Source organism: Benincasa hispida, chromosome 3 (genome assembly GCF_027475165.1).
Source record: "Benincasa hispida cultivar pf3 chromosome 3, pf3_genome.v1.1, whole genome shotgun sequence".
NCBI lineage: Eukaryota > Viridiplantae > Streptophyta > Magnoliopsida > Cucurbitales > Cucurbitaceae > Benincasa > Benincasa hispida.
In genome coordinates, this window is record NC_143480.1 from 41,681,306 (window position 1) to 41,753,394 (window position 72,089).

Genomic DNA, 72,089 nt, shown 5'->3' on the forward strand with positions numbered 1-72,089 from the left:
GAGAATCATAAAGTTTCGATTCAAGATATGAATTGCTTCTTTCGCATTCATAATCTTCCAACAAATTTTCTTTCCTTTTTTTTTTCTTTCCAACTACACCAACCACAGGTGAGTCTTTTGGACAAAATAAAGTTTGCTTAGAGTACGTTTGATAGATTGTAAAATTAAAATTCTAAAATATGTTTTTAATTATTCAAAATTATTTCTTACAGTGTTCAAGTAGGGTTGAATTGATTTTGAATTATTAAAGAAATATTTTAAAATGACTATGAACATAATAAAATTAATATTAATCATTTTGAAGTTACCTCCAAATTGTCCTTAGAATTTGTGGGAAAGAAACTCGTAAAGGCCTTTAGAGGTTTTGGGTGTAATCCATGGAGTTCTTATCAATCTCCTTTTCACCAGAAAGTCCAGATTTTAATTTGTGTTCATTATGCCCTTGATGATATTCCACTGTGTTTATATGTTTATTAGCCCATTCAGATCTTGTGGGATTAAGACGCACATGACAAGGACTAAAGTCACAACACAATTTAACCAAAGTATTAAGTCCTCAATTCTACCAATAATCTTTACAAGAACAACTCCCGTTTCTAAAATGGTGGAAGCGAGTAGCATCTCTAACAGTTAATTGACGATGCACAATTTTGCTAACCATCTTGAAAAACAAGTGACAATCTTCACATATCCTAAGATTTTTTATGATCACGACTTCAGTCCCAGCCATGGTATTCAGGAGTCCAAAAGCCACAGCCAACTTTTCACTATGAACTCCAACTCCAGTAATAAATTCTCCCTTGCTTTCTTCTCCATAATCCTTCTTAGGCTCTCCAAATTCCTGCACTAACGCTTCTAATTCTTCCAAAACTCTATATATCTCTTCAGCCTGAGGATGGTTTCTATCCCCAACTACAAATGGATGAACTCTGCCCTTCAATTCAACATAGCTACATCCAGGATTCTTCTTCAGCTTCCTCTCCTTCATCATAATCCGGATCCTCAAAACCCCTTTTGAATTCATGGTATTAGAGTAAATGTTTGATAACAAGACATAGTATCCTATGTTTTCTGGTTCAAGCTCGATCACACGTTCAAAAGCCAACTCTGCTAATTCAACATTCTTGTGGATCTTACAAGCACCCAGAAGAGCTCCCCAGACGGCACCATCAGGCTTTATTGGCATGGATTCAATGAGATTTCGAGCTTCGTTAAGCCGCCCTGCTCTTCCCAGAAGATCCACCATACACGAATAATGTTCTGGACCTGGTTCCAATTGATAGTTTCTTTTGATCATCTTGAAGTATTCCAAGCCCTGATCAGTGAGCCCTGCATGACTACAGGCAGACAAGACACTTACAAATGCAGTTCCATCAGGTACAATGCCACTCCTTATCATCTCTTCGAAAAGCTGCACTGCAATTTCTCCATGTCCATGCATTCCATAGCCACCTATAATTGCTGTCCATGAAACTAATGTTCTCTCAGGCATTTCATCAAACACAGCTTGTGCCTTTGTTAAATTGCCACACCTTGCGTACATATTGATCAAAGCATTATTCAGAAATGGATTATTGGTAAACCCACTTGCTTGGATCTTAAATTCTACCTCATGGCCAACACCCTGAGCGCCAAGGTTAGCGCAAGATGATAAAACCCCAACAAGAGTTACAGGATCAGGGTGAACCCCATGCTTATCCATGTTATGATAGAGCTCCAAAACATTAGTTGCCATTCCATTTTGTGCGTACCCAGAAACCATAGCGTTCCAAGAAATCAAACCCTTCACAGGCATTTCATCAAATAGCTTCTGTGCATAATTAACCGAGCCACATTTCATGTACATAGTAATAAAGCAGTTAACAACAGAGACATCTAAATCCAATCCATATTTCAATGTGAAGCCATGTAGAGACAATCCAAGCTCCAAATTAATCGGAGATACACAAACTGGGATCAAACCCAGCAAAGTAACTGAATTAACAGGGACACTCTCTTCATTCATTTGGCGAAACAAAAGAATCGCGTCAGAACATTTTGAATTCGAAACATAGCCAGAAATCAAAGCATTGTAGCAAACAGTAAGCATTTTGGAATGGGAATTCTCATTGAATACTTTACGGGCATTCTCGACAGAAGAACCTCTGCAGTACATAGAAATCAAACCAGTTTGCACAAAAGGTTCAAATTCACACCCAACTTTGATAATTTGACCATGGAATTGTTCGCCGAGTCTGGGGAGGGAGAGGGCCGCGCAGGATTTGAGAGCAAACGGGAAAGTGAAGGCATTGGGGCGATCACCATGGCGAAGCATTTGGGGATAGAGAATTAGAACCTGAAGAAATTGACATCGTTTTGCTAATTCTCTGATCTGAGTGTTCCATGGCGTTGAGAGAGCGTTCATAGATTTTGATTTGCGATTATATCGCAAAATGACATAAATCTCAACAACTTTTCTACTTCCTAAAAATTTAAATATGACTCACCTTTTGCTCATGTAAAATACTAATTTTATCCTTAATTTAAAAAACTCTTCAAACTACTTTACGAAGGATCGTTCATCCTACTTTTTCGTTTACATCTCTCATTGTGCGATTTTGGCTCTCGTTTTCTCTTGTCATCTCCTATCTTCATCCGAGCGTTTGACCCCTTTCTCATCGGTCGTTTGTACACATTTTCCACCGTCGTCAATCTCAGGAAGTATGTGACTCTTCTCCTTGAATGCATGTTGATATTCGTTTAGGGTCCTCGTCGATCGTTTAGGGTTCGCAAAGATTCGTACCTACCTTTTGTTAAACGATCTCTCAACTTTTGTTAAATGATCATGTACTCTTTCTTAAGAGATCGTTTAGATAATCCTAGGTCAACGTTTAGTATTCTTTAAACGATCGGTTAGAGAAACGTAAAAGATCGTTTAGATAAAGATGTGTGATCGTTTAGTTTTGTTTACACAATTGTTTAGCTCTTTGTAATGCAATCATTTAGGTATTTGTAATGTGATCGTTTAGTTGTTTGTTACGCGATCGTTTAGGTGTTTGTATTGTGATCATTTAGTTATTTGTTATGCTATTGTTTAGTTTTTTATTATATTATCATTTAGTTTTATTTGTTATGGGATTGTTTAGTTTTTATTATGCGATTGTTTAGTTTTTATTATGCGATCATTTAGTTATTTTAGGCGATCATTTACTTATTTTTGTAATGTATGTGTTTGCTACGGGTTACTAAGATGGTCGTCCCTATTGAGAAATGTTTTCCTGCTACAGTTTCGTGCCAAGTCCACAAAACTGCTTTGGTTATTAAGAATAAGTTGACAGAAGATTAGATGAGAATGTTTGGGACAACGACCTTTGGTTCAATGTTGGACGTAGATCTTGTATTTAATGGGCAACTTTTTCACCATTTTCTGTTGAGGGAGGTAACAGATGCGAACCCAGACATTATCATTCAACATACTGGGGAAGAAGGTAACATTCGCCCAAGACAATTTTAATTTGATAACTAGGTTGTGACCGACCAAGGAAATATTAGAAAGAGAAACAAGTGGTGAGAGACTGCGACAACTCATTCTTGGATCGAAGGACCCAAGTGATAATGATAGTTCTTGCAAGGATGTGGAGAATGTATTTGAGAAGTTCATTTTTACAAACACTGAAGATGTCGTCAAGGTTGCATTGGCACTATTCATCGAAATGGTGATGAATGGAAAAGACAAGAAAACCCAATTTGATGTAAGGACATTTGGGATTGTCAATGATCCTGAAATCTTTAGATATTATGACTGGACGTCTGTATTTTTTAAACGTACATTGAATAGCATGAAGAATATCATGTGCAGGAAGGAGGCACATGAGACAAAGAAAGTAGAAAATGTTCATCATGCCTCATATTACTATATAAAGGGATTTGCATTTGCATTCCAGGTATGTACTTCATTTCTATTTTGCTTTTATCTGTGTTATGTATGTGTAACAAAGCTCCCATATTATAAGTTTGGGCTTATGAAACTTTATCCACATCAAGTAAAGTTCATAGCCACCAAAGTCAGCAAGGCTACAATTCCTAGAATTCTTAGATGGACTTGTTCTTGTGCTCCATCTTATAAATCATTGAGTAAGAATGTGTTTCAACCAAAAAAAGTAAGTAATCGATCACTTAGTAATTATTGGCATCTATTGTAGTTTCATGCATTCTAACTTACTCATTCGCTTATGTACAGACTATTGTTTTGACGAGAATTGTACCGAGCGCATAGGAGATAAGGTACAAAGAGGACCGGTTGGAACAACTTGATGTTGAAGCAAGAAAAATTGAGGGGGATGAGGGGCATGATCACTCTTTCGATACCCATCAGTCCTTTGGGGGGGCACGATGGGTTCAACCAACATGTTGGAGAGCAAGAATACCCTCTATCCAATGAACCCTATGTTGGTGAGCAAGATTAGCATGTAACTAAGCATCGTGCCATAGAGTGCAAATCACATAGGCCAGTTCAGACTACCAGGAAAAGGGTAAGAGGAGACATGATGAATCGTCAAATACACAACATAAGTCCTCAAAACTGTTGGGGTTGATGCCCTAAAGTCTCGTGTCCTGTAGTTTGTAAATAGCTTGTACGAACGCTTGTGTTGTATAATATATGATATTTACTTCACATCTTGTTTTTACTCAATTGTATGTTTTATTTGCTTTACCACGAACCAATAAACATAAAATTTTTGGTTATTTGTATGTAACTTAAAAATGTATGTGGTGACATACAAGTGGATCATGTCTTGAGTGATAACCAAAATGATCTATAGTATATGGATATAAGAGTGAAACCTTATCCTGGTAACGTTATGGATGCGACCCGTTTTGTGGAATGGTCACAAGTGTTGTGACTTGTCACAGATGGTCCGATCCTAATCATTCGTGTAAGGGACATGCAAGTGGGGCGTCCTATACAAAGAGTTTGTATAAGACCTGACCATGAAGTGTTAATGTCTCGTTATATAATACCGTTCATGACAGATACTTCACTTCACTAAGATGATCATAGGTAATATGACCTCAATCCTGAGTGAGTTGGGAACTCCTACCATTGAGGGTGGTCCTTTGATTTGTATAGGTGTGAGTGGCCAGGTCGCCGATTCAAACCTACCATTTTGGGGATTGGTTTGATTTGGGAGTTGGGAACTCAGCTACACAAGATGGAATTCACTCCTTCCCTGAAGCAAAGGCAAGTAGATAGATAGCTCCCTTAAGGGCTGATTCCGAGGCTTGAACGATATGGCGTCACACACCTTCTCTTGGCCTAAGAGGTGTTCACACATAATTGGACTATGTTGTATTGTTCATTAGAGGAATCACTGGTACTTAAGGAGTGAGATGTAACTACAAAGGTAAAACGGTAATTTGGCCCAGCTGTACATACGAGTGTTGGTTAGGAAAATTATTTATTATTATTAAGGACGGATGGGGTTGTACATGAAATCATGCGTTAGATATGGCTTATGCGTTTACACCCATACGTCTAAGGTCATACGTTGGAATGAAGATACGTTAATCTAGTATGCAATGACCACGCGTTCCTATCACAACTTTTCTTACGTTCGCGCCAAGTATAACGCAAATGCATGTTTCTCAGGTAATCCGAGGTCGAACACAGGGACTTGTCACTCAATAATACTTGTGAAGCAATGTGTTTGAGGTGATAATAAAAAAATAGAAAGAAGTTTAATGGATTTACACACTACTTCTACTCCTAACTAAACAGATTGAGCAATAGAAGACTTGTGATAAGAATAGGTAGAGACACAACAACAATTAATGCATAGTAATGTTTATTATCTTAAATCGCCCGAGTATTCCCAGCTCATTGGACTAACGCATCGCACACCTCTTGGTGGTCAGCCGCATGGCTATATCTCTATAGTGCATGGTTGCATCGAGCATAAGATTGTGCCTATCTCTAGGAACAATGCGAACTTTGCTTTAGTGCGTTCCATCTCTTACCTTCTCAAGCAGTTAGACGCGACTATTTAACTTATAGACAAGCAATGCAACATCCCATAGACAAGCGTTGCTACAGCCTTTCACCAAGCAAAGAGGATTAACTCACTATACTCGCACAACAACACCTCTCGGTGGGTTGTTTCATGCGTCCTTTCTCTAGCTACACGATTAAGCATACGATTGCCTTTGATAAATAAACGCTGCAAATAAACTATGATAGAGATGAAGATGTTGAAGAAGACGATAATGAAGAAGTTAAGATTTGCATTGATCACTAAATGTCTTAATATCTTAAGGTAAAATGTAATACAATACAAAGATTAGAAGATAAATGAAGGACTCTGCGTCAAGGCTGCCGGTGGTGCCATGGATGAATGGTGGAGATGTCTCTCTCGAGCTCTATCTCTGACGAAAGCTCCGGTCATCACTTGGTCTGGTTTGTGGAGATGAAGAATTCTCACTGAAAATCTCGTTCAAGCTCTCATCTGTGATCACAAACCTCTGCCTTGAGGTAGAAATTCAGATGTCTTGAAATGAAGGTCTAAAGGCTATTTATAGAGTTTAAACGCCGACAGCTATCATGATTGCTTTATGGCTCACTAATGCTTTTTTCGCGGTATGAGAAATGTCACATCGTCTTATCTTGTTGATACTCTCAAGGTATGCGTCCGAGCTTGATTCAGCTGAAGCATTAACGCGTTCTACCCATCTTGCGATCATCCTTCTATGATGGTTATCACTTCGTGGCCGCAATTTCCAATTGATCACCGCATTCGCTTAATAACCACAACTTCCATGCGATGGACGCATTCGATCACCACAACTTCCATGCAATGGACGCATACGATTACCGCAACTTCCATGCGATGGATGCATACGATCACTGCAACTTCCATGCGATGGACGCATACGATCCAACTTTCAACGCATGCGTTTGTCTTTGCGATTTCCTGGCTTCAGCGTATGCGTTTGTCTTCGTGATCGCCTGGCTTTAGTGTATGCGTTTGATTCCTACGATAGCTACAAAAATACACTTTGGCATGGAGTAACGCATAATATTGGGGTCAGTGAGGATTTAGGTGCTAATTGACGCAAAACTCAATTTTTCGCAAATTCTAAGTATTATCACTGCATTTTCTACTTATTAGCCCTCATGATTCTAAATAAAAGGCTTATAATAACTGGCATTTCTACCAGTTATCAACGAGCATCTGTGAAGGGTCATTGTACCCATGATTGGTTATATCCGATGGACACAAAAATATATCTGTGGTAAGGAGAGTTCAATTATTGGTCTTTAGTGGAATGTCTGACAGTTAACGGATGGTGGATCTCGTGGCTAAAGAGTTTAGTCAGCTATTCACGTACCGTTGGAGCTTCGAGCCACAAGTTCATTAGGTCCCCTGGGTAGCTTGGATAAAGTCGAGAATCAGTGTTTGGGTCAGTTTGAAATGTTCAAATTGACAAGAGGGAGTTTGATTATATATGATATAATTGGACTGGTTAATTATATATGATATAATTGACTAAATGTATGAGATACATTATTTTGGAGGAAATTAGATATAAATATGATTTATATCAAGTAGAGGAGAAATTATTATAGTAGATATGTGATATCAAACTATAGGGTAAGAATATAATATAATTATATTCATTAATTATTAAATTGGTTAATTATATGATAATTGGCCGAAAACCTTTCCTTGGACGTGTGTTAGTGGGAGAATCCGAAGCTGGTTATTGTAACCGAAGAATAAAATGAAAATTTGTTTCATTTTGCAAAGGTCCGAAAATTGGCCATCAGTGTGGAAACGTAAATGATTGCATAGTCGAGAGCCTATACGATAGAGTTTTATCGTCTAAACGACTGCACACCTCGCACCTAGACGATCGCACGCCTGTCCCTAAATGATAACATCGCATGTCGAGTTTTCTAAATGATTGTCTACCTTTTACTAAACGATCGCTTAGTAAAACCTACACGATCGTGTAGCTTCTTCTAAACGACAAACACATAGCTATACGATAGCTTCTTTTCTCTCCCACTTGCTTATCGTCTACAATATTTGTTCTTTCTCCAACCTCTACCAAATTCACCAAAGACCACACTTCGGATTCTCAATCCGAGAATACCAAGGACTCCATTTGGTGGTGTCGTCCTCGCTGCTGTTCACTTGTTCGTTATTGTTCGTGTTGCTGTCGTTCGTGTAGACGATCGTGCTGCTACAACCGACTAGTTTGTTGGGCGATAGAGTGCGCGTAGAGCCGCTACGTCAGAGTTCAAAGCTTGAAGAGGGTCTTCAACTGGTATGAGAACTCTGTCTTTTGTATTTTATTGTTCAAAGCATGTCGTTAATTAGTGTAAATTGCATAACTATTTGATAGATTGTGTATGTTGCATTTCAGTCACAATGAAATCGGAAAGATCCGAACTCGCTCATGGATGCTCTTCGTAAAGAGATCCTTCAATTGGTATCAGAACCAGGTTCTGATATTCCAATTTCATTGTTGCAACGAATTACATATACATTCTTGGTGGGTGCATATCTACTTTGTTTAATCGTTAAATTGTTGTGGATGTGCGAATTAATGGATGTTTTCGTGGATGTTAACCTCGGTTTGATTTAATTTTTTTACATTTATGGTTGTTTGTAAAGGCCCCTGCATTTTTGGGCATTAATAATCATTATCGAGTCTGCAATTCAAAGTCTATTTGAGTCTTGAGTCATTCGTGAAGAAGATCGGAGCAAGGGTTGCAGTTCTTCGAGGAAGGAGACGATCAAGGGTTAATCGCCTCGTGTAGACGATGAGGTAAGCGATCACTGAGTATCGAGTCGTGTAGACGATGGGATACTCACGTATCGTTTAACGCGTGCACGCTAGATGATCGTTTAGCTCAGCAAACTTCATCGCTTAGTAACTGACTAAACGATTGCTTAATAACGCAAGGTAAATCGTTTACCTGTCGCCGCGTCAAGCGACCACCTAGACGATCAGGCTTCGCAGCCTCGTTTTCGTCTAAGCAATCATTTAGTCTTTGCACCTATTGTCTAGTGCACGCTGGGCGATCGTCTACCTTCGGCATTTACTACATGATGGAGTCCTCCTGGCAGTTTAAGACCCGGTTCGCTTGATGAAAAATGTAATAGATAGAGTTATTTCATTCCAATTTTTTGTAAAGGCTCATCCTGGTACATTAATCCTTAATTTATTACATGCGATGTATGTTTTTTATATGTCATATGGTATGCACATAAAGTAAATCTCACCTTAAGTTATGCATTGGTCATGCATCATCTCTTTATTGTAAATATTATAATTTAGAGAAGCATGATTTAATTATGTTAGAGCATGCTCATGCATCATATAATATAAAAGTTATATTTATGCATGCATAAAAAGCATTAACATGCATCATCTTTATATTATAAGTGTTATAGTAGAAGGTTGAATGATAGCATGTTTGCTTGGTTATTATGCGTTATATAAAAGTTATATATAGTAATGACCGGACATTGCATGAAGCATGACACATAGGTTACTTTATAAATGTTATAAACACCTTGTTGTGCGCAATGGTTTTTTAGTTATTTCTTTTTAAAAGTTAAAGAGAAATTAGAACTAAAAGAAATATAAAAGACATGCATGCTCACTTAGGTTTAATTCATGGTTTTAAAATGTTTAAAACTTGGATCACATAGACCTAAGATCAAGGTTCTAATATGATTAGCAACCCTAAGGCTTTAATCTTTTAATTAGTTTAATAGGATTAAATTGGCTAATAAAAGGTTAAAGTGTAGCAAATCTATCTATAAAGGACCTTTTGTCTTGGTTCTGTCTAGGCTGAGATATTTAAGTTGATGGAAATGTAACACCCCTACCTGGAACTTACCTGGAAAGGTGAATTACATAGATTTGATGCATGCATGCAAGTTAAGGACAGTGCTTGTTCATATTTCATAGACAAACGTTATTTATGAGCGGGAATTTAAGAAAACGACTTAGACTAAAATCAGTAACCGGATTGTCTAGGTTAATGAACCCCTAGGTAGAACATTTAGTGGGAGGTACTTGGGGCATGAGATACTTCACTCAAACCTTTCACGATTCTCCTAAAAGTCCACACCGTGAGATCTATCCTTGGCCTCGAGGCACTTTTGGCGTGTCCCCTTAACAGATGGTGTTTAGGTAGGTCAATATCAAGGTGGATAGAGAGAGTGTTCATAGTAAGTGGGAGCGAGAAGTGTGACAACATATACCTCGGTCTCCCTCGTTGGGTTGAATAAAGTTACTGTGCATCGTCTCGAGGCACCCTGGGAGTGTCCCCCTAAAGGATGGCAGTTTTGTGCGTTTATTTATTTGATCTCCTATAAGAGGATAAGGTAACTTAGTCTCTTGTCCTAATGTGCTTCTTTCCTATGGTGGGCTCATTAGGGCGGGACTCTAGCACCGAAAGCGAGGGGTCACACTTACACAGAATTGTTAAAGGTTAACAATTTTGGACCGAAAATGGTGGTTGTTAGTTAGGTTCAGTTCCAAGAGTTGATTATGGCTAATGGTTGAGAATGTCTCATCCCAGTGAAGGGGGATCTGATCACCCCACTGGTGACGTTTGTCCTGCCTTACTAGTGTTGGGTTTTATGTCCTAAAAACTCACAATTTGTAAAATAATAAACATTTTTCTATTGTCAATATACTTGTTATTGATCTCATAAATTGTATGAAAGTCTAAATCCAATAAACTAAGACCCATGACTATTGTATGAGTACTTGAACTTTATGTGGAGACATAAGAGTGGATCAAGTTCGAGTAAATAGTCAAAATGATCTATGGTACATGAATGAAGTTGGGTACCTTATTCTGGTAACACCATTGGATACGACCTACTCTGTAGTTGTTACAAAGAGTTGTAAAGTGCTACATACGATGTGATCCTAATTCGTACATGTTATGATATGAAGAGTGGGAGCATCCTATACAATGAGTTTGCATAAGATCAGGACCAAGAAATAAGCCACTCATACTTTATAACGATGTTTACTGTTTAAGACTGATTATTTCACCTAGATGATCTAGGTAACTCGATCTTAATCCTGAGCTAACTGTGAACTCCTGTTTATTCGGGATTGCCCTTAGATTTGCATAGTTGAGGGTTGGCTCAACAATGCTGGCTCAAAAAGATTCTCATTTCAGGGGTAAGACCGGATAGATAGCTGGGTTCATACGTTGCAAGACAGAGTTCACGCCTACCCGATTTAGGGATAGGAGAAAGATTGTTCTCTCAAGTACTGAACCCAGTTCTTGAATAAGGGGCCTCACCCGTGAAGGCTCGACTTGCTGATTATGGTTAAATCATATGGATATAATATATCTACAGTGAGGGGAGTGCAACTATGGGCTTTAGTGGAGTGACCCATAAGTTAACGAATGGAGATTAATTCGGTCTAATGAGTTTAGCCAATTAATCTTGAATCGTTGGAGCCCATGATCTATAGGTCCGCAAGGTCCCCCTACTAGCTCGTAACAAACTAGCTCTAGAATAACATATAAGTTAAATTGAAACGTTCAAATTAGAATTAAGAGAATTAGTAATTATATGTTTAATTTTAGAATTAAACGAAATAAAAGAATTTATATATTATGATTTAAATATATAAAGATGGATATGTGTTAAAATTAATTTAATGTTTGATATTAAATTAATTAAGTTTTATTTAATAATTAATGTATGAAATTAATTAAAATTTTCATTTTAAAAATCAAAATAGATTTAATAAAATCAAAATTTTGATTTTTTGAAATAAAATTGAAAAGGAAAAGAAAACAAAACACTTGAATGGAAAATGAAGATTTTCCATTATCCATCTTTTGAAGTAGCTCACACATGAAGCATTATCCTTGGCTTTGTCTTCTCCAAGCATGAGCTGCAACTCATGCAACTCTTTTCTTTGCATGTTGATCTGCAATATAATGAAAAGATTGGAGTGAAAATCGGGCATGCAATCTATAGAGATTTTGAGAGAAAAATTGGTTTGAAGAAAGAGTTCTTCAGCTGATTTTCTGCAGTGAGTATTTATCCTTCTACCCTTGATTCAAGCTTGTTTTGAGTCCCACAACTCAATCTAGGACACCAAGAGAATAGTGGGGAAGATCTTGAGGTGGTCTACAAAAAGATTTGGAGAAGATAGCAGCTGGTGAAGGAGCTTTGAATAAGTTCTACAAGAGGTATGTCTTGAAACTCACTTGTTTCTGCAAAAGCATGCTTTATATTTTGCCAAAATTAGTGAATTTGAGTACTTAAATGATCCTTGTGCTTCCGCTAATGTTGATACATTCCTACAACTAGGGCATCATTGCAAAATAGAAGTCTTTTACTTAGGGTACTTGAAACTGTTTTGCAAAACTGATTAGTTAAAAGTGGTTTAGCAAAATCTAATTAAGTTTTGTTCGTATTTTCAGCAACATCTTTTTCAAAATGGCAATGGCCACATTAGCTTTACTAAGCACTGAAAAATTAATTGGCGACAATTTCTTGACATGGAAACATATGATCACGATGATCCTAATCATCGAGGATCTCATGTTCGCTCTTACGAAGGCCTGTCCTCCTATTCCAGCTCCCAATGCCGCTCGAAATGTTCGGGAGGCATACGAGCGATGGACACGGACGAATGAGAAAGCCCGAGCCCACATCTTGGCAAGTCTTAGTCTTGGACAAGAAACATGAGCTTATGGTCTCAATGCGTGAGATCATGGAGTCCCTGTGGGGGATGTTTGGACAACTATCTGAACAACTTATGCATGAGGCTCTTAAATATATATTCAACTCCAAAATGGAAGAAGGCACATCTGTTCATGAACATGTGCTTAACATGATGGTTCACTTTAATGTGGTGGAGTTGAAAGGTCTACCGTCGATGAGGGTAGCTAAGTTAACATAATCCTGCATTCATTGCCAGAGAGCTTCCTGCACTTTGTTAGCAATGTGATTTTTAACAAAGTGAAATATAATCATACAACTCTCCTCAATGAGTTGTAGACCTACCAATCTTTACTGAAAAGTAAGGAGAGGAAGAAGGGTGAGGCAAATATTGCTTCATCCTCTAGAACGTTCCATATGAAGGATCTCTTACCGAAGAGTTCCATGAGCGCGTCCGGATCGCTCCGATCTCATCATGATCGAAATACAACATTATACATTCAAAACATACAGTTATGCAAACAACAAGTAATTATTGGCATGCTAAGCACGAGATAAATAACAAGGGAGAGAGTTCCATACCAGTTGAAGATAGTCTTCGACACTTTAGAACTCAACGCAGCGGAACCCTCCACGCGATCTACCAACGCCCAGCGGAAGCGTCGACTGCAGCAGCACGAACAACCGCGAACACGAACGCCGTGGGGATGACACCACCACTAAAGAGCCCCGGGTATTCTTAGAGTGAGAACCCAAAGCGTGGTCTTTGGTGAATTTGGTAGAGGAAAGAGGAAGCACGGATCGTGTAGGCGATAAGCAAGTGGGAGGGAAAAAGACGTTATTGCATAGCAGAATGCTTGTCGTTTAAGAGAGGCTACACGATCGTGTAGGATTTACTGAACGATCGTTTAGTAAAATCGGCACACTATACGATCGTTTAGAAAAGCTATCCGATCATGTAGGAAATAGCATGCGATCATTTAGAATATTAATAAATATAATCATATTATATGTTTATCCTATAGTTTGATATCATATATCTACTATAGTATTTTCTCCTCTACTTGATATAAATCATATTTATATCTAATTTCCTCCAAAATAATGTATCTCATACATTTAGCCAATTATATCATATATAATTAACCAGTCCAATTATATCATATATAATCGAACTTCCTCTTGTCAATTTGAACATTTCAAACTAACCTAAACACTAGTTCTTGACTTTATCCAAGCTACCTAGGGGACCTAGACCTGTGGCTTAAAGCTCCAACGGTCTATGAATAACTGACTAAACCTTTAGCCACGAGATCCACCATCCGTTAACTGTCAGGCATTCCACTAAAGACCAACAGCTGAACTCTTCTTACCACAAATATATTTCTGTGTCCATCAAATATAATCAATCATGAGTACGATGACCTTTCACAGATACTCGTAAGTACAACTAGGCCAAATTACCATTTTCCCCTGTAGTTACATTTCACTTCTTAAGTACCACTGATTCCTCTAATGAACAATACAACATAGTCCAACTACGTATGAACATCTATCGGGCCAAGAGAAGGTATGTGGCGCCATATCGTTCAAGCCTCGGAATCAGCCCTTAAGGGAGCTATCTATCCACTTACCCCTGCTTCGGGGAAGGAGTGAATTCCATCTTATGTAGCTGAGTTCCCAGCTCCCAAATCAGACAAATCCTCAAAATGGTAGGTTTGAATCGGCGACCTGGCCACTCACACCCATACAAATCGAAGGACCGCCCTCAATGGTAGGAGTTCCCAACTCACTCAGGATTGAGGTCATGTTACCTATGGTCATCCTAGTGAAGTGAAGTCTCTGTCATGAACAGTGTTATATAACAAGACGTTAACACTTCGTGGTCAGGTCTTATATAAACTCTTTATATAGGATGCCCCCACTCGCATGTCCCCAACACGAATGATCAGGATCAGACCATCTGTGACAAGTTACAACACTTGTGATCATTCCACAAAGTGTGCCGCATCCATAGCGTTACCAAGATAAGGTTTCCCTCCTATATCCATATACTACAGACCATTTTGGTTATCACTCAAGACATGATCCACTTGTATGTCACCACATACATGCTTGAGACACATACAAATAACCAGGGATTTTATGTTTATTAGTTTGTGGTAAAGCAAATAAAACAAGTAACTGAGCAAAATACAAGATGTGAAGTAAATATCATATATTAACAACACAAACGTTTTTACAAACTATAGGACACGAGACTTTAGGGCATCAACCCCAACACCATAGAGGTTTGACCTCAGGAACGAAGTCTGCACCTTCTACTTCTAACTTTGTAAAGGGGAAGAAGAAGAAGGGTGGTATGGGAAAAGGGAAGTCGCCTAGTAACCCACCGCTTGTCGCCCCAAAGAGGCATCCACCGGTTGAAAAAGAAAAGTGTTTCTACTGCAATCAAGATGGGCACTGGAAGAGGAACTGTCCTCGCTATCTCAAAGAAAAGAAAGCAACCAAGGCTAAGGCCAAGGCCGATAAAGGTAAATATGATTTACTAGTTCTTGAGACTTGTTTAGTGGAGAATGATGATTCTGCCTGGATAATTGATTCAGGCGCCACTGACCATGTTTGTTCTTCTTTTTAGGGGATTAGATTCTGGCGATAGCTGGAGGCTGGTGAGATGACGATGCGAGTAGGCATCAGACACGTCGTCTCAGCTGTGGCAGTGGGAGGACTCCAGTTAACTTTACAGAATAGGTTTCTAGTTTTGAATGATGTATATATTGTTCCCGAACTTAAGAGGAACCTCATTTCTGTAAATTGTTTATTACAATGTAAATACACTATTTTTTTTAATGTGGATAAAACATTTATTCATAAAGATGGTGTTTTTATTTGTATTGAAAATCTGGAATCTAATTTGTATGTGCTAAGGCCATTAGCCATTAATTCCCTCCATAACACAGATTGTTTAAAACTGTCGTAACTCAAATAAAACGTCGACAATTTTCTCCAAAAGAAAATGTCCATCTTTGGCATCTACGTTTAGGGCACATCAATCTTAATAGGATTGAGAGATTGGTGAAGAATGGACTTCTAAGTGAGTTAGAAGAAAATGCTTTACCAGTATGCGAGTCTTGCCTTGAGGGTAAAATGACTAAACGACCTTTTACTGGAAAAGGTTATAGAGTCAAGAAGTCTCTTGAGTTAGTACATTTTGACCTTTGTGGTCCTATGAATGTGCAAGCCTGAGGTGGTTATGAGTATTTTATTAGTTTTATTGATGATTACTCCAGGTACGGGTATGTTTATCTTATGCAACGGAAGTCTGAATCATTTGAAAAGTTCAAAGAGTTCAAGTTGAAGTTGAAAATGCATTGGATAGACGGATTAAAAAACTTCGATCGGATCGAGGTGAAGAGTTTTTGGACTCGGGATTCCAGGACTATTTGATAGAACATGGAATCGTTTCCCAACTCTCAGTGCCAGGTACACCTCAGCAAAATGGTGTAGCAGAGAGGAGAAATAGGACCTTGTTGGACATGGTTCACTCAATGATGAGTTACGCTTCCTTACCGGACTCGTTTTGGGGTTTCGTAGTGGAGATTGCGGTATATATACTCAACTGTGTTTCCTTTAAGAGTGTTGCAAGAACACCTATGGAGTTATGGAACGGGCGTAAAGTTAGTTTACGTCACTTTCGCACTTGGGGTTGCCCAGCACATGTGCTTGAGGCTAATCCCAAGAAGTTGGAACCACAGTCGAGGTTATGTCTCTTTGTAGGCTACCCCAAAGGTACACGAGGGGGTTATTTTTATGATCCGACGGAAAATAGGGTGTTTGTTTCAACGAACGCTACTTTCCTGGAGGAGGATCATATAAGGGAGCACAGTCCACGAAGTAAAATCGTGTTGCGTGAGCTTTCCAGTAAAACTACTGAAACTTCAACAAGAGTTTTTGAAGAGTTTGCTACATCAGCAAGAGTTGTTGATATAAGTTCATTCAGTAGGTCGATTCCACCTCAAGAGTTGAGGGAACCTCAACGTAATGGGAGGGTTGTGAACTCACCCGTTCGCTATCTGGGTTTCACGAAAATCCTTGCTATGGTAGCAGATGGTGACGTTGAGGATCCATTATCTGATTAGAAGGCAATGGAGGATGTAGACCGGGATTAATGGGTCAAGGCTATGGATTTTGAGATGAAGTCGATGTACTTCAACTCAATATGGGATCTTGTAGATCAGCCTGATGGGGTAAGACTTATAAGTTATAAATGGATCTACAAACGCAAACGGGGTGTTGATGGGAAGGTACAAACCTTCGAGGCTTGACTTGTGGCAAAGGGTTATACCCAGGTAGAGGGAGTCGACTATGAGAAGACTTTCTCGCCTATTTCCATGTTAATGTCAATCCGCATCATTTTTTCAATTACAACTTATTATAATTATGAGATCTGGCAAATGGATGTCAAGACGGCCTTTCTGAATGGCAATCTTGAGGAGACCATTTATATGGTGCAACCCGAGGGATTCATAGCCCAAGGTCAAGTGCAAAAGTTTGCAAGCTGAATCGGTCCATTTATGGGCTGAAACAGGCATCTCGATCTTGGAATATACGGTTTGATACTGCAATCAAGTCGTATGGCTTTGACCAAAATGTTGATGAACCTTGTATCTACAAGAGTATCATCAATGCTTCAATAGTCTTCTTAGTGTTGTACGTAGACGATATACTACTCATTGGGAATGATGTAGGTCTTTTGATTGCAGTTAAGAACTGGCTAGCGACCTAATTCCAAATAGAAGATTTGGGAGAGACTCAGTTTGTTCTAGTTATACAGATCTTTCGGGATCGTAAGAAAAAAATGCTAACATTGTCTCAAGCATCGTATATTGACAAGATGTTGCTCAAGTACTCGATGTAGGACTCCAAGAGGGGCCTACTTCCATTTAAGCATGGAGTCGCTTTGTCTAAGAACATGTGTCCTAAGACGCCTCAAGAGGTTGAGGAGATGAGATGGGTCCCATATGTGTCTACCGTAGGCAGTTTGATGTACGCAATGCTTTGTACTCGTCCAGACATCTGCTACGCTGTGGGCATAGTCAGTAGGTATCAGTCTAACCCAGGGCAGGGTCACTGGACTGTAGTGAAGAACATCCTCAAGTATCTTCAGAGAATAGGGACTACATACTCGTGTATGGTTCTAGGGATTTGATCCTTACTGGATATATGGATTTTGACTTTCAAACTGATAAAGACTCTCGCAAGTCCACATCAGGGTCAGTCTTTACTCTTAACAGAGGAGCTGTAGTGTGGCGAAGCACTAAGCAGGGGTGCATCGCCGACTCCACTATGGAGGCGGAGTATGTAGCGACTTACGAAGCTGCTAAGGAGGTTGTCTGGCCTAGGAATTTCTTGACAGAACTGGAAGTTGTTCCAGATATGTCTAGGCTCATTACCCTATATTGTGATAATAGTGGGATAGTGGCAAACTCCAAGGAGCCTCGGAGTCGCAAGCGCGACAAACACATAAAGCAGAAGTATCATCTGATCTGCGAGATAGTGCATCGAGAGGACGTGATCGTCACGAAGATCACTTCGGAGCACAATGTTGCTAACTCGTTTACAAAGGCTCTCATGGCTACAGTGTTTGAGGGTCACCTACGAAGCATAGGTCTATAAGATCGCCCGTGGCTGGACTAGAGCAAGTGGGAGATTTTCTTGTATTGGGCTTTTATGCCCTAGTTTATTGTTTTGTACCAGTTTAATGTACACCTCACTTCGTTTTAGGACAAGTGGGAGATTGTTGGGGTTAATGCCCTAAAGTCTCATGTCCTGTAATTTGTAAACAGTTTGTACGAACGCTTGTGTTGTATAATATATGATATTTACTTCACATCTTGTTTTTGCTTTACCACAAACCAATAAACATAAAATCCCCGGTTATTTGTATGAAATTTAAGCATGTATGTGGTGACATACAAGTGGATCATGTCTTGAGTGATAACTAAAATAATCTGTAGTATATAGATATAGGAGGGAAACCTTATCCTTGTAACATTATGGATGCGACCCGTTTTGTGGAATGATCACAAGTGTTGTGACTTGTCACAGATGGTCTGATCCTAATCATTCATGTAAGGGACATGCGAGTGGGGCGTCCTATATAAAGAGTTTGTATAATGACCACGAAGTGTTAATGTCTCGTTATATAACATCGTTCATGACTTCACTTCACTTCACTAAGATGACCATAGGTAACATGACCTCAATCCTGAGTGAGTTAGGAACTCCTACCATTGAGGGCGGTCCTTTGATTTGTATGGGTGCGAGTGGTCAGGTCCCCGATTCAAACCTACCATTTTGGGGATTGGTCTGATTTGGGAGCTGGGAACTCAGCTACACAAAATGGAATTCACTCCTTCCCTGAAGCAGGGGCAAGTAGATAGATAGCTCTCTTAAGGGCTGATTTCGGGGCTTGAACGATGTAACACCACACATAGAGGTGTTCACACATAGTTGGACTATGTTGTATTGTTCATTAGAGGAATTACTGGTACTTAAGGAGTGAGATGTAACTACAGGAGCAAAACTCTAAATTGGTCTGACTGTACTTACGAGCATCTGTGAAGGGTCATCATACTCATGATTGGTTATATCCAATGGACACATAAATATATTTGTGGTAAGAAGAGTTCAGTTGTTGGTCTTTAGTGGAATGCCTGACAATTAATGGATGGTTGATCTCGTGGCTAAAGAATTTAGTCAGCTATTCATGTACCGTTGGATCTTAGAGCCACAGGTCTATTAGGTCCCTTGGGTAAATTGGATAAAGTCAATAATCAGTGTTTGGGTTAGTTTGAAATGTCTAAATTGACAAGAGGGAGTTCGATTATATATGATATAATTTATCCAATCTATGATATAATTGACTAAATGTATGAGATACATTATTTTGGAGGAAATTATATATAAATATGATTTGTATCAAGTAAAGGAGAAATTACTATAGTAGATATGTGATATCAAACTATAGGGTAAAAATATAATATGATTATATTCATTAATTATTAAATTGGTTAATTATATGATAATTGGCCAAAAACCTCTCCTTGGACATGCATTAGTGGGAGAATCCAAAGTTGGTTATTGTAACCGAAAAATAAAATGAAAACTTGTTTCATTTTGCAAAGGTTCGAAAATTGGCCATCGGTGTGGAAACGTAAACGATCACATAGTCCAGAGCCTATATGATAGAGTTTTATCGTCTAAACGATCGCACACCTCGTGCCTAAACGATTGCACGCCCGTCCCTAAACGATCGCTGAGTTTTCTTAAATGATGCATCGCGTGCCGAGTTTTCTAAATGATCATCTACCTTTTACTAAACGATTGCTTAGTAAAACCTACACGATTGTGTAGCTTCTTCTAAATGATAAGCACATAGCTATACAATAGCTCCTTTTTTCTCCCACTTGCTTATCGTCTACACGATTTGTTCTTTCTTCAACCTCTACCAAATTCACTAAATACCACACTTTGGATTCTCACTCCGAGAATACCAAGGGCTCCATTTGGTGGTGTCTTCCCTACTGCTGTTCACTTGTTCGTGATTGTTCGTGTTGCTTCCGTTCGTGTAGACGATCATGCTGCTGCAGCCGACTAGTTTGTTGGGCAATAGAGTTCGCGTAGAGGTCTTCCGCTGCATTAGAGTTCAAAGCTTGAAGAGGGTCTTCAACTGGTATGAGAACTCTGTCTTTTGTATTTTATTGTTCAAAGCATGTCGTTAATTAGTGTAGATTGCATAACTGTTTGATAGAATGTATATGTTGTATTTCGGTCACAATGAAATCAGAAAGATCCAAACGCGTTCATGGATGCTCTTCGTAAGGAGATCCTTTAAAAACATCGTCATTCTAAATCGTACAAAGTTCTTAGGGAGAAAATTAAAGAAGTTCGCAAAGATTTAGCGAACTTAACTACCATGGTTCGTCGGATGTGTGATATCTTTATTGTCTAACATCATCTGATGGGCCAACAACTGAATGAAATAAAGTTGCTAGTCTAGCATCTATATGGGGTATGTATGTATATAATCATAAACGATTGCTTGGAAAATTCTAAATGATCGTTTGTATAATCATGAACGATCATTTAGATAATCTTAAACAATCGTTCAAGATTCTCCAAACAATCATGCAGGATAATCCAAACGATTGTTTAGAAACTTAAATGATCGTGTATATATTTCTAAACGATCGTTTAGAAAATCTTAAACGATCATGTGGATATTTCTAAACGATCGTGTAGAAAATCTTAAACGATTGTTTATATAATCATGTATGATCGCTTATTTACTTATATTTTGTGTGATTTATACAGGATAACAATGAAGGGACTCATGATGGTGATGATGATGATGGTCATAATGAAGAGACTCATGATGGTGGTAATAATAATAATAATGAAAGAACTCCCCATGATGAGCAATCCAAATTTATCAGTGATCAATGCGTGGTTGTTGAACACAAGACGACAGAAGCAACAGTCAATCAAAGAATTGAACTCTCCATACAATCAATCAATCTTAGGAGTCACTTCAATTTAGATCCAACTAATGTTATGGAGAGTCCAACTGAAAAGGAAGCCATTGAAATCAAGGTAAGGTCGTTGTATGAATTAATTATCTTAACATTGAAATCAAGGTAAGGCCATTATTATCTTTCTGATTTACTATTTACATGTAGGTGAAAAATGACCTCCCCGAGCGTCGAAAAAGGAAGAAACCAACCAAGTTTTCACCTGAAGATGTAAAAAGGGGAAAAAAGTCACATACGGTAACAAAGAGGGAGAAACTCAACCACCTTTAAATGATCCTCATCCTTTAAATGATCATCAACTATCTCTTTCAAGTGATCCTCAACCGCATTCAAGTGATCCGTACCCTCAATCATCTTCAAAATCTTACCAAGAGGCTCAACCACATGTAATTGAGTCTCAGTCACAAGCACTTGCACATTGTTATTAACAACATACCTTTATATTTCTCATATAGATGTGTCCCATCAACGACGATTACTGGGCGAATGCAATTCAAGAAACCCCTATTACACAGACCAAGGGCCATGAAGACATACTTAAAGTAATGTCCATTCTTTACTTCAACCTCAAAGATCGTACTTGGATTTGTAAGCTTAAGTGCCTCGTCATATGCCCTAACAATAGTATATAATCCTTTTGACGACCTTTGTGCAAACACCAATCCAGACTCTCTAGCGCGATAAGTCTGTCCGTAACTTATATTCACTCCAAAATCTCGTTGGACATCCTTAATGATATCCTTTGGGCGGTATGTTCGACCAACTTGTTCGTATTTGGACTTGATTAAGTATCCAATAACTCAACTTTTTGCTTGTTGATGACTACCCATTCTTATTTCAAGAGAACATGTATGTTCACTTGGATATTTCGTCACTTTGAAGGAATCACTTTCTTTCAATCTTTTTGCATGGACCCTCCACTTGCATTCCTCTACTGAACACCGTACAATTAGCAAGCTCTTAGTTGACTTCTTTACACGGTAGTAGAAGTTATTTTTTATTGCAAGTATTGACAATTTAACTCATAAGTCATATTTCGAAAATAAAATCTAGCCGACCTTTTTATCCTTGTCATTCAGACAGTCATGACGTATTGTGATGAGGTCGTTATACGATGGGCCCTTTGATGGTTTGAGTATATCTACAAATGGTTGAGTTAGAATAGTGGAAGCCATTTGAACCGAAGACATCACAACTAGTGGGACGGGAGCAAGTGGGGTTGGAACATGAATGTAAGGTGTTGGAGAAGTTTGTGGTCCTGAAGATTGTCCATATCCATGGTCAATATCGAACTGTGGAGTACATTTGCGTTCATTGATGTTATCAAACCAAGCTTCACTTTGATCCTCCCCTAAGTTACATGGCTCAATATGATCATCCATTGAATACATGGTGGAAATATTACGTGTTGGAATAGTTGCATATCTAAAGTTTTGACTAGTTGGAATGAGTTAATTCGTTGGATTTCACTGTTAGTACATATTCTCGGTGTGTACTCCACGACTTTCACGATGTGTAACTGATACAAATAACGACATCCGAGATGCATCACTGCCTTCTAAAAAGAAGCTAAGATCGTTATCATCGACTATGTCAATTTGGGGGAGCCGAGACCAATAGATTATAACAATATTTGATGTGTATATCAAACATATCTGGATCGATATTCAGTCATTGGTGCATAACATTTGCTAATTCATTGATAGTTATATCCTTTCTGACCTTCTGACCTTTTATATGACCTCTAACATAATTGCTCATTGACTGGTCTCATTCCCCACCAAATCGTATAAAGATGTGAAGCAACGCCATTGATTTGCAATCAGATTAGCAAATTTTAAGCAATACCCAATTAGATTTTAAGAAATCGCCCAGTTGTTTATAAGTGTGCGCTTAGAATTGTATACACGATCGCGTATATACTACTAAACAATCGTTCATTATCATATACACGATCATTTATATAATACTACAAAATCTTGAAGTAGTATATAAAAGATCATTTATATAATACTAAACGATCATTAAATGTTATATAGACGATTGTTCATATAGTACTAAACAATCGTTTATATAATACTAAACGATCGTTCATATAATACTAAATGAGCGTTTACATCGTAATGAATGATCGTCTATATATTGCTATACGATCATTCTTCAATACTAAACAATCTAGAGGACAGGAAATACTATAGAGTATCACTTACATTCTCTCCGTTTCTGGACTAGGCGAACAAATTTTGCTCTATATCCAAAGACACAATGAAATGAACAAAAATGAAAACGATCGACAATGAGGATATTATATTGAAACTCTGAGAAACAATGGGAGAACTTTGTGGTGAGTTCCACGGAAAATGAATAACTTAGAGTGACTTCCATTCTTGATATCAAAGTTATTCAATGCTATTGGTATAATATTAATTAGGAATAAATGCGCTGGTGGAATGTTAGTGATGCATTGAATACATATTGAATGAAAAGCTGAAGAAATCGTGGAAGGGAAAAGAAATGTGGCACAATCCGAAGAATTTTTTAAATTGAAAGTAAAATTGATATTTTACGTGGACAAAATGTCATTCATGGAAAAGTTTTTCGTTTGTCTAGAGGTTGAAGAAGAGAGCAATACGCGGCGTTTGAACAAAGAGCGTCGATGCGGCCACGTCTTCAAAATAAACGGTTCAGATGTGAACTAAAGAGGATAAGCGAAAAATCGGATATATTATCTCTGAGTGGATAAAAGGAAAATTAGATACTGAGACTTGCAGAGAAAGGGGAGCTAAGAAAAAACCATCGAATTTGGCAATGGAGGCATTGCAAATTTCGACTGTTGCTTCTCGTCATTTGGCTTCGAATTCTCAATCTCCATGTGCAAGTAGGAGCTTGTGCCATGGTTCAAACTGCGCGAGAAAATCCTCGACTATTTCATCTTCTTGGCTTGGTTCGAGTAATTTGAAGTCGCTCTCTTCGAGGAATCTGTTCACTGTAAGACGATGATTGAGTTGTTGCTTGTATTTAAGTTACTTTCTGTTTTTTGTTTTTTTGTTTTTTTTTTTCTGGAAATTATGGCGATTTTGTGGAAGAATTTTCTGTAGCTAGCTAAACTAAGGAGAGCTAAATTTTTGCGACACTATGGTGTTAGAAATTGTATTCTGGAAGTGTGGTTACAGAGAAATGGTTAAATATTTAAAGGTGTAGATTGCTTGTTGAAGGGAATTTTGAGTTTTTGTTTCTTCCACTGGTAGACGTTAGTCTTGCTACCATTTGTGTCAGTTGGAAAGGATACTTTTTTATTAAATGTAAACGATACTTTTTTAGGTTCCTTAGGTTTGGTTTTGATTTTGTCCACAGAGGGAGATTTGGGGTTGGCTTCATGCCAAGACTGCCAACACTAGGAGAGAAATGCGTTGGGTTGTACGAGCTGAAATGTTTGGCCAGTTGACAAGTGGCCTGGAGGCTGCTTGGAACAAGCTCAAAGGAGAAGGTCTGAATATCTTTAAACCTTTTGATCGGTTGCCTTATTTTTAAGTTTGTTTCATATAGCTGCACTATACTTCGGTGATCCATGGAGTACTTTGAAAATGGCTTGATAATAAAGTACAGTCAAGAAATAGATGTTCAAGATTTACTGAATACATCAGATGGCAATTTAATTACCTGGATAGTGTTCTTGTACTGGAAGTACCTGAGTTGGTAAATCATACCTCTCTTGTGAGTACTTTCACCACTGACTGGACCGGGGTGGGGTGTTGGTAGGGTGCTGTGGAGTGGGGCGGGAGTGAGAATTTTCCCTTCTAATGTGGAATTACTACATATCTTGTTAGTTTTTTTAACGAAGAAAAATGGACTTAATATGGGGATTCGGGCAAATTATAGATACATGCACACAGACGCACATTTCATTTTTAGGCTGCATTAAACAAGATCTAATTCAGAGGAACTAATTTATTCAGCCAGGGTACTTATTTATTTTCCTTTAAATATGATCTGATAACAGCCGATACTTAGAAAATTTGTTGTGTTGATGGAATATTATCTTCCTCTAGAGGTTTTGTCAAAGGAAAATATTGTGGAGCCAATGCGAGATATTAGGAGAGCTCTTCTGGAGGCTGATGTAAGTAACTGCTGCATTGGTTGTATATCAGTTCTTAGGTATAAAATAAGGATTTTTGGGTCCTGCTTGGTTAATATAGGTGAGCCTTCCTGTTGTACGAAGGTTTGTGCAAGCTGTCAGTGACCAAGCTGTTGGTGTTGGTGTGATTCGAGGAGTGAGACCTGATCAACAATTGGTAAAGGTATATAAGTTACCGTGAGTTTATCTTTATAATCTTGCATAGGCCTTCAGCTACAAATGTACGTGTGGACTCGGTTATTTTTCAGAAATTAGCAGTTCCCTTCAAGTTGTACTACTAATATTAGTAGGTCTCCTGTAGTATGCGAATACTATCAAATGAAACACCATGTTCTACTTTCTTTATACATTGCTTTTGTCCTGGATTTGAGGAAGTCTCCTTGGGGTAAACGAGAGTAGACATGGAAAATATTTTTGATTGAAAACATTTTTTGCATTTGCATCCTACAATAGCTTGGGTCCATATTAGGTCAAAGTCTGGGATCATTTTTCGTTGTTTACATTAGCATTTGTACTAAAAAAAATTGTTTACAACATAAGGATTAATTTTCAACTGTTGGTGGTTAACTTTAGCGTAGAAGCTATCTTACTAGTGCTTATAACTTCATATTGACCATGGTTTTATATCTTTTATGTAACAGTTTTGTTGATTATAGGTGAATCCTGGGTTACTTACATTTGAGATTGTAGAAAGTTGAAAAACCTTTTTCAGTTTATTAAAATTCGGCTGTTGTCTCTTATAGATTGTACATGATGAGCTTGTGAAATTGATGGGTGGAGAAGTCTCTGAACTTGTTTTCTCAAAGTCTGGCCCTACTGTCATACTGTTGGCTGGTCTACAAGGAGTTGGAAAGACAACCGTTTGTGCAAAATTGGCCAATTATCTTAAGAAACAAGTAAGGTTTTCTATTTTTTATTTATTTATTTTTTAAATTAATTAAATTTTAATTTATATATATATATATTAGTAATTTATTATTATTTAAAAAAATATTTATAAATAAGAAACATGCAAGGTTTCATTTTTCATCTTCCTCTAATTAAGTGTGTGTATTGTGTCTCTCTGTTTTGCCTTCTGCATCCCTTTTAATCAAATATATATATATATATATTTTCTAACAATGTTGATCACAGGGGAAAAGTTGCATGTTGGTGGCTGGAGATGTGTATAGACCTGCTGCTATTGACCAATTAGTTATCTTGGGTGAACAGGTATGAAATTTCATTCTCATCAATATCTTTTGCTTAGTGACTACCAAGTAGTAAACCATTGTGCTAGTTGTATGTGATATGACTTATGGTTAAGCACAGGTGGGCGAGGAAAGATATATGGTTAATCAGTTTAGACATTCTTATTAGGTGGACTCCCTCAGCAGGAATATGAATACATGACATGTCTGCACATAGAATAAAATGTAAAGGTTTCTAGTGAAGATAATGTGAACTTAGACGTTCTTATCTGAACAATGGTAGTGAGATTTAGAGTGGTTCAACTGACGTCTAATGGAGTAGTTAGCATCGAAAAAAGGGACCACATGTCCCCTGATTGCTTTTGTTGGTAAGTATACTTTAAGATTTGGTGTTATGGTGATAACTTGTTTAGAAATGTTTTACAGGGTTGTAGTTTAAATTCAGGAGTTAAGAATTATTAGTTGAGTTCGATGATTTGTAATGGGTAACAATCTACTTGTTTGTTCCTAAGCAGCTGCTACTAATACTTTTGGGACATGTTTTGATATAGAATGTAATGAAGTGAATGGACTTTAAAGTTTGGCTCAAAAGGGAAATTGGAGATGAGCTTAATCTTATCTGCTTTTAGATTGTAAACGGTGCCTATAATTGGAGCTTGTTCAATAAGTCCCATTTTGTTGTTTTTATGTAGTGCATGTAGCTGGGTGGTCATAGTTGGTGTTAAGCGGGATGGGGGTTCTTGTCATTCGAAATTAGTAAATGAAATATTTAAATGGAGCATGATGTACACATCTGATAAAGAGTTATGAACTTATCTGGATATAATTCTTAGTAATTATTTTAACCTCACTTTTGGTCATAGTGAATTACAGGTGGGGGTGCCTGTTTATACAGCAGGCACTGAGGTTAAGCCTTCAGACATTGCAAAACAAGGTCTACAAGAGGCTCGAAAAAATAAAGTAGATGTAGTAATCGTGGATACTGCTGGAAGGCTTCAGGTGCTCATTACTTTTGTTGCAAAACATACTTGGATGGTCCATAATATAGTACACATTGAGACCGTCTACCATTCATTTATTATACTACTGAAAAATCATATTCATTTAAAAATTGAACAGATAGACAAGGCCATGATGGATGAATTAAAAGAAGTGAAACGTGCAATCAATCCAACCGAAGTGCTCCTTGTTGTGGATGCCATGACTGGTCAAGAAGCTGCAGGTACTTCTTTCAGCAACCTTGGGAGACAAGTATTAAAACTGGTTTGCAAAATAACTTAAGAGGACAATTAAGCCCACTGCCATCTTATGTGGTTCTGCAGCCTTGGTCACAACATTCAACATGGAGATAGGGATCACAGGTGCTATTCTGACAAAGCTAGATGGAGATTCAAGAGGTGGAGCAGCTTTGAGTGTTAAAGAGGTATGTCATTTAACTAAACTAATGCACATTAGCTTCTTCAAGAATTAATTTACTGGAACGTTTATTTAGCTAAGTTCTTTATGTTTATGAGCATTGTTTCCAGTATCTTCAAATTCACAATAGCACCGGATAAATTTAGCAATCTATTCTATTTGTCTATTAATTTTTTAACAGGTATCAGGAAAGCCAATCAAGCTTGTAGGCCGTGGAGAACGTATGGAGGACCTTGAACCATTTTATCCTGACCGTATGGCAGGAAGAATCTTAGGAATGGGAGATGTCCTCTCTTTCGTGGAGAAGGCACAAGAAGTGGTAAGTTGGAATTAATTTTGTCTCACTTTCAGACAAGCCTGCAGTTTTAAACTCAAATTGTGTATATAGATGCGCCAAGAGGATGCAGAAGAACTGCAAAAGAAGATAATGAGTGCAAAATTTGACTTCAATGATTTCCTGAAGCAAACTCGTGCAGTTGCACGGATGGGATCTATGACCCGTGTCATTGGAATGATCCCTGGTATGGGAAAGGTGGGAATGCAAATCTTCTGAACTTCTACTTCATAGTTTCTTTGTGCCACTGATAAGATACACAACTATTAGGTGCATGTGTTTCAATTCACTAATAATGGGTATCACGGGGCTGTTTCCAGGTTTCAGTACCTGATGTTTAACGGGAATTACAATTTCTTATATTTGTATGCTTAGCTAATACTCTGGTTGTTTCACATAGGTCACTCCAGCCCAGGTTCGAGAAGCAGAAAAGAGTTTGAAAATAATGGAATCAATGATTGAAGCAATGACTCCTGGTATTCTCTTTTCTCCCGTTGCTTTCTTCCATGAGTTAGAATTTCATACTAGATCGTGCTTAAGAGGCTATGATAAATCATGGACCATATGCATTTTAAGCATATGCTTGCTTCTTTGTTATTAGTTAGAGGCCGTGCATTATATTTGCCTAATTGATTGGATTAGGTTTTTGCTAGATGAGAAGTTTTCTCAATTATTCTGATTGAATGGGCACTAAGCTTCTTGTTAATATGGGTGGTCACTTGTCAAGCTTAGAAAGATGCTAGTACTTATTAAAAGATAAAGATGAAGATGGCATGTACGTGTATTTATTATAGAGAAGTACCTAATAAAAAGAAAATAGTGCAAAAGTCATTTTCCACCGGTTAGCTTTTTGCCTATTTAAGTACATCAAATATTGTTCCTTCTGCCTCTATTGATCTCTACTCACTGAACCTCTTCTATCTGACAACTTTTCACTTGTTTAATGACAGAGGAAAGGGAGAAGCCAGAATTGTTGGCAGAATCACCTGCAAGGAGGAAAAGAGTTGCTCAAGATTCAGGGAAAACAGAGCAGCAGGTATGACAAGGTCTTTCTTTCATGCAAAAATTGTTGATCATCCATCTTCATCTTAGAACTCTCCGTCTGCCACCACCTCAAATAATGAGGGAATCCACTGACGAAGAAATCTTATAAAACACTAGGTGAGCCAGCTCGTGGCTCAACTCTTCCAGATGCGTGTTCGTATGAAGAATTTGATGGGTGTGATGGAAGGTGGATCCATTCCTGCATTGAACAATCTTGAAGAAGCTCTTAAAGCCGAACAAAAGGTTCCCTGTTTTTCTCCTCTTCCTCTATATTCAAACTATATTTTGGTTAGAATTTGATTAAAGAACTTCTCTTAATCAATTATTCAGTCCTTGTTTGGATATATAAACGATGTCTGGTTGTCACCTCATCAGGCCCCTCCTGGTACTGCACGAAGGAAGCGAAGATCCGAATCGAGGAAGCAATTTGTAAACTCGGGAACAAGGCCAAGTCCTCGTGGTTTTGGGGGTGGAAACTAGGCAAAAGCTTATCAAGAGATGCATATCAAATTCAGGTTAATGCTTTGCTTGGATGTCATTATTTACCACTGCATTAGGTATTCCAATTTCTTTGTTCTGTAATTTTACCTCAATATTCCTGCACTAGGTAATGAAATTGTTTTTTTTTTAGTGCATTGTATAATATTATAAGTTTGCCAGTTTAGACTTTAGGATATGGACTATCAACTTAATCATTACTAGTTTAGACTTTAGGATATGGACTATCAACTTAATCATAGAAACCAGCGTATTTGGGAACTTTTTCACTCCAGAAATAACCTCTTAAGAAAATGTCAGGTTAAAAAGTCAAAGACATTAGAATTTAATGACCAAAGACTTGATTTGAGGCCTTTTGACCCTTATTTTGTTTAGAAAGAGAGCTAGAAAGTCAATCATGAAGAACAAGTCTATACCATCCAAAATTGTGGTTGGAACATTGGGAAAGTGTTGTTTGAACTAACCACGAGCTGCTAGTGAAACCTAAGTAATACCTGCCAAAAATACATTGATCAGGACTACATTCTATTCAGTACCATTGTTGTAGGTTTCACCAGTACATAGAGAATAATCCCACAACTAGAAAATCATCCTCCCTTAACCTTCAAGAAATTACCTAAATGATTGATTCTCTCATGTCATCATCTAAAAATCCCATACAAGAATGCATTGGCTGCCTCATCATTGCCAAAAGAGAGAACATTCTTGCTAAGTATATGGTTTGGTTTAGTCTTTGGGTTTTTTTCTTCTCTTTCCCAATGTTGTTTCTATTATAAACAAAGTTAAATTCAATCTTTTGTTTGATGATAAACTTAGATGAGATAATATTGAGCGAACTGGCAGAAGTATAGGGGAGAAGAAAGTCATCTAAAAGAGAACTTGAAATTTCTACAGGTTCTTTTAGAATTTACAGGAGGAATTAGGAATTTTCCTCACCAGATTACCTTTTTCTTCCTTTAAAATTTCACGAATTTATTAAACATTTCATGTAAGTTTATCATCAACAAATTCTAACATTCATTGATGACAAGAGAATAACTTTAAAAACATTGAAAACTCAAGTGCTGAATTGAAACTTTTTAAATAACAGGAATTAGATTGAATATTAAGGACTAAAACCTATATTCAGCTATGCTTTATCACCTTTGCTAAAATTATAGGTAAGAGGTGAAATTTTATAGTCTAACTTTATATAGTAGGGACGTTTGGATCACAGGTATTGTTTCATAGGCATAGATATTAAATATCTAGGATCTGAATGTAGATAATTAATATTTATGTTTGAATGTGCAGGATAATTAATATTTGGAAGTTACATATTTGTGTTCAATTCAATAATTTGTATATAGAAACTAAAAGTAAATAATTACTTTATTAAATGTAAATGATCAATTAAACTTAACCTTTATTAATTTATTATTATGTTAGTTCATCATTTAATTAATAAATAAATACTTTTTAATTAAATTAAATTAAATTAATTGATTAATTAGAATATTGATTAACAATAATAATTTATATTAAATAGTCAATAATGGTAAAAATATTAGATGGAATTTATGAAGTCTAAATAATATATTTATATTTAACAATTGATTAAAATTAATAGTAATTAATATTTGATATTAATTTATTAATTAATTAAGCTATATTTTTACAATTCATCTCTTAGGCATAAAAATCTCACATTTTCGTAGGGTATTTTCATGTCGGGTTTTAAAGTTTCTTGGATGATATTAAGGAATATTAAATGTCTGTATGAAATCTTATGAAAAAATCTGTATAATAAATGGGGCTTTATTGATTTATAGTGGTAGGTTAGAATATAATTTTTAAAAGATGATTTAGAAGAGCGGGTTTGTGCAAACCACATGGTTTAAAATTTGGCATAGGGTCAACTGTTAAGGTGTATGTTACTTGCATAACGGTTTAATGAAGTGGAATTACTTAGGATTTCTTCATTTTCAAGTATTAAAACACTCCATAATTCAAAATCATTTCGATATAATAATATCTTAAAACATATTTTGTATCCTTCTGGCATGGAGAAATGAAATTCTCTGCCAGATGTATACCACTTCGATTATTACAATGTAATGCCACTTTATTCTTCTAATTGAGGCCTTGACTAATTACAAATATGAATTAGTGTAAAGTTTATGTATCAGTTAATTTTGTTGACGGGAACTTTATAATCCAAGGTCGGTTAAAGGAAGGAAAATATGAATAAATAAACAAAGGGAATGAGGCTTGATAGAGCTATACTTACCACCGGATTACCTATTTATAATGGTAGTATGTTTTATATTTATATATATAACATAAAGTTGAGGGGAGACTTGAGCCCCCTTTGAACTTAGGTCAATCCATGATGGTTTAAAGCCATGAAAACTTACCATCGAAATAGACAATATTGTACTTTTGTGTAGAGGTCATTTTCTTTAACAATTATATTTGTATTCCAACTTTAACTTATATTAAAAGGCCGCAAGTTTTTTCAATGACATTTTTTTTCCATTTTGAAATGTTAATGTCATTTTTTTTCAATTTACACATTCAAATTTGTAAAGCTAATAGAAAATGATATATTATATGTCATATAATATACTATTTTAAGTGAAAATACCAGGCTAACATTAATTAGTTGAATCTAAACTCTATTTTCAAAACCAACCAATCTTGCCAGTTAAAAGCCAGGTGGCAAATATTGACTGCATTCAAAGAGTAGATGAAACAAATAAAAAAAAAAAGGAATAAATTGCGAAAACAATATGGTGGTAATTGTAATTATACTTTCAAACTTTTAATTGTAAAAATTAGGTTCCTGAACTTCTACGAGTGTTAAAATTGGACTGCAAGCTTACAATAATAGTTGAAATTGGATCTACAAATGATAAAAGTTAAATTCTCAAATTTATACCATTGTCACAATTAATATAATTATGTAAATGTAAATTTTAAGGTTCAATTTGATCAAATTTTAATATTTGCAAAAGTTTGAAGTCAATATTTGGAAGTTTAAGGATATAATTATAACTATGTCGTAGTTTTTGCAATTTGTAAAAAAAAAAAAAAAGTGTAAAAAAAAAAAGTAAGGTAATTAATGGCAGCTATCTAGAGAAGCAAAGATTTGGATGTAAATTTAAAAGATGCTCCCAAAGTCAAACATTCCCATTGACTTTTCCATGAAATCGGGCTGTTATTTCTTTATTGGGCAACTGCAACTGCCAAGAAAGTCCTTTAACATTTAGCCATTGAAAAGTCTTTAACCCAAACAAAAGTTTTATATGTTTTTTTCTTAATAAAAAATTGTTTTCTTTTATGGGAAAAATAACTTTTGGGTTTGAGTTTCAAATTTAGCTTTTAGTTTTTAAGTTTTAAAACGTTACATACTAATCTTTAAATTTTGAATTTAGTTTCAATTTAGTTCATAAGTGTCAAAATATTACTTTTTCAGCCTAGAGATTTGGGTTTTGTTTCAATTTGATCCCTAGGTTTCAATATTTATATTTTAAAACTTGATTATTCACTAAATACTCATTTTTCGTAATTTATATTAATAAATTAAATTTTTTTAAAAGAATTATAATTAATGAAGTTTCATTATTTTTTTATTTCTTTTAAAATTAGATTCAAAATGTCACTTCATAATTATTTTTAATTAATTGATAGTGATTGAAAGTGAGTATTTAATAAAAAAAATTGATTTTAAAAATGTAAAATATTGAAATCTAGGGATCAAATTGAAGCAAAACTCAAATATCAAGAGTAAAATTATAATATTTTGAAATTTAAGGACTAAGTTGAAACAAAACTCAAAATTTAAGGATCAAATGTATAATATTTGAAAATCTAAGGACCAAATAGAAACTATGCTAAACCTAGGAATCAAAAAGATATTTTACCCTTATGTTATTTATTTATCTTTTATTTTTGTTTCTCGTGACTACCAAAAAGCTAGGCCTAAGGTGACTTAGATGAGTTGTTTTGAATTATCAGATTATTATAAAGAATTATTTGCACAAGTAGTTAAATACTCCAAACTTGCGTGTGTTTCTATGTACATAAATAAATAAATAAATAATATATATATTAAATATTGAAATAGTTTCGTAAATTTTAAAAAATGATAAACATAAAATTGAAATTAAGAGACTTTAGCTTTTTTTTTTTTAAAAAAAAATAGAAACTTATTTAAAACAATTTTAGAGGTTAAAAGAACTAAACTTGTAATTCAATTAAAAGTTTTTTTTTTCAATCCAAATTTCTTAGTATAAGTTAACAAAATAAAAAATAATTAGAATATAATCTCAATATGGTAAAAATGAAAGTAAATATTGTCTAAAAACGAGTAAATGTCATGAAATAATAAAATCTATAATTTGAGAATAAAATATTGCAGAAATGCTGGTGAGTAAGAATTGTCAAGAGAAATGATTTTTAATTATGGAAAATGGTGACAATTACCATGTAAGGCAATTGCTGGCATTTTCTCAAAATAATATTAATAGAAATAAATCAAATAAAATAACTAATTTATTTTATAATTTCTCCATAATTTCAATTCAAGGACTATAAATGTAATATTTTAAAACTTACTAACCAAAAGAAAATTAGAAGGGCCAAAATTGTAATTTTCTCAATTTTAAAATTAACACATTCTTGTCAAAAGTAATACACTTTGGGGGTGTTTATCCATTCTGTACTTCTAGAAGGGCATTCTTTGACACAGCCCACTGCATGGAACAGTTAAATGGATTTATTAAAAATTATAATTTTCTATTTTTTTGGAATAAAATAATTCAATTGGCTATTTTCAAATATAGACAAATGAATCAATTTATTTATAAATATTATATTTATCTATTACTATTTATCATATATAAAAATGGTATTTTACTATATTTAAAAATAAAAATATTTTTAATAATTTTGTTATTTAAAACGATTAACAAATGTTCTCTAAAATATATTTTTTATACGTTAAAATTTTCGAGAGTTTTTCTTTAAATTTTTTTAATAATGAAGAAAGTCTAGGTACATGTTTTTTTTTTTTTTTTTTTTTCCTTCTAGTCTTTCTCTATTTTCTTTTTTTAGTTTCTTATTTTCTCCTTGTTATTTATTTTATTGTGTTTTTTCTTTTACCTAATCCCCCTTTTCCCTTTTTAATGGAGTTTTTAGGTTTCCATATATTATATAAAACCATTATATTTTAGGTTCGTTCGATAACCATTTTGTTTTTAAAAATTAAGCCTATAATCATTACTTTTACTTTCAAATTTCTTTTTTGTTATCTACTTTTCATCAATAGTTTAAAAACCCAATTTAAATTTTGAGAACAAAAAAAGTAGCTTTCAAAAAACTGTTTTTATTTTGAAAATTTGGCTAAAAATTCAACCATTGTAGTTCAGATACAAATCATGGTAAGAAATATGTATGAAATAAGCTTAATTTACAAAAACAAAAACAAAAACAAAAAATATAATTACTGACCTTAATAACGGGTTCTTTTACCAAAATTTTCATTTTGGGCACTCTTATACAAGCCTATTTTGATAAATGGTATAAATTTTAGATGTCATTGTGATAATTTAATTAGCCAGTATGACCAAATATTTAAATAGTTAAATTATAATTTTAGTTCCTATGTATAATTTGAAGAAAGATAGAATTTAGTCCCTATGGTTATATAATTAAAATTTAGTTCGTACAATTTAATAAAGCTTTCATAAATAGTCCTTACGGTAAAGACTATTTATGAGGATTTTATTAAAGTATAGAGACTATTTATGAGATCTTATCCAATTATATGAATTAAATTCTAACATTTTTTACCCCAAATTTGTAATGTTATTTATTTAAATAGACAAATTCCAAAATTTGGTGGAAATTATGGATTCTAATTATTATATCAGGTTAGATTTTTTTTTTTTTTTTTTTTTCATTTCCACCTATTTCTAAATTGAGGAAACTAACAATTATGAAAGAGATTACATGTTCACTTGATACCTAAGTTAAGTGCAAAATTGCTTACTTTACATAGACAACAATTTTTTGCCTTATGTCTATATTTCATGTGTTTATAAGTTGAATTACTAAAAAAACAATAGCATATACCTAAAGGAATAGAAATAAAAACCAAAAACAAGTATTTTTTTCTAAACAACTCTAAATATCGTTTCTATTGAGTAATTATTTTAAATGGAAAAACTGTTAAAAATATTTTAAAATATAGTAAAATGTTACTATTAATCAGTGATAGACATTGTCTATCAAGGTTCATCAATGTCTATCATTTATAGATATTGACATTTTGCGATATTTGTAAATAAGTTAGTCCATTTTTTATTTTAAAAATAATCATTTCTATTTATTTATCTTTTTATTAAAGAATTAGTTCTTATTTAGTTGTAATAGACATCAAAATTCTTTGAAATACATATAAAAAACGTGTATATTCTAACAATGTTTATATGAAAAAGGAAAGAATATTCATATAAAGGAAGGAATTGTACTTCACCACAAAATTATTCTGCTATTAATTTAATTATTCAATACTAGGAACAAGTTTGTCTAAATTAAAAAAAAAATAAGAAGATCAATTTTGTGGGGGGAAAAAATAATAAAAACATTAAAATCAAGTGGGTCCAACGCAAGGAATAGTAGGTTTGAATAAACCCAATCAATATTTTTGAAAATTATTTTCGTTGAAAAAAAAATTATAATTTTAATATGTATTAATATTATAGGTTTAAATCCTATTTTGGTCTCTAAACTTTAAATATTTTTTTTATTTTAATCCATAAACTTTAAAAAACTTCTATTCTAGTCCTTAGACTTTTAAAAAGTATTTACTATGACCCTTGCTATTAAGAATAAATTACTTATATTTTTGAATTATTAAACAGTCAAATAAGTTAGTCATGCTAAAACAAATCTAAGGTTTCAATTTTGAATTAGGTGGTAAAACAATTTTTTATAAGAGATCTCAAAAGTCATTTCACTTCAATGATTTTGACTGCTCACTATTTTGGCATATAAATTGTTAATATTGTACTTCACATTTATCTTTCTCAATTTATGTTACATGTAATTTATCCTCAAACAAATTTCGTCTAACAGCATAGTACAATATATACTTTTTTTAAATTTCACACACTAAAATAGAGATTTTTAAAGTTTAGGAACCAAAATAGAACAAGACTAAAAGTTAAGGACCGGATTTAAACCTAAATTATAATTACACAAAAATATGACTGTAATTACAAAACAACCATTTAAAATTAAAGAGGCCTTTCTTCACCTAATTTGCGCCACGGAGCACACCGAAGAAGACAGAGAAAAGAATCGCCATTACTCATTATTCATTCAATTCAAGAATTCTTCTTTTTTGCATCTTTCAATTTTTTGATTTTCTCTCTTTCGATTTCGATTTCTTTGTATGATGCCGCAGGGTGATTTACAGGCCTTCTTCACCGGTGATGTTGCCGGCGACGACCGGAAAGCCGCCGACGACGATGGAGAGCGGCTGCCATTGGAGGAGGGGAAAGAGGAGCCAGATCGGGCGGAAGTTCCTCCTGACTTTCCTCCGGAGTCTTTCTGGCTTTCTAAGGATGCAGAGTTCGACTGGTTCGATCGGAACGCTTTCTTTGAGCGGAAAGAATCTACTAAGGCTAGTTCTAATTCCACGAATTTGAATCCTAATTTGCATCCGCAACATAATTCGAATTCGCAGCGGTTTTCGTTGAATTTGAAGTCGAAGGCGTCGATTATCGGATTGCCGAAGCCTCAGAACGCTGCTTATGTCGAAGCGAAGAATCGACGCAATTGCAAGTCTGGAAACATTCGGTTGTTTCCGAAACGGTCAGGATCCGGTGGAAAATCGGTTTCGTCAATGATCGAACCTTCTTCTCCCAAGGTATCATGTATGGGGAAAGTGAGATCGAAGAAGGACCGAAATCGGCTGAAGAATAACAATAATCACCATCACTCGTCAGAAACAGAACTAGCACCAACCGCAAAAGAGAAATCAGTTGAAAAACAGAAGAAAGGATTCTTCGCGAGTTTCCGCGCTATAATTTTTCGGAGCGGTGGAAGAAGGCAACCAGTCGTCGAACCGACTGCCTCGTCGTCACTCACAAACTCGCCTCCAGAACAGAACATCAGAGCGCCTCCAACGCCGCCGCCGCCGACGGCGGCGTCTCTTCCAAGCAAGATCGACAAAACAGAACCGCCTGCCTTGGGCGGTATGCAACGATTCGCATCGGGAAGAAAGTCCAGTTCGTGGAGCGGTATAGAGGCGGCTTAGGCGTAGCATTGACTCTTCCGCCATGCGAGGGATCATCGTGCACGCCGGCGGGGCCCGCCGGAAGATTTTGGAATTGGCAGCCTTGATTTGGATGTTTGCTCGGTAGGGCCGAATCCGATTGCATTTGTCGTTGGATGAACATGCGGTTTGAACTTTGAACAACGATTCATCAAGAAATTTTCTACTCCATTGTGGTTTGGAAGGTAAAACATCGATATCATAGTCCTTTTTTCAAATTTTTTAAAAATAGTTTTGGTAGTACTTGAAATCTTTTTGTTTGAATTAGAGGATGAAGATTTGTTGTAGATAAGAGCTTTTGGGAATGAGTAGTTTGCATTTGCATTGTATATTCGTTCATGATCATGATGTGACGTTTTTTAATAATCACATATATACGTATTTTACATATTTTGGTTTACCTTTTATTGACCAAACCTCATAAATTAATTGTAGGTTGTTAGGAAATAAACTTGTATGACATCAAATTCAAAGATTCTCACTTCTCTTTGTAAATATATTTATTTATTTATTTATTTACAAAGGAACAAGAAAAATTTAAATCTATAGGTTTGAAATTTAGAAAATTTTTATCTATAAAAAAATGTCAAACTATTTATAGAAGTAGTAAAAAAAAAAAACACTGACTATAGATTTCTAAACAAGTTTTTATCACGAATAGGTATTGATAAACTTTTATCAACTTTTATCAAAGAAGATTTTGCTATTTTGTGTGAATAATTTTTCTTATTTTTTTATTTTTGAGAATTTTCCATGAGTTTATATAAGATACCAATGTTAATTTTGATGTATAGAGTTTAAATTTAACAATTACGGAGAGTATTCAAATCATTTTAGACGTTATAATGCCTTATTTAAAAAATTATGATATGATTGATATGTTAGTTCTGATATTAAACTTAGGGATGTACGCCTTGCAATTTCTGTAAACTACAATGTAAAATTATAGGGTGGAAAAAAAAGGATGAAAATTGACATTCTTTTTCCGAAATAAATTTAAGGAGTAAAGGAAGATAATTTAATCCTTAAAATAGAGGAAATAGAGCACATAATTGTGCATATTATAAACATAGGAAATAAATCAAAATTTACCTATAAACCAATGAAGTTGGCATAAAAAATTATTCCAAGCTTTCGATTTCATTATATCTACCTTAGATTTAGCTAAGTATTGCAATTAAACCTTAAATTTCTTTTTTTTAAAAAAAAAAAAAATTGTAATTTTCACTCACATATGTTTGTTTTTAAAATTATAGAACATATGTATTTCAAATAAAAATGACATTAGAACTAAATTTGTGGTAAAATTTGCGAATTCTTGGGAAGTTATTGAATGCTTAATTTGTATATTAATGAAACTTAAATTTATGCCAAGCTTGAAATTGTTAAAATTAATGAGTTTTAAAGAAAACTTTGCATTACTTTTTTTTTTTTTTTTGTAAAATTCGTGGCAATTGAATAGGGATAGACAAATATAACATTTAACCGAGTTTAGAGTCTAATTTGATTAAATAAAAAATTTTAGGTAAAAATTAATACTTGTTAGACAAGTTAAGTATGAGAAAGTTGATTTTTTTCCTATACAAATATGTGTAGCGATTCAGATAAGTATAAAAGAGATATGATAGGAAAAAATTTCTAAGTCAAACAGGTGACCATGTGTATATGCTTTTTGGACTTTCACTTTTTAAAAATGAAAAAAAGAAATATTAATGGAGTGGGAAATTGGTTGAACAATAAAACCATATATTAATCCTCAATATTATATATATTAATGGGACACAATCATAAGGGAGAATTCCTTAACATGTATTAAATTGTAGGAGCCTATTGGCTTTCTCAGGAAAAATTGGGAATTAGTGAATGAAGTTCAAATTTTAAAATGAAAAATTGTTCCAAAACAAAATATTTTTGGTGGATTTCAATTATGGTTTTAGACTTTAATAGCAAGAAAAAAGATTGAATTGTTTCATTTTTTTTAAATTCAAAACGAAAAAAGAAATATATTGGAGAAATTATTCTAAAATACATATTTTTCATTACATAAAGGATGAACATTGGTGTGATGATTAATGGGTAAAAATTAAAATAAGTATGCTATATTATTTACAATTATAAAAAAAATAAAGTTGAGTAAAAAAAAACATTTTTACGCATCATCATCTACAATTTAATGTGAATGATGTCACTACTTTCCAATTTTTAGATATTACTTGTCTCATCAATATTTTAATATAAATAAAACTCTAGAATGATATTTTTTTTAAGGTGTATTTGATCAAAGAGTTTGGAAAGTAGAAATTATGAACTCATACTTTATTTGGTCTAAGGAGTTGGTGGGTTCCACTACTGAAAAACATATATTTTATACCTTATCAACTTCTTACACCACAGACTCTTAAGTTGATGGCTTCCTATATTTCATAACTCCTTATTCTTCATTAGTAATACTTTTTTAAAGATAAATTTCAAAATTTAAATATAACGATACAACGTTTTAAATTAAAGAGGCATAATTAAAATCTACGAAAAAGAAGCATTATCTTATAATTCAATCTAAATTCCTAGTTATAAAAAAGATGGGCAAACGGGTTACAAAAGAATGGGAATGGACGCCTTTGAATTTTTAGAAAAGGTTGATTAATTGATTTAATTAAGTTGCTGGCGGCTGAAGTCTCTGCTTCTGTTTTCCATTTCTGGCGGCGGAGGCGGCTCACCACTTTATACTTCCAATACCTCGCTTAGTTGCCTCTATTTCACGAACATGAACGGTTTAATCAATATTTGATCTACAAGAAATATTGTGATAAAATAAAGTGTGATCTAGTTAAATTACGAGTTTTAATTCTACGTTTTGAATTTAATTTTAGTTTGATCTCTCAAAATTTAAAATTTATATAATAAAAAAAATTAAAAACATATAAAATAACATAAAACTTTGAGGTAGGTTTCAGTTATGTTATACTATAGACTTTCAAATGTTTCATTTTATTTTATTTTTCAGTAATATGATAGAAAAAAATGAACGTGACAAAATCGATGAGTAAATGTTGAGTCATACGCAATATCATTAATTTATAGCATCACTAATGTTCAAATTAAATTTTGAATGATGTTAAACTAGAAACAATATTCAAAGAATTGAAACTAAATTTATAATTCTAACTAAAAATTTAATGAGAGAGTGGATAAAGAATTTGAATTAATCTAAATATAATTCAAGTAATTAAAGTCAGATAAAAAAGTGAAAAATAAAATCGTGAGAAAAAGGGATTGGGTTTGTTAAGGCATGTGTTAATAATCCTTCATTATTGAAAATCAAGGTGTGCGCAATTTTGTCATGATAATTGATTTTTCCTTGCATTGGTGGGGTTTGCTTTGGATTGTTTTTCTTTCTTTAAGTCTCAACATTTCTCATAAGATTGTGCAAATATTGACTTTAATAACTATCATTCTCATTACTCCAAATATTTACATCATTTAGGGCGTCTATGCTAATAACACTTTCTAATATAAATAAAGTGAAGACATTTTAAGGCATGAACTAAATAAATACCGAACATTTTTTTTATAATTATATTTTTGTTAATCACTTTTTCTCTCAAAGTTTTACGAAAGTGATAATTTAGTTTGTAATGATTTGATTCTTATATTTTTAAATTTGTAACAATTTTATTCTCTGAACTTCAACAAATATCTAATTTAGTACTTACACTTTACAAATTGTAATGATCTAATCTCTATCGTGATAAATATTAATAAGAGTTGATGAATTTTCTTATCCGTGTAGATTAATTAATTGATTAGAGTTAAATTTAGCAATATATTATAAAAACCAAGTCTTACATATTATAAAAACCTTAGTTGGTATGTCAATATAAATCAACATTATGTGAGATTTGGTGTGTATTGAGCGATACGGAGTATTTTCCCCTGTTTTTGGCAATGTAACTAATACTATTAGCTTTTATTTATTTATTTATTTATTTATTTTTTATTTTTATCTATATATGGGGTGGGATGAACGGATCTCAAACCTCTGTTTATTGTACAAGTTTATGTCAGTTGAATTATACTTATATCTATTACATTGAACTATAAAAACTTAGGTCTCGTTTGGTAACTATTTGGTTTTTTTTTTATTATTTTTTTAAAAATTAAGTCTTTCATCTACATTTCTTACAATAATTTACATTTTTTCTTTAAGTACAATGATTGAATTCTTAGCCAAATTTTAAAAATAATTTTTTTTTTGAAAGCTAATTTTTTTAGTTCTCAAAATTTGGTTTAGTTTTTAAACCATTAGTGAAAAGTAGATAACAAAGAAAGAAATTTGGGGTAGAAATAGTGTCCATAAGATTAATTTTTAAAAACAAAAACAAAAAACAAAGTAATTGCTAAACAAGACCTTAATAAATGAATATGATGATTTTGTAAATTCAAGTATAGGTTAGTAAATAAAACCTCAATAACCATTTCAATAATTGATTATTTACTTTCCCATAATGGTTGAACTACAAAAAGTGGTGGCTTTTGATTTTCATTTTTTTTAAAAAAAAAAAAAAAATTTAAAAAAGATTGTGCAAAGTTGACTTCATTGCAATCATTTTTATCTTAGAAAAACTAAATTCATGTCGTTTAGATAGTTGGTATCTTTCTAGATACTTTACTATGTATTTGTTGGACATTTAGGGTACTGTGTTGATTATTATATTTTGTGGGTTATAAAGTTTAGAATTGGACTGGATAGTAAATATTGTAACAAGAGGGAGAGAGATAATAAGTAGGAAATAAAAAACATCGTAACAAAAATAAATTTCAATAATGGTATTAGAGTAGATAATCGTAAGTTATAAATAGTTGTGAACACCATTATTATATTTGGAATCCCCCACTCCATCAATTTTCAGTTGGAGACCCAAAACATCTCTAAAGTATTTACTTTTAAGGTCAATGGTCTGGATAACTTTTATTTTAGAGATACAATTGAAGGATTATTAGGTTCGATGCGGAAGTGTGGATCGCGTCCCAATTGTTGGAATTGGTATCCTAATTCTCCCAGAGTCTCGTAATTTATAAACTGTACACATTGCTATGAATAAAATAAGAGTTATTTTATTTGAGATTTACTTAAATCCAATAAACAAAACTCCATGGTTATTGTATGTAAACTTAAGCATGTATATGAGATATACAAGTGTATCATGCCTTAATTGATAACCTAAATAGGTATGTAGTATAAGGATTAGGGATGGATACCTGATCCTTGTGACACTACAGATACGACCCGCTTTGTAGAGGTTTGCAAGTGTTGTGAACTACTACTGATGGTAGATCCTGACCATTTATGTGGAGACATGCGAGCGGAGGTGTCTTATACAAAGAGTTTGTATAAGACTAGACCACGAGATGATTCGTCTCTTTATATAACGCTATTGATAATTGAGAATTACATCTCACCTAAACGACCATAGGTGACATGATCTCAATCCTGAGTGTTTTGGGAACTTCTGTCTTTGAAGGCGGTCCTTTGATTAGTATGGGTGAGAGTGGCCAGATTGCCTCTCAACATGCCTGTCTTTTTAAAGATTTGTCTGATTTGGGAGCTGGAAACTTAGTTACACAAGATAGAATTCACTTCTTTTTCGAAGCAGGGATAAGTAGATAGATTGCTCCCATAAGGGCTTATTTTGGATCTTGAACATAGTGGCCACAACTCTTTGGAAGAGAGGACTCAGTCATAGTAGAACTATGACTTATGTTCATTAGAGGGATCAGTGGTACTTAAGGAGTTAGATGTAACTATAGAGGCATAACGGTTATTGGCGCAACTGTACTTACAAACGATCTGTGAAGGGTTATAGCATTGTGATTGGTTGATATGGACAAATAATATATCTGTAGTAAGGAGAGTTCAACTATCAGTCTTTAGTGGAGTGCCTGGCAGTTAACGGATGGTGGATCCCATAACTAAAGAGTTTAGTCAGTTATTCATGTACCGTTGGAGCTTCAAGCTACAGATCCATAAGGTCCCCTTGGTAGCTCAATGGATTCAAGTTGAAAATCAGTTCTTGGTGTTGATTTGAAATGTTCAAATTGACAAGAAAAATTCGATTATATATGATATGATCAGTATGATGTATGAGATACATAAAGTGGAGGATTAATGTAAATGAGATTTACATTAAATACCATGAAATAGAAAAAGAACTATGGTTTATATGTTTCATGAGATGAAATATTAAAACTATAGGTTATAAATATAATATGGTAAGTTGGTTATCATATATATTTATAATAATATTAATTATTGGATAATTATATCTTTTTTTCTAATAACCAATTGAGTGGGATGTTATTGGTAGTTTCATGGTAACCGTGAGATAAAAGGAAAAATCTTTTCCTAAATTTAGTAGATTTGCTAAAGAGGTTGTGAGAGTTTCTATTCTTGGAAACTCACTCACGATTTGTTGTCAAGTGAATAGGATTCACTAAACGATAGCTATATTGGGATTGGTGTCCGAATTCTCCTGGATCTCGTAGTTTGTAATTTATACACATTTTTATGAATAAAATAAGAGTTATTTTATCTGCATTTACTCACATCCAATAAACAAAACTCCATGGTTATTGTATGTAAACTTAAACATGTATATGAGATATACAAGTGGATCACGCCTTAAGTGATAACCTAAATAGGTCTGTAGTATAAGGATTAAGGAGGGATACCTGATCCTGGTGACACTATGGATACAACCCGCTTTACAGAGGTTTACAAGTGTTGTGAACTACTACAGATGGTAGATCCTGACCATTCATGTAGAGATAGGCGAGCGGGGGTGTCCTATACAAAGAGTTTGTATAAAACCAGACCACGAGATGATTCGTCTCTTTATATAACGCCGTTGATACTAGAGACTTACATCTCACCTAAACGACCATAGGTGACATGACCTCAATCATGAGTGTTTTGGAGACTTCTGCCTTTGAGGGCAATCCTTTGATTAGTATGAGTGAGAGTGGCCAGATTGCTAACTCAACATGTCTACCTTTTTGGAGCTTATCTGATTTGGGAGTTGGGAACTCAGTTACACAAGATGAAATTCACTCCTTCCCCGAAGCAGGGGTAAGTAGATAGATTGCTCTACTAAAGGCTGATTCTGGGGCTTGAACATAGTGGCCACAACTTTTCTTTGGAAGAGAGGACTCAGTCATAGTAGAACTATGACTTATATTCATTAGAGGGATTAATGGTACTTAAGGAGTTAGATGTAACTACAAGGACATCCAAAAGCTCCGCGGGACCACCTACCACTAGTCTTCGGCCAGAGGGAACTGAGTTTCCGTCTGAGTATACGTCCTTATATGCTTGACCTTTCTCAATGATTTTTTTGGGGTGACTCACCAGTTATTGGCCCATCTGTACTTATGAGTGATTTGTGAAGAGTTATCGCACTGTTGATTGGTTGATATGGACACACAATATATTTGTAGTAAGAAGAGTTCAACTGTCGGTCTTTAGTGAAGTGTCTGGCAGTTAACGGATGGTGGATCTCTTGATTAAAGAGTTTAGTCAGTTATTCACTTACCCGTTGGAGCTTCAAAATATAGGTCCATAAGGTCCCCCTGATAGCTCAATGGATTCAAGTTAAGGATAAGTTTTTGGGTTGATTTGAAATGTTCAAATTAACAAGAGGTCATTCGATTGTATATGATATGATCGGTATGATGTGTGAGATACATCAAGTGGAGAATTAATGTAAATGAGATTTACATTAAGTGCCATGAAATAGAAAAAGAGCTATGGTTTATATGTTTCATGAGATGAAATATTAAAACTATAGGTTATAAATATAATATAGTAAGTTGGTTATCATATATATTTATAATAATATTAATTATTGGATAATTATCTCTTTTTCTCTAATAACCTGGGAGGTTATTGGTGGTTTCATGGTAATCGTGAGATAAAAAGAAAAATGTTTTCCTAAATCTAGTATTTGTTGAAAGTGTTCTCAGAAACAACTCATGGAAAGGCTGTCAAGTGAATAAGATTTACTAAACGACAACTAAAGAGAGACTAGATGATCGTGGAGTGATACTACACGATAGTTCACTCAGCTGGCCGATAGCTAAACGATCGCGGAGCTTCTTTTAAATGATTGACATCGTCTATACAATAGACCTTGTCATCTCCCACTTGCTCAATCGTTTATACAATTGTTCTTCCTTCGGTCTCATCCTCTAACCATGTCCACATAGAGCCCATACTTTTGGATTCTCACACCGAGAATACCAAGGTAGCCATTGTGGTGGTGTCGTACTCAACTCGACATAATCGAGGTTTTTGGAGGTCGTTCGCTGTGTTTGTGGTCTTGGAGTATGCTGCATTCGTGATCTTGGAAATCGTTGAGTTCGTGGTCACTATGATCGTGCTGTAGTGCGGTCGAAGTGTTCGAGACTGCCGTTTTGCTATGAACGAGCATTCTGATCAAAGGTGTTGAAGATGAGTCTTCAAAGGTATGATTATTTATCCCTTGATCTTATGTAAAGCATGTTGTAATTTTGTTTTGTGCATAGCCTGTATGTTTCCGTTACTTGATTGTAATTGTTAATGTTCATATACGAATGAAATTTGGAATGATTATTTCGCTGTTCATCACTACAACAATTTTGGGCTTCAATGTCGATTGAAAAAAGTGCTCCCAGATGTATAATGTCGGTTTAAAAAAAAAACAGATCTTTAATATCGATTTTAAACTGACATTGAAGATAGGCTACAATGACGGTTTAAAACTAACATTAAAGTTCTCTAATTTTTTTAAACTTTATTAAAAATCCATTTCAAATTAGTAGCTCTTCTCTCTCTTTTCACTTCACTTTACCAAACTCTTTTTACGCCAAACCCTCTCATCTCTCAGCTTGGTCGGTTACCTTCAGTTCGTGGGTTTTCGTCACCAGTGGTCTCAGCTTAGTCGTGCACATTAGTTTGTGGGTTTTCGTTACCGGTGTTCGTGGGTTTTCGGTTGGTTTTCGTCAGCACGTGGGTGTTTTTGAGGTGTTCTCGTGGGTTGTCATCACCGGTTTTCCTTAGATCTTCGTCGTCGTGGGCTTCTTCCGGTGGTGGGTCTTCGTCGTGGGTGTTCTCCGATCATTTTTTGGTTGGTTTCCGTTGGCGCGTGGGCTTTCTTGGAGTGTTCTTCGCCGGCGCGTGGGTTGTTTGTTGTTGTTCAAGTGTTCCAGTTGTTCTTTGCGGGGTTTCTTCGCCGGCGCCTTCTTTAAGTGGCGTGTTCTTTAAATGGGGTTTCGGTCTAGCTGGTTCCAGTCATAGAGTTGGGTCGTCGGCGTCGTGGCCAGCTCGCCATTTGTCAGATCTGTCGTCTCAACTCTATTTGCAAAGGTTCGGTTTAGATCACTTCAAGTTTGTGGGTTGTTTAAGTTGTTTGCTTGGAAAGGTATAATTTTATTTTCATATGAATTTTTAATTTAGTAATTTAAAGTTATTTAATTCATTTTATTTTTATTTTAATGATTAAGCTTATTGAAATTTTGAAATGTTGGAATTAAATTAGTTGAAGAATATATACTTGGTTGGTAGTCTTGAAATTTGTTGATTATTGATTAGTGTGGTTCAAGTATTATTTATGAGTTATTTGAAATGTTTTTGGTTATGTTTGAGAGAAAAGGTTGTGAAGAAAATGGAATACAATGGTGTTGTCTAGTGGAGAGCTTGTTAATGATATTTATAGGATCATCAAAGAGATGAGTAAATAAAATAAGAACTAGAGAAGAAGATGAAGTTGTTCCCTTTTGCTTTGTTTTGAATATTTGAAAGGGGTTTCATTTGGTTTATAGAAAGAAATGGCAATGGTACAGGAAGTGGTGTAAACGAGAAGAATAATATTAATTGATAAATAATACTTATTCACTTGGCTTTTATATAATTTGGAGAATAAGGAAACATAAGGTACATGAATAAATATAAGATAAAAACAAAAATGACAATACTTAATGGGCTAAATTATATATACATATATAAAAAGTTGGAAATTTCATTAATTTTATGTTTTGTTCCAATGATTAAGCTTCTTTAAATTTGTTGATGTTGCATATTTTACAATCATAATTTTATGCTTTTAAATTTTCCCTTATTATTGTTTTTCTTTTTTGTAGATTAAGTTGCATATTTTACAATCATGGATAAGTCATGGATGAAAATGAATAGAATGTCAGCTGAGTATGGTTTAGGGGTCGAGATGTTTATTAAAAATGGTCTACAACATTCAAATATACCAAATGTCATGAATTGTCCATGTTTGAAGTGTGTGAATGCAAAGACTCTAAATATGAATAGAATAAGAGATCACTTATTTTTTAATGGTATAGATCAAAGTTATCAGACATGGATTTTTCACAGTGAATCATTACCGATTAAGAGAAACAATGAAAATGTGTCTACTAGTGAAAGAGACAAAGTTGATGAGGACGATGTTGATGTTGACGACATAATTGGAAATTTTGAGGCTACATACAATAACTATTTTAGTGAAAAATCCGATAATTTTGAAGAATTATTAGATGATTCGAAGAAACCATTGTACCCAAATTGTAAAACTTTTTCCAAAATATCTACATTGGTAAAGTTATATAATTTGAAAGCTAAATTTGGATGGAGCAATAAGAGTTTCACTGAGTTGTTGGAATTAATTCATGGCATATTACCTAGTCCTAATGAAATTTCAATTTCTAATTATGAAGCAAAAAAAATGTTGGGTACTCTTGGAATGAAGTACGAGAAGATTCATGCATGTAGCAATGATTGTATGCCCCATTTGTGGTACGTCAAGATGGAAGTTTCAAAAAAAAAAAAAAATTAAAGGAAAGGGATAAGAATATCCCAGCAAAAGTCATGTGGTATTTCTCTCCAATTCCAAGATTTGAAAGAATGTTTCGAATTAAAGAAACAACAAGTTATTGACGTGGCATGCTAAAAAAAAAAAAGAAATATTGATAGAGCATTGTTAGCTGCTTCTTTTATCAGACCGAGTAAGGATGAGTTGGATCAAGCTCATCTTTATGTCATTCAAAATGTAAATGATGTGCTTCTATACGTCGAGTATGTAGATCTCCATCTTATTCTCGTTTTAGGTTACTTGATTATTCAATAATCTACTAACTTTGTCATTTATAATAGGCAACATATGGATATTTTGTCTAAGCTCAATTCTGGTAAAAATAAAAGTAGAAAGTGGCTTCAAGAAGAGCATAATCGTACATTCAGTTGGTGGTTGTCCACATGGGTAATCTCTAGAGACCTACTATTTGATGTATAATTGAATGTTAACTACTAAACTATTATAAATTATATTGTAGGTTGCACTAGTTCTCAAAGTTCCCAAAAATTCCATATTGCCTTCTTTAAGATGGATAGCTAATGGACCTTGTCCAACTGTGGCAAAATATTCTGGTTATGTGGTTAATGGTTAATACTCACACAAAGAATCGCGATAATTAGGAGGGTTCAAAATAGTGGAGTTGGTATGACAGCTACCATAATGCAAGTCTCTAGTGCTAAGGACAAAAGCCCCGTCATGTCAGATATGACCTTTTATGGTGTAATACAAGAAATATAGGAGCTTGACTATCATGGATTATCATTTATTTTATTCAAATGTAATTGAGTCGAGAATAGAACTAGAGTCAAAAAAGACAAGTCTGGGTTTACTATTGTTGACCTTAATCGTATTGGACATAAATCAGACCAATTTATTTTAGCCTCTCAAGCAAAACAAGTCTTCTATGTAAAAGACCCCGCAAATTCGGGTGGGTCAATTGTTTTAACATCTCCACAACGAACAATTGAAGATGATTTTATGAAGATGAAATAGGAGATATGCTACAAGAGTGTGGTTATGAAGGTATGCAAAGAATGTCCAATGTTGATACATCTAATGAGATTGATGATACAACATCCACATACATTTAGAAATGATTGTGAGGATAGATGAGTTGATAAATAATGTATTAAACATGGTATGTCATTTAATATGGTTATATGTATTTAATCATTAAGATTATATGTTTTTTGTGTGAGTAATTTTTTTTTTTTTTTTGCACATTGACACGGAAAATTCAACAAGTAGCAGCGAGGATGATAAAAATATGATCCCACAAAAAAATAGCAGAATAAGTATTCCACGTGGCCCAACTAGTCTGAGTTGGCACAAATAAGAACATCTGGGCAATAGTTGGCCATTGATTATAATGAACATGGATAACCGATTGGATTTGGAGTAAAGAAAATGCAAAGTTATATATAGGAGTTTGTGTTCGACAACAAATACGTATAACGTATAATTCTTGGAAAAAAGTTCCAAACCATTTAATAGATAATCTTTTTGATTGTGTAGCGGTATGTTTTCTAAGACTTTAATTCATGTGTATAGTAGTTTATTAGTTTATTGTTTAACTACCATTGTGCATATGTTGTTCGATGTGGACTCTAAGTTCAAACATGGTATACTCATGTCTGCATCTAGGAAGTTCGGACTTTCAAGACCACATTGACTCAAAAGTTCATACTTCCATTTAAGGATGAACCCTCGATCTTGCAATTTCCTCCCCAACGATATTCTCAATAGAGCAAGATCAATGGACATTGTTCGTTAATGAAAGATTGAGTGAAGAATGGGATGTAAGTCATTCTAAATAAATTAAAATGTCAATATTATCATTGTTTTGATAGGTAACTTCAACTAGATTTGTTGTACATGAAATCAGTCGTCTTCAAAAAGAAAGACGTGCGAAATGTGTATATAATCGTCACATTTCTCGGAAGGGTTATGCAAATCTTGCCCAAGAATTAATAAGTTTTTGACTTAAATTAAATATTTTATTCTAATATATTTATGCTAATTAAATATATATGTTCATGTAGAACCTCTTGAGTGATCCTTCTTATCGGGCGACTTTATTGGAAAGAAGCAAGAAAAAGAAAAAATAATGAATATTTTGATGAAGCTACTCGAGAATGTATCAATCGAATTGTAAGTTTATATTGTGCAAAGTTTAAGATGACATATATATAATGTCTAAAACTTGTAATGATATAGATATTGTGTGAAAATTTCAATATGTTTTACAGGATAAATTGGCTGAAGTCTATGAAGATGAAGATGTTTTGACCAAAGCATTGGGTACAGATGAACATTGAGGACCTGTTAGAGGAATGGGTGATTTTATTTCCCATTCCCAATATTTCAAATTAGTAAAACCAAAGTCCTCAATGAGCTAAGAAATTGAAGGAGGCTCTAGTGAAAAAAAGTTCGACATGGTAAAGTGTCAAGAGAAAGGACTCACAATAGACAATCTCATCAGTCCAAATCATCTGTTGGAAGTGTTGCACTAAGTGCATCCGAAGAAGAAGATACTAAGAAGATGCCTAAATAATATTTGGAGGTAATTTATTTGTTGTGACTTTTAAATTTTAATCATATTGTGCTTAACCATGCATGACATTAGTTCTTTTAAATTTGTTAAGGGGACACCATGCCACTTGGCTATAGGAATTGTAGATAATATTGTTGCAGTGGCCACAACATTTGATGATGATGTGTCATGCTTAACCATTAAAATTCTGATTGACATTGTCATGGGAGAAGATATGCCTATACCAATTCATATAAAAGGAAAAATAGAGTCCTTAAATCAAGCAATGGGCAACTTCGTAACATGGCCTCGTGAATTTTAGTTATGATTGATGAGAAAAAAAGTATGTCTCTGTTTCAGTATATGAGTTTGGTTATTTATTATTTTTTCTACTTTGAATTTTTGTAACTTTGGTTATGGTAGGACCATTCAACAATTAAGAGCTTCAGCCTCCAAATATATTAATGCCAATGATACATCAAACTCTTGAACGGACATGCCATGCATAACATGAATGTTGTAGACATGATCCGAATCAATATGGACGAGCATATATTTAGAAGAGGCAAATTTATTTATTTAGGCCGCGGTGATCTGATCCAATATTACAATATGGTTGAAATAGGCTACATGTATATTTTGACAAACATTGCGTAAGTATTACTCATCTAGATTCACTCATGTATACTTTGTTTCATATTTAAATAGTAACTTTTACTTTGTTTAGGTATCTTTGGGATGAATGTGGTCATGATATTATGAAGAAATTTTTTATAATTGATCAAGCAAGAATATTGTCACACGTGAAGCCTCAAGATATTCGATCCAGAAATTTAGCTAGTCAACTAGGAATTGGCTAATTTGGACCAATTAATCCTTATTCCATATAACACAGGGTAAGGAAATACAAGTTCTTAAGTTATTTTTAATTTTCATTATACGCATACTAATATTTCAAAATTGTTGCTTATTATAGTTATCATTGGATATTGATTGTAATCGATCTACAAGAAAATTGTGTTTATGTTTTTGACTCTATTTGAAGTAAGGTTCAAGAGAATTTTCATGGAGTTATAAATATGTAAGTGTAATTGAACTTTCTTAGCTCTTAATTGATATATTTATATTTAACTAATGTTTTCAAACCATTTAGTGGATCAAAAACATGGCAAGCCAAGCACAGTCTCCAACACCAATGGTCTTCTCCAAAATGGAGACCTGTAAAGGTAAATTTGCATTCATTTTTTTTTTTAACAATTTATGTTCATTCGAACATAAGAATAATTGTTTTCAACTTCTTTATATGCAGTGCCCCCGTCAATTAGATTTTGTAGGATGTGGGTACTATGTGCAAAAGTATATACACGAAATAGTGCATAATCCTACTACTTCCATTACTAGCCTCGTACGTAAACTATTTATTTTTTATATACTAGCTTTAATTTAATAAATGGATGTAAACTTATGTTGAATTTATCTTTGTTTTCTCTTTATAGTTCAATACAAAAAAATGCATATACCTAAGGAGAGATTGACGTAATTCGAACCCAATGGGCAAGTTTTGTTGGCCGATTTGTGTAAGGATGTACTTCTTGTTTTTTTTTTGTTTTTTTTTTGTTTTTTTTGTCTCAATAGAATGTAAATGCTAGCTTGGAATGAATGCAAATTTATCTAACCATGATCTGTTTATTGGAAGATTTATGTATAATATTTATGTGTTTATGGGGTATTTGGTGTTAAGTATTCAGAGAATTAGTACTAATTGATATTTGTGAATGAGAGAAGTGATAGCTTGGTGTAAGTATTCTATGAAAGTGTGTTATTGTTATACAAATGTTGGTGATTAATGTGGTTGTTTAATATTTGATGAGTATATGTAATGGAATGGAAATATTAATTCTTGTTTGTGGATAAATTCATAGGTGGAAGACAAATATTGATGGCTTGCCATGCAATTTCTTTTTATATTTTTTAATAAAAACAATGATAGACATTTTCTAACCCAACACGAGACATATAATGTCATTTTTAACTTTTTGGCCGATATTAAAAATGGATTTGACAACGAAATTTTTTAAAAAAGGACAATAATTGAAAAAACAGACATAGATTTTGGGCTTCAATGTCGGTTCAATGGGCTTCAATGGATTTTGGACTTCAGTTGCAACCGACGTTAAAGACATTGTTATTAAATCCCTTTAATGTCGGTTTAAAACCGACATTAAAGACAACCGACATTAAAGGGCTTTAATAACACTATCTTTAATGTCGGTTTAAAACCGACATTAAAGCCCAAAATTCTTGTGGTGCATGGAAATCTTCATGTCCAATTTACTTCAAGCTGAAGAGAGACTAAACGATTATGGAGTGACACTACACGATAGTTCACTCAGCTGATTGTCTTCTAAACGATCGCGATGCTTTTGTTATACGATAGCTTGCCATCTTCTAAACGATTGGGCATCGTCTCTATGATAGACTTTTGTCATCTCCCAGTAGCTCAATCGTTTACACGATTGTTATTCCTTCAGTCTCTTCCTCTAACCAAGTCCACATAGAGCCCACACTTTTGGATTCTCACACCGAGAATACCAAGGTAGCCATTGTGGTGGTGTCTTACTCAACTCGACTAAGTCGAGGTTTTGGAGGTCGTTCGTTGGGTTTGTGATCTTGGAGATCGTTGTGTTTGTGGTTGCTATTGATCGTGCAGTATTGCGGTTGCTCTGTTCGAGCGTTCGTGTGTTGCAGTCTTAGAGATTGGACGAGCGTTTGTGATCGAGGGAGTTTGAAGCATGAGTCTTCAAAGGTATGTATCTTTTATCCCTTGATCTTATTGTAAAGCATACTTTAATTTTGTATTGTGCATGATCTGTAAGTTTTCGTTTCTTGGCTGTAATTGTTAATGTTCAATTTCGAATTTAATTTGGAACGATCATTCCGCTGCTCATGGAAATCCTCATGTTTGATTTCCTTCACCAATTTCATTTTCATAGAGAATTAACATCTAAAGAAACATATTATACATATCAACAGAAGGGTTTGGATTACTTACTCTTGAAACCAAATAAGTCTTCACGAATTCCTTCTTCCACCCGGTCACGAACTCTTCAATTCTTCTGGAATAAAAAACAACAATCCAAGATAGTCACCACTAAGAGATAAACCTCTGTATTCTCCTTAGGGTAGAGTGAGAATAACAGGAATATGTGGGCTCTATTAATTTTTGGGAGAGAGAGGAAGATTTTGAAGAGAGAAATTTTTTCTGGGAGAAAGTATATTTTTTTTGGGGACCAAAGAGTCCTCTACGTAAAAGGAAAAAGGAAGAAAAAGATCTTCAACCTTCCACCATGAGTGATAATTCCCTCCTTAATAAAATTCAAGATAATTTATTTAACATATATAATAATAATAATAATCACTTATCATATAACATACATTAAACTATATGTTATATCGAATATAACACATAACCTATAGTTTTTATATTGTATCAAGTACAATATAACTAATAGTTTGAATTCTCTCAATCATTTATGGTATTTAATATAAATTACATTTACGCTAAATTTAATTATATGAATCTACATATAATTAATATTTGAATCATATTCAAATATTTAATTCCTCTCAAAATAAACTTTATATAATGTAACAAATACATTATATTGATATAATTAATTTCCTCAATTAATTTGAACAATTCAAATTAATCCAAAATTAATTCTCAATAATCTCAATTGAGTTACTGAGGAGACCTTATGGACCTGTAGATTGAAGCTCCACTGGTACTTGAATAATTAATTAAACTCCTTTAATTAAATTGCTCGACATCCATTAACTGCTGATCACTCCATAAAGACCGACAACTGAACTCTTCGCACTACAGATATATTTCTGTGTCCATTGGATATAACCAGTCAAGAGTGCGATGGCCTTTCACAAATTGCTCTTAAGTACAGCTAGGCCAAAATTACCATTTTATCTTTGTAGTTACATCTAACTTCTTAAGTACCACTGACCCCTCTAATGAACAATAAGTCATAGTTCAACCATGATCAAACCTTTTTCGGGGCAAAAGAGGGTGTGGCACCACATTGTTCAAGCTCCGAAATCAGCTCCTAAGGGAACAATTTATCTACTTATCCCTATATTAAGGAATGTATGAATTCCATTTTGTGTAATTTGTTCCCAACTCCCCAAGCAAGCGAATCCCCAAAATGGTAGGCATATTGAGTCAGCGATCTGACCACTCTCTCCCATCCAAATCAAAGGACCACCTTCATAGGTGGGAGTTCACAACTCACTTAAGATTCAAGTCATGTCACCTATGGCCATCCTCGTGAAATGTAAGTCTCTATTATTAACGGTGTTATATAATGAAACTATTCATTTCATGGTTTGTTCTTGTACAAACCCTTTTGTATAGAACACCTCCGCTCACATGTTTTTACATTAATGATCAAGATAAGATCATTTGTAGAACTTTACAACAATTGTAACATCTACAAAGTGGGTCCTATTCGTAGTGTCACTAGGATAAGGTACCCAACCTTATCTATCTACTACAGACCATTTAGGTTATCACTTAAACATTATTCACCTGTATGTCTCTACATGCATGTTTAAGCTACGGAAGATAACCTTGGATGTTACTTTATTGGTTTTGTAGGTTAATGCTACTAAATGTGAAATAAAATACCTCAGATTTTATCAAATAAATAAATTGTTTGTACATTACAATTACAAACTACAAGACCTATGAGATTTAGGACATCAACCCCAACAACAATGTTGGAAGCTATACCTATATTTAAAATTAAAAATACTATGTGTCTTAAATAATCGATTTACCCAAAAACTTAAATTGTAGGGGAAGGTGAGTTTAATTATATCATCTAACGTTTCCATCATTTGTGGACTTGAAATATGCAGACGAGTCAAACAAGTAGAAATAAATGTTAATTGGGAAGGAAATAACAATGCAAAGGCTTGACACCCAAGACTCTCTTAGACCACGTACGTTGATACAAAGAAAGAAAGTATATATTAGTATGAATTAGCTTAAATATAAGAAATCTAATTTGCTAATTTTCAGTACAACAGTATATATGGTAACCATGTTTTTTTTTTTAAAAAAATGAGATATAAGTTTGGATTTAAATGATTGTCTAAAACGAACAAAAGAAGGGGGGTGGGGGGACACTGTAAATAGATTCGTGAAAAAGTAATTTGGGAAGTTTGGAATTTTTTTTCCTCTTTTTTAATCTACTATTTTGAGATATATTCAAAATCAAAGCTAATTTTAGCAAACTTGAATGTATATAAGATTAAAAAACTTGTATTGTTTTTTTATTTAGAAAAATATTAAAAATGATGAATAGAAATGGTGAGAATACAAATACAATTAAAAAAATAATCGTCCTTTAAATATAAATTTATTGTGAAATTGGGGAGCACATCTAAACACGGATATGAAGAAAATATAATATAAATAAATAACAAAAGAATATAAAAGAAAACAAAAGAATATAGATATATAGATATAAAATAAATAACTTAAATTAAATAAATAAAGAAAATAAGAAAATCATGAAATCATGAAATTTTCACTAAATTTTTCTCCAAAAGTTTTGGATTTCTCATCAATCTTCATCATACTACAAAATGCATAAATGACCACTATTTATAGGAGAATTGACAAGTAGGATGTGGCTATTAGGACATTAACCATGTATAAATTTGACACATGAGGTAACATGTTTAAGGATATATGGTCTTTTTTGGGGTGGGCGTCTATCTTCTACAATAATTATGATACTCCCCTTAGATACTCATTATATATATAATATGTCTTGTTAAAACTTACTAGGAAAAAACCCAATAGGGAAAAAATCTAGTGAAGGAAAAAGAGTACATGTTTCATATAATCTAATAATTCTAAAAGAATATATATATTTGCTCCCCCTCATGCAAACATCACTTGAGATCTCCGAGTCACCACATTCCAATGTTATGTACCAATTTTTCAAAGGTTGTTGTAGGTAATGACTTTGTAAATAAGTCTGCCAGGTTATCTTTCGACAAATTTGTTATACAGTGATGTCGCCATTTTCTTCAAGATCATGAGTGTAGAAAAGCTTTAGTGAAATATGTTTTATTTTATCTCCTTTAATATATCCTCCTTTAATTTGGGATATGCATGTTATGTTGTCTTCGTATAATATCGTCGAAATATTTTTACTATAAGACAAATCACATGTTTTACGAACATGTTGAATCATTGATCTTAGCCATACATATTCTCGATTAGTCTCGTGAATTGCAAGAATTTCAGCATGATTTGAGGAAGTGGCTGTTATGGTTTGTTTCACTAATCGTCATGATATAACGGTTTCTCCACATGTAAATAGATAACCTATTTGAGATCTAGCTTTGTGTAAATAAGATAAATATCCAGAATCCGCATAACTAACTAGATCAAATTTTGATTTATTTGAATATAACAAACCTATGTCGATCGTTCCTCGTAGATAACGAAGTATATGCTTAACTCCATTCCAATATTTTTTTGTTGGAGAAGAACTATATCTAGCTAATAAATTTATTGAAAATATAATATCTGATCTTGTATTATTAGCAAGCTACATAAGTGCACCAACTGCACTAAGATATGGTACATCAGGACCAAGTAGTTCTTCATTATCATTTCGAGGTCGAAATATATTTTTTCTCACATCTAATGAACGAACTTCCATTAGAATGTTCAATGTGATGGAGTACAAGACATACGCAGCGGAATTAGGATCTAATTACACACTAATTGCTTTAATTTAAAAGAAAAAAATGCAATTTGAAGGAAAAAACAGTGAATTAAAAGGGATGGGATACAACCTTTGAAGCTCCTGAAACCCGCTTATCCTCATTGAATCTTGACCCGAACACGAACGGACCACCACTAGAGTTGACCTACTATCCTCTGGACTTAGAACCGAGTTGTGGGACCCAGTGGATGAAGAAAATCAAGAGAGAGAAAGAGATGGAAAAAGAAATGGATCTTTGGATTGGATTTTGGGTTATGAATTTTCTTCAAGAAAAGAGTCTTTTTTCAGCCCAAATGTGAAAAACAATTTTTGCAAAATGGGCAAAAAAAAATTTCATTCAAAATGAAAGCTCATTTTATAGAAAAAAACCATGCAACAATTGCATGAACCAAATCCATAAAAACCCAACACCTATAATCCACTATCTTAGTGTGCTTAATGTCTCCACTATAAGCCAACACCTAGCCCACTATTTTATTAGTGGAATTATCCAACAAAAGTTTGGATTTTCCCACTAACTATAGTCACAGGGCAAAATAAAATCAACATTTTGACTTTTTTATAATTTTTTTCTATGTTGACTAATTTTGATCTCCCGAGCATGAATCCAAATTCATTTTCTTGAAATTCAAATCACATTTGAATATAAGGTCGGTCAAAAGTTTGACTTTTCAAAGTCAAAAGTCAACTCTTTGACTTTTTACATCTTTGACCATTTCCATTATTTCCGAGCTTCCGAATATGAACATATTCATATTCTTGATATTTAAATCACATTTAAATATTAAAGTTGTATCTCTAAACTGAAAAACCCGACCACTATATCACATATACTTGTCGGTTTCTCTCTCTTCACCTAATTCGAACAATTCAAATTATTCTATCATACTGTTCTAAGTTTATTCCATATGAGCTAGTAGGGGATCCTAATAGACCTATAGATCATGGGCTCCAACGATCCGAGATTAGCTAGCTAAACTCTTTAGACGAAGTTAATCAACATTCGTTAACTAACGGGTCATTCCACTATAGTCCCGTAGTTGCATTCCCCTCACTATAGATATATTTGGGTCCATTTGATATAACCATGATTAGTAAGCTAATCCTTCATTCACAGGTTCTTGCTCGTAATCTCGGCCATAAAAACCATTTTACCCCCGAGACTACATCTTGTTCTTTAAGTTCCACTTATCCTTTAATGAACTTGGTTTAAGGTCCAACCTATAAACCAAATCCCTCTCGGGCCAAGGAGAGGGTGAGGCCTCTTGTTCAAGACCTGAATTCAGTACTAAAGGGAACAACCTATTTATTATCCCTACGGGTAGGACTGAATTTCGTCTTGCACCCTATGTTCCCAGCTATCCATCCGATCTTACCCCTTAAATGGGAGGCTTATTGGGCCAGCGATGATGAGCTGCCCTCACCTATGCAGATCTAAGGATAATTCCGAGTGAATAGGAGTTCATAGTTAGCTCAGGATTAAGATTAAGTTACCTAGGTCATCAATTAACGAAATAGTCAGTTTTATACATAAAACGACATTTAGAACGTAAAATGTGACTATTTCATAGTTTAATCTTATGCAAACTCATTACATAGGATGCCCCCACTCACATATCTCTATATGAACAATTTAGGATCACATCGTTTGTACTAACTACAAAGTGGGCCACATCCATAGTGTCCCCAGAATAAAGTGCCTAACCTTATTCATATACTAAAGACCATTTTGGCTATATATTTGAACTTGATCCACATTTATGTCACTACATAAAGTTCAAACTACATTAAATAGCCTCAGAACCTTAGTTTATTGGATTCAAGATTATTATTCTAATAACAACTTTATCGAAAAATAAAACAGAATATGTTTATTAATTTACAAACTACGAGTTTTAGGACATAAAATCCAACAAACTCCCACTTGGACTAAAACTCTTAGTGGAGTATCACAATGTTGAATTTAAGTGAGAAACATATGAGTACAATAAACATATGAATACAATAAACTAGGACATATACCCAAAAGTTCTCCCACTTGTTCTTGTTTACAAACTCCATAGACCTAGACTCTATAGGTGACCTTCAAACACTTTAGCAGTGAGGGCCTTTGTAAAAGGATCAGCAATGTTTTGCTCAGAAGATATTTGGGTCACTACAACGTCTCCATGATGTACAATCTCCCAGATCAGATGGTACTTGCACTCAATATGCTTGCCGCGCTTGTGGCTTTTTGGTTCTCTTGAATTTGCAACTGCACCACTATTATCACAATATAGGGTGATAGACAGATGCATATTTGGAACAACTTCCAAATCTGTCAAGAATTTCCTCAACCATACTGCTTCCTTTGCTGCTTCACAAGCAGTTACGCATTCAACTTTCATTGTGGAGTCCACAATACAGTTTTGCTTCACACTTCTCCACACTACTGCTCCTCCATTCAGAATGACCACTGCTCTCGATGTAGATTTTTTTGCACCTTTATCGATTTGAAAAATCAGAGTCAGTGTATCCAGTAAGGATCAAATCCTTAGTACCATACACGAGTATGTAGTTCCTTGTTCTCCTAAGATACTTGAGGATATTCTTAACGGCAGTCTAATGATCATATCTAGGATTTGACTGATACCTACTGACTATCCCTACTGCGTAGCATATGTCGGGTCTAGTACATAACATTGCATATATCAGGCTCCCTACTGCAGAAGCATAGGGAATGCATCTCATATCCTCAACCTCTTGAGGTGTCTTAGGACATTGATCCTTTGACAAATGAATTCCATATCTGTAAGGTAACAGATCTCTTTTGGAATTCCGCATCTTATACTAGACAACATTTTGTCTATATAAGTTGCTTGAGACATGGCTAGTGTTCTGTTCTTGTGATTTCGAATAATCTGAATCCCGAGAACATACTGCGCATTTCCTAAATCTTTCATTTGGAACTACGTTGCTAGCCATTTCTTTATGTTAGTTAGGTAACCTACTTCATTCCCAATGAGTAGAATATCGTCAACATATAAAACTAAGAACGCTATAATAGAATTGATGATCTTCTTGTAAACACAAGGCTCGTCAACATTCTGTACAAAGCCATAAGATTTAATCGCAGTATCAAATCTTATATTCCAAGATCTAGAAGCTTGTTTCAACCCATAAATGGATTTTTGAAGCTTACAAACCTTTTGTTCTTGACCTGTGCAATAAACCCCTCTGGTTAAACCATATAGATACTCTCCTCAAGATCGTCGTTTAGAAAGACTGTCTTGACATCCATCTGCCAAATTTCATAGTCATAAAAGGTGGCAATGGATAAGAGTATTCTAATCGACTTAAGCATGGCAACGGGAGAGAAAGTTTCTTCATAGTCCATTTCCTCTCTCTGGGTATAACCCTTTGCCACAAGTCGAGCCTTAAAAGTCTGTACTTTACCGGTTTGATCTCGTTTTCTCTTGTAGATCCACTTACAACCAATTGGTTTTACATCATTTGGTTGATCTACAAGTTTTCAGACAGAATTGAAGTACATAGACTCCATTTCGAGGTCCATGGCTTTGACCCACTGATCACGGTCCACATCTTTCATTGCCTATTTATAGGTTGATGGATCCTCTATGCCGTCATCGGGTATGACGACTTGTGTTTCTGTTAAACCCAACTAATGTTCAAGCTGATGAATAACCCTCCCACTACGTCGAGACATTCTCAACTTTTAAGAAGGATGTGACTGACTAGATGTACTAGTTTTATCTACTACTTTAGTAGATGAACTAGCTCTATCTGTAGCATCTTTGGAAATTTCATTCAATACTAGTCTACTTCGAGGTTGATGACTTCTTATGTGGTATTCCTCTAAGAATGTGGCATTTGTCGATACCTTATTCTCTTAAGGATCGTAAAATAGATCACCTTTTATTTCTTTTGGGTAACCTACAAATAAGCATAATTTTGAATGATGTTCCAATTTTTTAGGATTTTGCACCAACACGTGTGTCGGGCATCTCCAAATCCTAAAGTGACATAAACTGCCTTTACGCCCTTTCCATAGCTCATAAGGTGTTTTTGAAACACTTTTAGAGGGAACATTATTCAAAATATAGACAGCAGTCTCTAATGCATGTCCCCAAAAAGAATCAGGTAACTTAGAAAAGCTCATCATTGAGCGAACTATGTCCAACAAGGTTCTGTTTTTTCTTTCAGATACACCGTTCTGCTGAGGCATATTTATACTTTCATACACAGTCAGACCAATTAAATATCTTAACATGATTGCATCCATCACTGGAAAATACATCTCCTCATAATCAATACCAGGTCTTTGTGAAAAGTCTTGTGCAACTAGTCTTGCTTTATTTCTTGTGACCTTATTATTTTCATTTCTTTTCCTCACAAATATTCATTTATATCCCATGAGTTTGACACCTTCTAGTGTTCAGACTACTAGTCCAAAAACCCATTTTGAAAGTGAGTTTAACTCTGTCTCGATTGCTTCTTTCCGTTAAAGCCAATCTTTTCTATGTAGACATTCTTCAACAGATTTTGGTTCAAAATCTTCATTTTTAGATATAATATTAAGAGCAACATTATACGCAAAAATGTTGTCAATAACTACATGAGTCCACTTCCATTTTTTTCCCATCATGACATAGTTTATTGAAATCTCATTATTATCTTTAGGTATTTCAACTTCCTCATTAGTCATGTCATGAATTTCTTCATGGGTATTTACATCCTCAACCAGGTCTTCTTGAATACTAATTATTTTTCATTTTCAAGAATTTTTATCTTTAGAACACAGTGGTTTACCATGCTTCTAGCATGTTCCAGACTCATTAGTGACAACTTGCTTTATTGAGATATCAATTTTTGATGGAATATTTGTAGCTGTTATATGTGATTTAGTTAGTTTCTTTGCATCTATAAATGCATCTGATAGCTGATTTGCTATATTTTGCAAATGAATTACTTTTTGAACTTCAAGTTCACATTGATCTATATAGGGATCTAAATGAGATAATGACGATGCATTCCATGTAATTTCTTTTTCCAACTTCTTAATTACTCCCTCTAATATTGGAAATTTTGTCTCATTAAAATGAAAATAAGTAAATCATGCAGTAAATACATCACCTGGCAGGGGTTCAAGATATTTAATAATTGATGAGGAATCATATCCAACATATATTCCTAACCTTATTTGAGAGCCCATCTTAGTACGTTATGGTGGAGCAATTGGAACATATACTGCACATCCAAAAATTCTCAGATGGGAAATATTTGACTCATGGCTATAAGCTAATTGTAATGGCGAGTACTTATGATAAGATACTGGCCTAATGCGTACAAGTGATGCAACCTGAAAAATAGCATATCCCCATATAGATGTAGGAAGTTTAGCTCTCATAAGCAATAGTCTAGCAATTAACTACAAACATTTGATGAATGATTCTGCTAAACCATTTTGTGTATGAATATGAGCTACAGGATGTTCAACACTTATCCCAATTGACATACAATAATTATCAAAAGCTTGGGATGTAAATTCACCAGCATTATCAAGACAAATGGTTTTAATTGTATAATCAGGAAATTGTGCTCTTAACTTAATTATTTGAGTAAGTAATCTTGTAAATGCAAGATTTCGACTTGACAATAAACACACGTGTGACCATCTGTTGGATGTGTTCTATTAATACAATAAAATATCTAAATGGTCCACTTGGTGGATTAATAGGTCCACGTATATCATCATGAATTCATTCTAAAAATGCAAGTGATTTAGTCCCCCACTTTGACTGGTGATGGTCTAATTATGAATTGAAAGCAAGTATCATATGATAATTCATTAGATTGAAGAATCTTTTGGCTCTTCATCTAGCTATTCAGTGGATGTCCATTTGAATTCTCAATAATTCTTCTCATCATTATAGACACTAGATAAACTAATCTGTCATGCCAAATTTTATATATGTTTGGATTCATGAACTTCAGGTTCAATGTTGCATATGTTTCAATTACTTGTATATGAGTATAATATGATCCAAAAGATAAAGCAGGCAACTTTTCCAGCATACGTTTTTCATATGAGACAGTAGATATGATATAGAGATATTTCATATTATTCTTTCTACCTACTTAAAAGAACCCTCCCCGCAGTGCGCCCCTCCTTGAATTATTTGGTCATGCAATACTTATTGAATACAAAGAACAAAATGCATTTCGACCCCGTCATCTCAATATGATAATTGTTGTAGCGTATATCTTTAAAACTAAGTAGATTTCTCTTTGATTGACTAGAGAACAATGCATTGTCAATTGTAAATTTTGTTCCTCTAGGAAAAATAATATTTGTTTTTCTAAACCTTTCAATTAGGTTTATAGAACCTGATATTATATTGACTTTTGCTTCCAGCATTGTTAGTTTAGAAAAATATTTTCTACTTGTAAATATTGTATGTGTAGTTGTATTGTCTGCCAGACATGGATCTTCTTTACTCATTTTTTAGTCACCTAACATATGAAAATGATCCAGGTTTCTTCATTAAAAGAAAATAATTACAATAAGAAAAACAACATTTAGAATATACAAAGGTTAACATCTACTAAGAGGAAAAAAAACATGGAGATGAATTAAAAAAATCAACATTAAGTCTAGATATTTTCAAAGTCAAAGGAAACATTTGATGTTCCATCAATTCTGCCGATTTTCTCTTCAGGAGATTCAAAGAAGTCTGCCACATCCAAAATTTTCATATAAGATGGGTCAAATATGTCAATATTCTGATATGCAAAATTTTCTTCCACATTTTTCTCTTTTCCCTTCAAGGATGCTTGATAGAGATCAACTAAGTGTTTTAACGTACGACAGGTACGTGACCAATGTCCAGTCGTCCAGCATCGGAGGAATTTATTTTCAACACTTTTTGAACTCTTATCTTGTGGAGATTTTCTTTTGTGATCATCATTTTATATGGTTCTTCTTAAATTTGAATGATTAGAATGATCACCACGAAAATAATAATTATTTCTTCATCTGCCACGCTCACGATCTCAACCTCGACCACGAACTCGACCGCAATTATTATTAAAATTCACAGCATTCACTTTAGAGAATGGTGTCGTCCCGGTTAATCGAGATTCATGGTTTTTCATTAATAACTCGTTATTTTGTTCGGTCATGTGAATACATGAAATTAGTTCAGAATATTGTCTAAAACCTTTCTCTCAATATTGCTGCAGCAGGAGCATATTCGAGACATGAAATGTAAAAAATGTCTTCTCTAACATATCAACATCAGCAATCTTGTAGCCTCAAGTGCATCCACTTATAACGAGTTTTAGGAAGAATAATTGGTTTTTGATGATCATACTTATCTTATTTTTTTTTTCATAAGATACGGGAATCTTTTATTATAAAATACTTCATTTTCAATCCCTCATGGAGATGATGAAGGAAAATCATAGCTTTTGCTTTGTCCTGATTGGATGTCGTATTTCTTTTTTTAATAGTATCTCCAAGATTCATAGCATCTAGGTGGATTTCGACATCAAGTACTCATGACAAATAATTATTGCTGTTAATATCAAGGGCAGAAAATTCTAATTTTGTTAGATTTTTCATGACAACATTATCATAAAATATTGTATTTATATTAGAAATTTAATAGATATTAAACATACAAAATAACGTTAAATTTAATTATAACAAAGACGGAAAAACCAACATACTTTTAGAACCTATCTTTAGCGAGGAAAACAATAGGAGCTCGTGCTGATAACGTGTTGTGAAATTGGAGAGCACAACGGAATACAGATATGGAGAAAATATAATATGATAACAATATATAATATAAATAAATAACAAAAGAATATAAAATTATATATATATATATATAATAAAATAAAGAAATAAAAAAATATATCATGAGCTCACCAAATTTTCACTAAATTTTTCTCCAAAAATTTTGGATTTCTCATCAATCTTCACCATACTACAAAATGTATAAATGACCACTATTTATAGGAGAATTGGCAAGTAGGATGTGGTTCTAACCATGTATAAGTTTGTGACACACGGGATAATATGTTTAAGGAAACATGTTCCTTTTTGGGATGGGCATTTATCTTCTATAATATTTTAATAAATTTTAGTTTTTGAATTTTTGCATAACATTTGAAAGGCTAGGATTCTCGATTTTGCTAAGAAAGGTGAATTATGTTGGAAAATATTTTTTGGACCAATATTACACACTTTTAAATTAAGAATTTGTTATATGCAAATTGAAAATTTAAAAATTTATTAGGGTGGGGGATTTTCAAAAATAGAAAAAAAAAGGAAAATTATTTTAAATGGTAAAACAGTTGAAAATATTTACAAGATGTAGTAAAATTTTAGAAGTATCAATGATAGATGTTGATAGATACTAATAGACCTCTATCAGTGTCTATCAATGTCACTGATGGACATTGATAGGAGTCTATCAGTATCTATCATTGATATTTTAAAGTTTTACTATATTTTGTAAATATTTTTGTTCATTTTTCTATATTAAAAAAAACATTTATACAAAATAACAAAATTTTAATCTTCTTTGATAGAGATTGATAGAAGTCTATCAGTGTCTATCACTATCAGAGTCTATCGATGTTTTTTTTTTTTTTTATTCTATAAATAGTTTGACATTTTTTCTACCTGTAAGAATTTCTTTTTTTAAATTTAGAGTCGACCTAATTTTGAGACTAAACTTGTTAAAGGAACCCGTGAAAACCCTAAGTGAAAATGTGGAGATCGTTCCAATTTTATTTTAACAGAATCATACAAATTTTACAGAATACAGAATATGCATAATCACAAAAATTTACAGCACGCTTAAAAGAAATTAGGGTTTAAAAAGAACTTCCCCTTGAAGATTTGATCTTCTTTAAAAAAAAATTGTCCAAACTTGGTCACGTATTGCTACGAACTCGAAACCTTTGATCCAAGATGGTCACCACCACGAAAAAAATCTCATGTATTCTTTATTGGGATGAGAATCACTAAGGAGTTTTGTGGCCTCTTAAAATTTTTGGAGAGGGAGAGATTGAGAGGAGAAGGGAAAGCTTTTCTTGGGATTTTTTTTACAGAGAGATCACAAAGATATTATCTTCTGTAAAAACCCTTTTATGAAGAAGAATACCCCCAACAACCACTTATGCACAACGTGAGGTTGGGAGAATTAAGGGGAGGGAAGTCATTGTTAGGATTGGTGTCCTACTAACACTTTGTGAACATATTGTTATTAATAAAATAAGTGTTATTTTATAAGCATTTACTCAATCCAATAAATTAAGATCCATGGTTATTTCATGTAACTTAAGCATGTAAGTGGAGACATACAGGTGAATCATGCCTTAAGTAATAACCTAAATGGTCTGTAGTATAGAGATAAAGGAGGGATACCTTATCCTTGTGACACTACAGATATGACCCACTTTGTAGATGTTACAAGTGTTGTAATGTGCTGCAAATGGTTTGATTCTGACTATTCATGTGGACACATGCGAGCGGGGGTATCCTATACAAATAGTTTGTATAAGATCGGACCACGAGATGATTAGTCTCTTTATATAATGTCGTTGATAATTAAGACTTACATTTCACTAGGATGACCATAAGTGACATGACCTTAATCCTGAGTGAGTTCGGAACTCTTGCTCACGAGGGTGGTCCTTTGATTTGTATGGGTGAAAGTGACCAACTTGCCAATTCAACAAGCCTACCATTTTGGAGATTCATCTTATTGGGGAGCTGAGAACTCAACTACACAAGACAAAATTCACTCTTTCCCTGAAGTAGGGGTAAGTAGATAAATTACTCCCTTAAGGGATGATTCTGGGTCTTGAACATAGTGGTCACACCCTCTTTTAGGAAGAGAGGACTTAGTCATAGTAGGACTATGACTTATTGTTCATTAGAGAAATCAGTGGTACTTAAGGATTTAGATATAATTAAAGGGGCAAAACGGTAAATTGGCCCAACTGTATTTACGAGCGATTTGTGAAGCGTCATCGCCCTATTGATTGATTATATTCAATGGACACAGAAATATATCTTTAGTGCGAAGAGTGCAATTATCGGTCTTTAGTGGAGTCACCAATAGTTAACGGATGGTGGATCTCGTGATTAAAGAGTTTAATCAGTTATTCACGTACCATTGGAGCTTCAAGCTACAAATCCATAAGGTCCCCTTGGTAGCTCAATGGGTTCAAGTTGAGAATTGAATTTTGGGTTAGTTTGAAATGTTCAAATTAACAAGAGGAAATTTAATTATATATGATATAATTAAATTAATTAAATTATATGTGATATAATTAAATTAATTAAATTATATGTGATATAATTGATTTGATGTATTAGAGGAATTAATTAGAGGAATTAATATAAATATGATTTATATTAAACACCATAACATAGAAAAAAAAACTATGTTTTATATGTTTCATATGATGAAATATTACAACTATAGGTTATAAATATAATATAATAAATTGGTTATCATATTTATTTATAATATATTAAATATATGATAATTAATTCTTTTTCTTTAATAACCGATTGAGTGGGAGATTATTGGAAGTTATGGTAACTGTGAGATAAAACGGAAAATCGTCTTCCAATAATCAGAAGATCATTCATTTGTGTCGTTTAACAAAAGAAAGGGCTATCGAGTAAAAATGTTTTACTAAACGATAGTGTCTCACAGCCTACACGATCGAGTTCCAAGTTTACTATATGATAGTTACTCGTTTACTCATTACTACACGAACGAGTAGCAAAGTCTATATGATAGGTTTATTCTTCTAAACAATCGAGTATCTAGTCGATACGGTAAACTTCATACATCTCCCACTTACTCGATCATCTACCTCCTCCTTTCCTCTATCAAAAGTCACACAGAGCCCACAACTCCTGGATTCTCACACTGAGAATACCAAGGTAATCCTTGTGGTGGTGTTTTAGTTCCACTCGAGGTTCGAGGATCGAGTTGGACTCGATAGTGATTGAGGATTCATCAATTCGTGCTGTTGGCTATTTCGTTCATTGAGATTGTTCTGATCGAGTTGCTAAACGATCGAGGGATACTTGAAGAAAGGTTCTTCAAAGGTTTGCATACTCTATCACTGTTTGTTTGCTCTTTTATAAGTAGCATGATTGTAATTTACTTGATTGTGCATAATCGTTTCTTGTAGACCGTTGTGTTCTTTCTCAATGGGATTTGGAACGATCTGCTTCTGCTTGCTGGATATCTATGTTTAGATTTCCTTCAGTTATTTTCCTCCCTTTAAAATTTAAAATAAAATTAAAATTAGAACAAATTAATTTTAATTTAAAGTAAATTATATATATATATATAACACATAACTTATAGTTTAATATTGTATCAAATACAATATAACCTATAGTTTTAATTCTTTCACTAATGCATAATATTTAATATAAATCCCACTTATACTAAACTTAATTATATAAATCCAATTCACATAATTAATATTTGAATCATATTCAAATATTTATTTCATCACAAATAAACCTTATATTATAATGTACCAAATACATTATAATAATTATATCATATATAATTAAATTAAAATTAATTATATCATATATAATTAATTCCCTCAATTAATTTCAACATCTCCAATTAATCTAAATCTTCAATTAATCTAAAATTGATTCTCATTAAATACTTGTTGAGCTACAGAGGGAACCTCATGGACCTGTAGCTTGAAGCTCCGATGTACTTGAATAATTAATTAAATTGCTTTAATTAAATTATTCAACATCCATTAACTGTCGGGCACTCCACTAAAAATCGGTAGCAGCACTCTTCGCACTATAGATATATTTATGTGTCCATTGAAAATAACTAGTCAACAGTGCGATGACTCTTCACAAATTGTTCATAAGTACAGCTAAGACCAAAATTACCATTTTACTCAGTAGTTACATCAAACTCCTTAAGTACCACTAATCCCTTTAATGAATAATAAGTCATAGTCCAACTATGACCAAACCCCTCTTGGACCAGGAGAGGGTGTGGTGCCACATTGTTCAAGCCTCGGAATCAGCCCTTAAAGGAGCAATTAATCTACTTACCCCGACGTCGGGAAAGGGGTGAATTTCTTTTTGTATAGCTGTATTTCCAGATCCTTAATTAGACGAATCCCCAAAATGGTAGGCTTATGAAGTCGACAATCTAGCCACACTAACTCATACAAATTAAAAGACCGCCCTTATAGGCAAGAGTTCACAACTCACTCAAGATTAAGATCATTTCACCTATGGTCATCCTAGTGAAATGTAAACCTCTATTATGAACGATGTTATATAATGAGACTAGTCATTTCGTGGTTTGATCTTATACAAACTCCTTTGTATAGAATACCCCCGCTCACATGTCTCCACATGAATGATCAGGATCATATTATATGTAGCGCTTTACAACAATTGTAACATCTACAAAGCGGGTCGTATTTGTAGTGTCACTAGGATAAGGTATCCAGCTTATTCATCTACTACAAACCATTTAGGTTATAACTTAAACATGATCTACCTATATGTCTTTACATACATGTTTAAGCTACAGATGATAATCTTGAGTGTTAGTTTATTGGTTTGTGAGTTTAATGCTACTAAATGTCAAATAAAATATCTCATATTTTATTAAATAAATAAAATGTTTGTACAATACAATTACAAACTACAGAACCCTACGAGATTTAGGTCATCAACCCCAATAATCTCCCGCTTGACCTAAAGCTAGTGGAGTGTACAATATAAAAGTCATACTATTATACAAGTACACAAAGTAACAACTAGGACATAACACGCGCCTAGTACAAAATCTCCCACTTACCCTAGTCTAAATGTGGCCTGTCCTGTCGACCCATACTCTATTGGTGACCCTCAAACACCTTAATCGTGAAGGCTTTTGTAAATGGATCAGCAAAATTATACTCAGAAGCAATCTACGTGACGACCACGTCCTTTCGATGCACAATCTGTCCAATGAGATGATACTTCCGCTCAATGTGCTTTTCGCGCTTGTGACTCCGAGGCTCTCAGGAATTAGCCACAACACCACTATTATCACAATAAAGGATGATGGGTTTTAACATGTCTCGAACCACTTCCAGATTAGTTTCAAATTTCCTGAGCCACATAGCTTCCTTAGTAACTTCACAAGCCGCTATGTACTCAGCCTTCATGGTGGAGTCACCAATGCGCCCCTGTTTAGCTTTTCCAGATTATTGTTCCTTCGCCAAGAGTGAACACTGATCTTAAAGTGAATTTCGTAGAATCCTTATCAGTCTTGAGAATCAATGTATCCTATAAGGATCAAATTCTTAGAACCATACACGAGCATGTAGTCCCTTATTCTCCATAGATACTTGAGGATGTTCTTAATGGCGATCCAGTGATCAAATCCGGGATTAGACTGATATCTACTGCTATCCCTACTGTATAGCAGATGTCAGGTTTAGTAAATAACATCGCATACATCAGGCTGCCAACAACCGATGCATAAGGGATCTGTCTCATTTCCTCAACCTCTTGAG

At 34.1% G+C, this 72,089-nt stretch overlaps 3 protein-coding genes across 3 annotated transcripts; 2 read left to right on the plus strand and 1 right to left on the minus strand.

Moving 5' to 3' along the window:
* Positions 1–535: 535 nt before the first annotated feature.
* Positions 536–2,454, minus strand: LOC120073978 (Pentatricopeptide repeat (PPR) superfamily protein). Its single transcript, XM_039026918.2, has one exon. It carries the CDS (start codon positions 2,402–2,404, stop codon positions 563–565), a length of 1,842 nt encoding a protein of 613 aa, XP_038882846.1. The 5' UTR covers positions 2,405–2,454; the 3' UTR covers positions 536–562.
* Positions 2,455–23,876: 21,422 nt separating this feature from the next.
* On the plus strand, positions 23,877–30,044 carry CPSRP54 (chloroplast signal recognition particle 54 kDa subunit). Its single transcript, XM_039026941.2, has 15 exons — positions 23,877–24,283; positions 24,650–24,782; positions 25,345–25,412; positions 25,492–25,593; positions 26,174–26,326; positions 26,565–26,642; positions 27,494–27,619; positions 27,740–27,842; positions 27,943–28,043; positions 28,218–28,355; positions 28,425–28,568; positions 28,771–28,846; positions 29,321–29,406; positions 29,532–29,657; positions 29,790–30,044. Exons 1-15 carry the CDS (start codon positions 24,104–24,106, stop codon positions 29,892–29,894), a joined length of 1,719 nt encoding a protein of 572 aa, XP_038882869.1. The 5' UTR covers positions 23,877–24,103; the 3' UTR covers positions 29,895–30,044.
* Positions 30,045–36,945: 6,901 nt separating this feature from the next.
* On the plus strand, positions 36,946–38,638 carry LOC120072586 (uncharacterized). Its single transcript, XM_039024982.2, has one exon. The coding sequence runs from the start codon at positions 37,354–37,356 to the stop codon at positions 38,218–38,220; it is 867 nt and encodes a 288-aa protein (XP_038880910.2). The 5' UTR covers positions 36,946–37,353; the 3' UTR covers positions 38,221–38,638.
* Positions 38,639–72,089: the final 33,451 nt, after the last annotated feature.

Excerpts from the sequence above, each read along its gene's own strand:
- LOC120073978 (XM_039026918.2), bottom strand. The coding sequence starts at position 2,404 with ATGAACGCTCTCTCAACGCCATGGAACACTCAGATCAGAGAATTAGCA.
- CPSRP54 (XM_039026941.2), top strand. The coding sequence starts at position 24,104 with ATGGAGGCATTGCAAATTTCGACTGTTGCTTCTCGTCATTTGGCTTCG. Across the intron at positions 28,044-28,217 it reads CAGCTTTGAGTGTTAAAGAG|GTATCAGGAAAGCCAATCAA; the intron begins GTATGTCATTTA and ends ATTTTTTAACAG. Across the intron at positions 28,847-29,320 it reads GATTGAAGCAATGACTCCTG|AGGAAAGGGAGAAGCCAGAA; the intron begins GTATTCTCTTTT and ends GTTTAATGACAG.
- LOC120072586 (XM_039024982.2), top strand. The coding sequence starts at position 37,354 with ATGATGCCGCAGGGTGATTTACAGGCCTTCTTCACCGGTGATGTTGCC.